We start from the raw sequence: 72,089 nt of genomic DNA, 5'->3' as shown, positions 1-72,089 counted from the left end.
AGATAGGGAAAATGAGGTATATGAGGTGTGATCAAATTATATGGTGAATGTTTAAATAAAAAAAAATTACAGTAAAAGACACGTTGCCATTAATCACTCTCAAAATACCCCCCTTTCTTTGAATACACTTATCCCACCATTTTTGTCACTTTCTGAAGCAGTTCTGGAAGTCCTCTTTCGTGAGTGTCTTTAGTTGGCCTGTCATGGCTGCCTTGATGTCCCGAATTGTTTTGACTTTGGGGAAGAACCAGAAATAGCACAGTGCCAAATCCGGTGAATAAGGTGGATGAAGATATACTGTAAAGTTTTTATTGGACAGAAATTGTCGTACCAGAAGCGATGTGTGGCACAGAGCATTGTCATCATGGAGGATGGTTTACGGCACACTTTGAAACATAGCTTCTCTCAACCATTGCTCACCCCCAACTGACTGCACTGAACAAGTTGAAACTTGTCACACACTGTTACTAAGGTTCAACATGCCACTTCCCGTATTGATGATCCCTGCCTTTCCATTGGATGGCACCTGGCAGCAGCATTCACCGTATTTTGTGATCACAATGGAAAGGCTCCATGTCACACATCCCTTCTGGTACAGCAATTTCTGTCAAATAAAAACATTACAGTGTCTATGATGTGATCCCCCTGAAAAGTCCAGTGAAACTGATAAATCAAAACAGAACAAAACAAAAAACATTACAGTGTGTCCTCATCCACCTTATTCACCAGATCTGGCATTGTGTGACTTCTGACTCTTTCCCAAAGTCAAAATGCCCATGAAAGGTAAATGTTTTGAATCGATTCAGGACACCGAGGCAGCCACAACAGTGCAACTAAAGACACTCACGAAACAGGACTTCCAGAACTGCTTCAGAAAGTGGCAAAAATGATGGGATAAGTGTGTTCGAAGTGAGGGGGAGTACTTTGAGGGGGATTAGTGGCAATGTGTCTTTTACTGTAATACTTTTTTTAAAATTTAAACATTCACCGTATTGTTTAATCACACCTCATATATGGCATTCTGAGCTAAGGATGAGGTAAGGAAGTCACCTTGGCGATTCAGAGAAGAGGAAGATCATTTGCAGGATGATAAAAGAGCAGATGTTCAGTAATTAGAAATTTGCTCTGCCCTATAGATACGCCATAAAAAGTTATTTCTGGTGATAACTCATTATGGGCAGGGCCCCAAATTTAAATTCTTTAAGGAGAAGTAAAAGTTTCTTTGGAGCCCACAAGGTCTTTATTGCCTCCAGCTCAAAATAATCCACAGGCCAAAGTGGCACATATTGGGGAGGCCTGTTCTGAACACCTTACCCTCCAGAAAGACCAGATAAACAACAATTTTTTAGAGGGAATTCAGGAAGGAAGACCCCCATCTAAGTTCTATCTTTGATGAAAGAAAATATCATAACATCAAAAGAAGGAATTTCTCATACAAAATAAAGACACATACAAGTTAGACTTCAACCTAATATTGCAGTTTGTAAGAATCAACACTTCCCCTGAGAAACTGTTGAGATGACTTTAAAATGATAATAATCTATTTTTTTCTCTGTAGGAATTCTAAAGAACAAAGAACTGGTTTGTGTTGTATTTTAAACATCAAGGTGTTTGGTGTAGAACAGTTTCTCAATCTTGGCAGTATTGACATTTTGGGCCAGATAATTCTTTGTTTTGGGGGCTGTTCTGTGCATTGTGGGATAATTGGCAGCATTCCTGGCCTCTACCTACTAGACACCAGTGGCACCCCATTTCTTACCCTGTTGTGACAATGAAAAGTGTCTCCAGACATTGCCAAATGTCCCCTGGGGGACACAATCATCCCAGTTGAGAACTACTGATGTGGTACATGTGGTATATTTAATACGCTCTAATTACGTCCAGATGAATGACAGACGGAAAAAATGGAGTGCTTGGACACTAATATCCTTTAACAGATATTTTCATATTAATTTCATTTTTTGATGAAATTGAAACATTTGCAGAAAAATGTATGTCTTATCAGCAAATAAATGGAAAAGTAAAATGGACATCAATTGCTAAGCATAGTGTTCCAAATCTGTAAACTGAAAGTGTGGGTTCCACATAAATTACAGTAAATCTATAATTTTAATGAAGATAGTTCTCTAGCAAAATGGATTTATTCATTATATAATTACTGTGAATAACGACATTTTACCTGCAAATGACTTTTTGTTTTATTAAGTAAAATACAAGGTCAGATATCTGGGTTTTCCAAGGTACTACAGAAACAATTTCAAAGCTGCTTTGTTTGTGAATTCTACTTTCAATCTGGAAGATTCACATGGCATTTCAAATAGGGCAATTTAAAACTCATTATACTCAGAATAAATGACACATTTGAATTAGAATCCTTAAGAAAAACCATGCCTAATTAAAGTTGGCCGTCTTATCTTTGCCCTTAAAATTTAAACCAATTACTTTTGGATGGTATTCTAATGATCGCATCAATAAATTTGGCCAAAATTTTTTTCTAGTATATATTTTTACTGTTGTAGCACATCTTTCTTTGTACATGATGAACAACTCCTCATACTGCAATACCTGAGAGGTCACTAGGGCAACCCTCAGAGCTCTATCTGGGCTGCCTCCACTTTTCCCAATGTTACAATGATTTTCATATATGCATATGCTCAGTAACATACCCTCTCAATATCTGAGGGAAATTTAGTAAATAGTTTCCTCCTAGACTGTATTTAAATTTTCCTTAGATCAGTTAAGATGCTTTCAGCTGTGAATAGCAATATCCAACTGAAAACAGTGAGTTATACTGTCTTACCTAACAAGAATTTGAGAGGTAGATGGTCATCTCAGGCTAAACAGTGTCATTAAGTGAGCCAGACTCTTTCCATCCCTATATGTTGCCATCCTCAGCATGTTCACTTTTGTCCACCACTGTAATATTGTCTCCACAGCTTCCAGAGCCTATGAAACGACAGGAAAGGAAGAGATGGGAAAGAAAGTTCTCTTTCAATATCTTGCTTTCATCAGGATGGAAAATCTTTGTAGAAGAAACCTCTAGAGGGAGTGCTGCTGAAAGGCTTGTTGACCAGACCTGGGCACATGGCCAGCCCTACCTGCAAGGAGGGTGGAAGAGAGAGTATCTGGCATTTTTAGCCACTGTATGGGTAGCAGACCCTGCCAGAAGGGAAAAGAGAGAGAGGAATGGCTTTTGGGTAGGTAGCCAAAAGTATGTGCCAACTCATGCTTTGGGAGAATGTTCCTCAATTTAAAAACCTGTGATATTACCAAAGTTCTAAGAGCATTCTAAGTAGCTGCCTTTTCTCTATATTTCCTGTTTTGATTTCAAAATTTAAAATGAGCTTTAAGAAATCCAATTCAGTATGAGAAATATGTTACACTACATAAAACAACCACAAGTAGGTTAAGGTTATAAGTAGGTAGCTAAAATAAAATTCAGCATCGGTAAGGGAGATCTTTTGATAATCCTGTGTGTTGCTTTATTTCCACAGAGTTTTGCAACATTCAAAATGGTGTTCTTGCAGACACATCAGGGGAAATCGTTTAGCATATTCAACAACTTTACTTTTCAGGTTGCATCCAGTTATTACATCACTCTCCAAAGTGTGCTAGGGGCCCCGGCTCAGAAACACTTGGGTGAATCCTTCAGGTTGCATGTCTTCTGGGTGGCCTGGCTTGAAGTAGACTTAGGCCCGTTGAAGAGTAGCCTTTCTTCCTGGGAGCAGGTGGCCTCTGCTTTTCGGGCACACTCCTTGAATGTTCTGCTTCAGGAGTGGGGCCAGTGGCATGTGGTCCAGCAGCAGCTCTTGCCAGACAAGGAGAGGAAGACCCTTAAATTTTCTGGGGCTCCTCCTGACTTGGCCACATTCCCTGCTGGTCTCCAAAGCCAGGTTTGCCTTTGAAGCTCTGCTGCTTCATAGAGGTGGAGGTCTGGGCATTCTAGTGAGAAGGGACTCGAAAGTCTTCACCTTCTGAAAGTCACTCGTGGGTGGCAGAACTAAAACATGGACCCCAAATATTTCTGGTTCCATTTCCCCTCTTTTAATCCTTTAATATTCACATAAATTATGTAATAATCAAAATGTATGACAAGGCAAATGCATTTCCAGTACACTCAGATGACACCAAAGATTGATGACCAATCATCTGAAAAGTTCATTCTTACCCTGTGATGAGTCACTTTTATTTTTGTCAGAGGAGGAAAAAAATTACCAAGCTCACACCACATATTACTAAGACAAGACCTTTTCCTCTCTTTAAAGAATTCTGCATATACATTTTTCACATTGAGCAGGGAGCTAACTCTACATGCCTAAAATTCACATGCCTGCCATGCTTCCAACCTGGGGAAACTTCTTATGTTTGGCTCCCATTGCAATAGTAGAAAACACAATTATGCTCATCCATCCCCTGGTCTCCAAAAGCCGAGGAAAGGAATGAAATTGGAATGTACAAGTATAAGAGGGGATCATTTTCTATTTTAGAGTGGCCCATATCCATCCACAAGAGAGCTCGTTGAGTACTGTTATGAACGAGGCATTATGACAGTGGCCACATAGTACAGGGTCACGGCCCTCAAGGAGTTTATAAACCAGGAAACAAAATAGGACACATGAAGACATAGATGAATGTCATGGGCACAAATGTTTATAAAACTTGAGAAGGACACATGCTACAACATGGATATATCTTGAAGACATTATGCTAAGTTAAATAAAACAGTCACGAAAGAAGAAAAACTATGCTTCCACTTATGTAAGGTACCTAGAATAGTTAAATTCATAGAGAAAGTAAAATGGTGGTTGTCAGGGGCTAGGGTGTGGGGTAATGGGGACTTATTGTTTAATGGGTACAGAGTTTTAGTTTTGCAAGATGAAGCGCTCTGGAGTTGGATGTTGGTGATGGTTGAACAACAAGATGAATGTACTTAATGCTGCTAAACTGTACACTTAAAATGGCTAAAATGGTAAATTTTATGTTATGTGTATTTTACCACAATTAAAAAATACTTGAGGAGAAATATCAAATTATGTTGTAACATAAAGAATACAAGTCTTGGGCTAAAAGAACCTGAGCTTTCATCCTTGCATTTCTACTGACTGTGTGATCTTAGCCAAACCATTTAAATTCATTAAGTGCCCTAACCTATAAGGCAGTGAAAATGATTGTAAGGTTACTGGGAGAATTCGAAGAGGTAATGTATGAAAGAGCCACTTAGTTAAATGGTGGTGCAATGCAAAATAAGTTGTTATCATGGGGGTGATGAAGGAAGGTTTCATAAGGGTAATGTGATTTGCACTGGTCCTGGAAGGGTTGGGAATAACATTTATTGAGTGCCTACTGTGTGCCTTTCTGTTTACATAGCAGAGATTTAAAGGCATTATCCTTAAAAAGATGAAATTAAAACATAGAAATATAATTTGCCCAAACCTAAAAAGCAGCCCTGTCTTTCAAATTCCTCATTCTTTACACTAATAGGAAGTTGTAAAATAAAAGGCTGTTAAAATTGGAAATAGAGTAAAATAGAAAATTTAAAAAGTGGAGATCAGGAGATCCAGGATGGCAAAGTAGATAAACACTGTGCCTGTTTCCTTCCGTGAACACATTAAAATTATAACTAAATTATACAACAATCAACCTGGAGAACCATCTAAAGTCTGGCTGAACAGAAGTTTTATAACCAAGGATATAAAGAAGGCATGTCGAGACTGGTGGGGGGGGGGGGAAATGCAAAATGGGCAGGCCCTCCATGTGGTGGTTGAGAACTGGGAGGGATAGGTCGGCCATGTAGGTTCCCTCCGGAGGAGCAAGAGACTCCAGCCCCACACCAGCCTCCCCAGCCCAGAGTATTGGTGCCAGAAAGAGGAGCCCCCACAACTTCTGGCTGTGAAAAGCAGTGGGGATTCCTACCATCTGGGTGGGACCAAAGGCTACAGGAAACCCAGACGTCCTCTTAAACGACCTGAACACAGACTCTCTCACTGGTAGGCACTCACCTTGGGCTCCAGTGGAGGGATGGTGACTCAGGGAGCCTCAGAAACATACGGGTGGCAGACTGAGGTGTGTGGCTGCAGCAGGAGGACTGGAGGACAGTCAGTATTTTCCCTGTGAGGAAACTTTCTCCTACGCAGCTGGCAGGTGAGGGGAGCCATCTTTCCTGTGTTGAGCCCGCCCTCACCACGGCCAAATCTGAATCTGATTGGCCTGGTGAGCTTTGCTGTTCCACCCTGCTGACTCCCTGAGACCCTGAGACACACAACTCGCCCAACACGAGAAGCACTTTCTCCAAGGGCAGCCAGCCCTGCCCGCATTGCACTGTCTCTTGATAAGCCGTTGGCGTGTGCAGGACCCAGGCGGGTGGCAGCTGGCCTCAGTGTGCTCTGAGACTTTGGTTTAGTAGCTCCAGGCTCAGCACTGGCACTAAACCAGAGTCTACATTAAACTGTTGACCACAATTCTTCCCACTCTAGTGACTCTGAGACGTTGCCTCACCCAACTCGTGTACCACATGAGGCTTTATCAGGGGCTGAACCTTAAGGGAGCTGGCAGGTGGTAGCAGGCCTTGGGGTGTCATGATATTTTGCGGAGCTACCCCAGGCCCGGTACTGGTGGCAGCTGTCCTCAGTTCACAGTACGGCCTCTCCCACACACTTCCAGGGTTAGCACAGGCAGCAAACAACTGCAGATCGTTTGTAGCTTCTACCAGGTAGTCCCTGGCCAGTCACAGGCAGTGGCTGACCTGGGCCTGCACTGAAGCCCCTCCCAAGAGGCCCCAGAACCAACATACCTGGAGGTTGGCTTCAGACCACAGCAGAGCACTACCCAATTAGCCCCACAAGTGACACACCCAAACGGTGGTCTCAACAGGCACCAGAGCCAACTGAGGAATATCCTGCTCCATGTGATAAGCCCCCTGCACAGCAGTCCATATGCTGTGGACATGACCAAACCCAACAGCTACTTAGCCTGAGGGACAATCTCACTCACTATCATGCCAAGAGCAATCAAGGCTCAACTATAAGAGGGACCCACACAAGGGACACCCTACAGCACCTGGAGCAGGTCACCCGGGAGACTGTGCCAGGGACCCACAGAGCACCTACTACATATGGATACCCAGCCAAGACTGGGAGACATAGCAGATCTACCTAATACATAGAAACAAACAGAGAGGCAGACAAAATGAGGAGACAAAGAAATATGTCCCAAATGAAAGGACAGGAGAAAACCCCAGAAAAAGAGCTACACAAAATGGAGGCAAGCAACCTACCAGATACAGAGTTAAAAACAGTGGTTATAAGGATGCCACTTTGAGGGGCCATGTGCATCCATATGTTCACTGCAGCATTGTTTACAATGGCCAAGATGTGGAGGCAGCCTGGGTGTCCATTGATGGAAGAACGGATAAAGAGGAGGTGGTACATATATATAATGGAATGTTGCTCGGCCATGGAAGGGAATGGGTTTTTGCCATCTGTGGCAGCATGGATGGACCTGGAAGGTATTGTGCTGGATGGGTGGTGTATGTCACACAGACAAAGACAGATGCAATGTGAGTTCGCTTGTATGTGGAATCTAAACAAAACAAACTCATAAATGCAGAGAACATATTGATAGTTGCCAGATGGGAGGGGGGTTGGGAGTGGAAGAGGGGAAGGGAGTAAGAAGTACAAATTGGTTCTTACACAGTAATCATGGGCATTTCTGGTATAGCATAAAAAATATAATCAGTAATATTGTAATAACTATGTGTGGTGTCACATAGGTACTAGATTTGTTGGCGTGCTAGATAGGAGGGGGTTTGGGGCAGGGTGAAAAAGGTGAAGGGTTAATGAAGTACAAACTGGTAGTTACAAAATAGTCACGGGGATGTAAAGCATAGGAAATACAGTCAATAATATGGTAATAACTGCATCATGCCAGGTGAATACCAGACTAGTCAGGGGGATCACTTTGTAAATTATATAAATGTCTAACCACTATGTTGTACACTTGAAATTAATATAAAATAATATTGAATATCAACTGTAATTGAAAAATTTAAAAAGGTGGGGGGAAGGTAAGGGAGAATAACAGGTCCAAATTTCCAGGTATAAAGCCAGTAAGTCACGGGGATGTAAAGTACAGCATAGGGAATATAGTCAATAATATTCTGATAGCGTAGTACGGTGTCAGATGGTTGCTGACTTATAATGGTGATCACTTCTTTAGGTAGATAAATGTTGAATATGGTGTACACCTGAAACTAATATAATATTGTATGTTAGCTATATTTTAATTAAAAACCTTTAAAAAAGTGGAGATCATCAATAAATGAAGAAGCTGGTTCTTTTAAAAAATCATTTTATTTTGAAATAATTTCAAACAAGTTTCAAGAAGCATACAAAGAACTCCCTCACACCCTTCATCCAGATTCAATTGTTTTTTGCCCTGTGTACTTTATTATCTCTTTCTCTCAACCACCTAAGAGTAAGTTTCAAACAGCATGCCCCTTTACTACGTCACAGAGAAAAAAACTTTTCTGATACCCTTTTGGGTTAAGGACCTGGGGCCTGCAAATTAAACTAACAAAAGACAGATTAGCAACAGAAAAAAAAAGATTTAATTACATACATAGCACAGAAATTCACAAAGAAATGTGACTCAAGGAGGCTGAATTTGGAACTTACCTACCATCTTAATAGGGGATGGGGAGAGACAGAGGGACCTTTCTGGAAGAATAAATGACTTCTTAGGATGTGGGTAAGACAGGGCACTTACGGAAAAACAAATGACTTTTTGGAAAGCTAAATGAGCCCTTAGGGGAATTGGTGGGAGATAAACTATGTTCTCTTAATTTTCTGAAGCTTCCTCCTGTTTTTTCTTGTAAACTTTTTACCTAAATGTTAGTGTTTCTGAGAGCTCTAGCCTGGGACACCTCTTTCTTTTTCATTCTTCTATATTCTCCCCAAACTATCTATCCATTCTCATGGGTTCAGTTACATATTTTGGGTGCATCAGCTCATACATGGTATTGCCAACTAATTTTTCCTTAGTTCCAGACCTGTACATCCAATGGCCCACTTGAAGTCCTCCCAGGCATTCAAACTCAAGAGTTCCAAATTGTACTGTTGCTTTTGTGTTGCCCCCTACCTCTGTTAATGGCCCTGCCATCATTTAACTGTCCAAGTCTTCTTGACTCCTTCCTGAACCTAAACTACATGTAACCATCAAGTACAGTGGATTCTACTTTTTAGTTTGTCCTCTGCTCTTTCGATTTCTAGTGCCACCATCCTATTCTATATCACCATCATCTCCTGCTGAGATGACTGAAATAGTCTAACCAATTTCATTGCCTTTAGACTTGCTTCCCTCTAATCCATGCTTTACCCTTAGCCAAGGTGATCCATCCAAAATGCAAATCTGATTATGGCCCTCTCTTGCCTGAAACTTTCAATGACTTCCTTTTTGTGATTAGGCTGAAGTCTACACTCTCTTTAACATATTTCTAAGACTTGGCCTCTGCGAACCTTCTTAGTTTCATCTCTTGCCACTCCATTCGTGCAACACTTAGTTGTGCTCAGCATATATTTATTGTTTTAAAAATAAATGGTATTTTTCCTTACAAAATACAAAAGAGAAAAATTGTCTTACTGCTTATCATCAGAGTCCAAAACAATGCCCAGAATATAGTAGGTGTGCAATAAATATTTCTTATTTAGTGAATGAAATGAAAGAATATATACAATCATTTCTAGTGACTGTAGAATGGGGATAAGAAAAATGGAAACTTTTTAAACCAATAAGCATGTCTTAGAGAAGCATATTTACAAGAGTCATACTCTAAAATTTGGCAAGTTTAAAAACCAACTACAATGATATCAAAAGAAAAGCATTTTAAATGGGGAAAAAAGCACGCTTAACGAACTTCTTTGAAACTGGTCATTTATTATGAATAGAAAAACTTGTTAAAATCTTAAAAGACATAAAATACAAATTCATAATATCCTCATTACCTCTCATTTTCAAGCTTTTAAATTATGACTAAAAATTAATGCATATATTTGAACAAGTAATCAAGGAATGCAGTGTCCCATATTTAATCATTATATATAACTAAAACAGATGAAGATAAGATACTTACTTTAAAAATCAGGACATCTATTCCAAAGACACTTTTTTTAATCTTTAAAGACTAATATTAAACAATCCACAAAGAGAAGAATTAAAGCTTGAAAATCTAAGAGGCAAAACATATTTTAATTACACTTGTTGCTGAAAACAGTACCTTTAGATAATGATATATATTAAGGATAATCTCCAGATTGCAAATAAATATTATTTAGGAATGAGAAATGCTATTACAATAAAAATAAAAACACTTTAAGGAAGTGTTTAAGCTCTCTATTCAATTACAGCACGTGAGATATATTCTCAATTCACTGTATTACTGAATTGAAAAAATAAAATAATAGTTGCCTCCTATATAAATAAGGATGACTCATCAAATGAGAGTTAATTTCACTTATTATATCCATTCTCTCCAAAGGATGTAAATTTATACCTCTTCCTGGCTGGTATGAAATATCTCTTAAGACTATCTCCTTTGACATGACTGGTTAATCATTTGGGGATAACAAAACACAAGGATATATCCCTACTGTTCACCAACATTAAAATACATTGCATGTAGATTAAAGATTTGAATGTTTGAAAAAAATGAAATCATAAAATTATCCTAAGACGATGTTTATGAATATTTATAAAATCTTGAGAAGACTTTCAAAACCAAAGGTGAACAACAAAAGGCAAAGAGTGACAGATCATGACATATAAAAACATAAAATAAGCATTATATTTAATTTTAATATATTCACATGTAACAAATCAAATGGTAGAGCTGAGCTGAGGATGAAAAGCAGTTAGAAGACAATAATCACCCCCATTTAAAATGGACAAAAAATGGGGATAAAAAGAACACAGGGCTAATAAATACGTTTAAAAATGTTCAACCTTTTTCCTAATCAAAAGAATGCAAATTAAAATGAGGCCATGTTTGCATACCCAATTACCAGAAAAAAAAAGAGACGCAACAGGGCAATATATATATAAAACTTTGTTAACATTTCAAGACAGCAATATTTCCTTTAGGATTATCTCGAGTTTCTAGAATTATTAAAAAAAAAAAATCATAGATATGCAAAGATTTAGTTATAAGGATATTCCTTATAGCTTTGTTTATAATATTGAAAAACTGGAAATAATAGGGGTTGATTAAATTATGGCAGATTTAATACTGCAACATTATATATCCGTTAAAATAACACTAGAAAATTAATAACATTGAAAAATGCTTGTAATACACTGAATTTAAAAAGCAGCTTACCAGTTTATCTATACTTTCATTTTTTTCAATAAATTGCACTTCACTTTCATTTAACATGTTTTCTATAATGAAAGTATTTTTCTTTTCTAGTAAGAAATAAATTGTTTTTCTATAAAGGCCAAAAAATTACATTACCTATCTCCCTGTTTTCCAATTCTATACTCCCCAATCAAACCCCTCATTATGAACCTCTTTTTCCTAGATATTTCCATAACAGAAAAGGAGTGCCCTAAACTGGAAAAGTTAACATGCTATACATTGCAAAGTGCAACCTCCCATTATAGATTTCTGGTGATACATAAAGCCTAGAAAGAAATTTAGAAGACATTAAAAGATGGAAACAAAATAGTTGAAAGGGAAGAAAAGAATGCTAGGAATAAAGTATGAAAAGTCAGGGACCTGTAAAAGAAGCTAAGGTATGGTCAAATATATTTGTGAACCCTTTGTAAAAACGTGAGTCTTGAATGATAAAAAGTAGTAAGAAGGTGATTATCACTGCAGGGAGGTATGGGCAAAGGATACGGATTTACAAAAAAATCTACAAAATAACACACATTTAAAAAAAAAGAGTTTAACTTCTTTTCTAATTAAAAAAAAGCAAGTTAAAATAAACATGTTAAAAAGAGCTTATTTTGAAATATTAATATCCCAGACTGTCCACAGAGTAGATAGCTTTCTATTGTCTGATTTATTCCTCAAAGTCCATCCTCCCCTAGCTAGAATGGCCGGTTAGCTCATTTGGTTATAGAGCATGGTGTTAATTAACACCAAGGTTGCTGGTTTGATCCCTGCATAGCTGTGCCTTCCTTAAAAAAAAAAAAAAAAGAAAAAAAAAGTCCATCTTATCCTAAATTCTCTCCTATGCTGGTTTGTCACAGTGCTTCCTTCTGTTTGGGGAAGATCACATTCAAATACCTATGTTACTATCAATGATCACAGGTTCTTTCGAGCAAAACCCTTAGCCAACATCTTTAATATTACAATTTTAGGTCCATTCTGATCGGAGGAAGAAATATTTCCAAGGATCAAGGTCTTGGAGATACACTGGACAACCAGAGCTAGCCTGATGGCGCTGGAAGCCAAGAAGGCATACCAAAATGAGGCAAGATCTAACGCCAGTGTAAACTGAGCTATCAGGGCAAATACATGTTATAATCCTGCATTCTGAATATAAGTAATTGAAGTACATAATAACTGGAGCATGCCAGGCACCATATTAAGAACTTTATATAAACTTTTATTTAATAGTTTTATAAAAGAAAATACTGTTAGGTCTATTTTAAATATAGTTCACTCTATACAGAAAAATAAACCTGGATTTCCTACCTCACACCATAAATACTAGAAACTAAAGATCTCATTGTGAAAGTACAACTTTAAAGAAAATAGAAGAAAGTGCAGACTATTATTGTGACTTTGGGGCAGGACAGGACTTTTCCAGTTAAGATCCACAAAACACAAACAATGAATCAAGAAATTAATGGACTTGACAGCATCACACTAGAGGTCCTTGTTCCACAAAGAACCTCATAAATAAAATGTATAGACGGGTGATGGGCTGGGAAAAATTATTTGAGCATCTAAAATAGACAAGACATAGATATCTAGAACATGGGTTGTTCCATAAACAATTAGTAAGTCAATATTTTAGGTTATGTGGGCCCTATGTTGCAGCTGCTCTACTCTGCTATTGTAGCACGAAAGCAGCCATAGACAATGCATAGATGAGTGAATGTGACTGTGTTTCAATAAAAACTTATTTACAAAAATAGGTGGTGAGCAGGATTTGGCTTGAAAGCTGTTGTTTGTCAACCTCTCATCTGGAATAAACAAGAAATCCCTATGCATCAATAAGACAAATGTAGGACACTCAATGGAAAACCCGAAAAAGGATATCAATAAGCAATTGGCAGAATAAAAACTCTATGTCAGGAGCACTTCAGTAAGAAAAGTTGAGCAATAGTTAAGAAGGGACAATTATTGAATATCCATCGATCTTAAGCTAACTAAAACTGAGATATAGGGGTGTTTTTCTCTCTCTTTAGTAACAAATTATATTACACAATATACCTGGTTGGTAATTAAGATTGCAACTTCCTTCTTTTTGTCTTGTCTGTCTGCTGTGCAGGAAGTCCTTTGTGGAGTTTTGGTGTTCGATTAGTTGTAAATTCCCGGGGAGCTTTACAGAGGCTCACCTCACGCCGCCATTTTTCCGGAAAACCGCAACTTCCTTCTTTAGCCCATTTTTTTCTACCTCCACCCTGAGTATAATCTATTGTATCATTAGGTTCTGAAAGAGGCTTTCCTTTCATTGAATTCATTTGCCAAGATCTTATAAAATATACAATGGATTATTGACATTAGTATGGCCGAAACAGTTAAGAGTACTTTAAAATGTACTGATTAAAAAAGGCTTGTCTCAAAGAAAGTATATCACATGATACACCTTAAAAATAAATTTGTTATCCAACTCTATTCCAGTGCTTAAAACCAGTTGAGAGTTAAAATAGCTGTGAAATAACTGAAACATTTTTTTCCCTGTCTTTTATTGTATGTTCATTTACTTAAAAGGTTAGATTATACTAAAAAGGTTAGATTATACTAAAGCGTATGTATACAATTGTTCAATTAGTCATTAAAAGAAAAATGGTTCAAACATATGGTGATGGAAGGAGAACTGACTCTGGGTGGTGAACACACAATGGGATTTATAGATGATGTAATACAGAATTATACATCTGAAATCTATGTAATTTTACTAACAATTGTCACCCCAATAAATTAAAAAAAAAAAGAAAAATAGTTGACAATGAATTGCACCTTTTAAACAGGTGAACTTTACAGTATTTAATTATCTCAATAAAGTTGCTAAAAAACAAAGGTAGTTTAGATAATCGGTCATCTAACCTTGTGGCTCTTTAGTACAACTGGACTGGTGGCAAGAAGGAGTGGAATGAAGCTAGCCAGTCAGGAGTTGGGCTAAATTTCCAGCCTATTTTATCTGGTCCTTAGTAACCTAGAAAGTGTGTGTGTCGGGGTGGGGTGGGGGTGGGGGGTGGGGGTAGAGAGGTGGGGGTGGGGGGGGCTCTGTGGGCAATGGAAGAAGCACTAGAACAAAAGGTCAAGAAGAACCAAATGTCATAGTTGACACTTTTCTTTCACAAATTCCTAAAAACGTAGAGTAACTTAAAGAAGACTTCTGTCAGACACCAAGGAAAGGAAACATGATACTCCTCTTTCTTCATCCATAAACAGGCCATTTTCAAAACAGTAGTGAGCACAGGGATCTCATTTTAAAAAGATTTCTTTCTGTAGCCTGCAACAACTTTCACGTAGAGATTGCTTGAGTGAAAACTGAAGGCTGCTTTTAGAATAAAAAATTTAAAAACAGCTGAGATCGTACTGTATGTAAAGGGAACAAATATTTTAAAAAAGACAACGCATAAGATGATGATAAAACATAGAATGCTGGTACACGTTTATTCTTTTATTGCTAAACATCAAATGCCAGCAACTATGGTGTCTTCAAGTTAAATCCTAAGAATGAATTACAGCACAGGCAAAAGATTTATAGAAAAAAATATCTGTGCACCATTAGTATATGGACATTCAATAAATACCATAGGACAAACTGATGAGTGTGAGCCACATATCTATGAAGCACAATTACAATTTACGATTAGAACAATGACCTATAAGAGTGATTATCAAAGGGTCAAGTTTAACTGCATGTCTTTTCAAACTGAGATGCTGAAAAGAATATATACATTCTTTACAGATTATAGGTGATTAAAAAAAAATCCTCAAAAATGTAAACAATGAAGAGTAGGAACACTGAAAATAAAGTTTTACTGTTGAACAAAGTAACAACACAGAATGAACACTTTCTTTAAATCATCAAAATAATTCATTTTTCTAATGGCTCTACAGAAACCAAAAATGGATTATTTTCATAAAGATGATAATATACCAGGGACCCACAGACCTTCCAAGCTACTTTTGGTTAACATGTATTTACAGTAAATATTCAATACTTTTTAATAGCATACTTAAATAGAAACATGCTTTTCTAATCCACAAATAACACTAATCATCCATTCAACCACATTTATTAAGTATTTATGATGTCTCATGCACTGTGTCAGGGATGCAAAGATGAGTATGACATGGTCCTCACTCTAGAAGTGCCCACAATCACGCTGAAGAAACCACATGTGACATTTCTTCCCCTTCTTACACAACAAGACCATTTCTATATAGATGGCACTTGATCTGCTCAATATTCTAATAGAGTGGTCCCCAAATCCTGACCCTATGGAGCAACAGACCAAGGTGTTTAAAAGCTACAAGAAAATTATGTGTTTGGGCTCTTTTTTTTTCACCCAGAAAAAGAAGTTAATGGGTAGGATTTCCTCTATTAATTTCTCCCTCAGTTTAAAAAAAAAACTGACCTGCACATATACATTTTCATCAGTAAACTGCTTATGTAAACTAGTCGTGCAATCAAATTAATTACGTATTTCATGACATTTCCCAAGTTCTACCTGAACAGATCTGACCTTCACTCTGCTAATACACTGATCCTGAATGACTGTCTGACTACAAATAGAACAAATGCCTTTTTCCTGGGATAAACCAGTAATTTGTATGGCTTTAGTGGTGGTAATACCTGATAACCTCGAGTCATTAATGAAATGCTAAAATTATATTCAATTTCTGTTTAAGAAGGCGGGCAAATTTGTAATACAATCTAAAGAGTTTGTTAAAAATGATTTAAAAGTTTTAGTGCCTGAACAGCAACTCAATGATCTGAAAAGGGTGAACCCCATGGAATACCTCATTTAGCAAAGAAGGTGGATACATGACTGTTAGTGTTCGTGACTGTATGAGAGAAGCATGTATTTGTCATCAGAGAAAAGCACGCTCAGACGCTTCTAAGACCAATAGCTTCACACCGGCCTGCTGACTTAACAGCTCTCCCAGGGCTGCATTTTCTGTCTGAAAGACCTCAAATTAGGCAGGGCCTTTTCGGGCACAGGAGTCAGTTCCCAGGCTCTGGCGAATCCATGCTTGTACTCACATGTAGCCATTCTCACTGTACTACCAAGTTTTCTGGGGACCCACCGAGGTAGCTTAGGGGAAAGATGGAAAACAAGGACTTGATGTTTTATTACTCAACAGAAAAACATGGGAGCCACTGCTGAGGACAGAATATGGTTCAGGGCTTAAGGTAGTTGCCTCTTGAAGTCAGGAACCTAGGAGCTATGCCCCAGATCGCCCCAGTAGCACAGGAGACAATGTCTACCCTGGAAGGGTTCCAAGTTTCAAAGCTCTACAGAGATTGGTCACGAGTACTGCAGAGGTCCTGGGATGTGTCTTGTGATCTTGGAAGACCCAGCTCAGTTCTGAGGTTCATTCCTAACTGCCTGAGCTCACATGCTGCAAGCGGGAAACACTTCCTGCAGCTCACTCTAAAGTCAAGGCTAGGTGCTACTTTATGAGCGTGTGGGGACACATTAGCAAAGAGGCAACTCTTGTGAGGCAAAACATGTCTCAAGATATTGTAGGCCTTACTTCCTACTTTATTCACTTATTTGGCATCATTTGACAAAGACTTTCCCTTTCGTGTCAGCAGATTCTTTTATAGAATTTTATTAATTATAATCAGACCTCAGTTGTCAGAGTACAAAATAACACACCATTAAATTTTAAAATCCTTTCCAAACAAGACAAAGGGGAAGAGATAGAGGCCAAGAAAATGCTCAGCCCTCCACTTGGCCAAAGTCTGGTCTCCTTCAAATCTGGATTAATGATGCTTTTTCATTTCAAGAAGTTTTCCCCAAGTAATTCCACCCAATTCCGTTCTCCTTTAAATTACTGCAACATAATATGTAGTCACACAAAACGGTTTAACATGAATCTGCACTTGTTTAGAAATTGTTCCACAAGCATCTGAAGTTTAAGTTCAGTCTTTAAAACTAGAATGTAGTCAGGGACTATACCTTGCATTTCCTCTGTTTGGCCCCCAACCCAGAGTTTGGATACTCTGGATATAGGAGGAGCTTAAAATTGTTGGCTAAAATGTAATTTTAAGGAAACACTTTATATTTCATACAAAGTAATGGTTTTCAGTATTGTATACTGTAATTCAGAGACTCGTCAGATGAGTGCAAATATTACCGTGCTGTAACCATCCAGAGTCCCAGGGTCACGTTGGCAGCCAAAAGTACACTGCCACCAAGCAAGATGAAAAATCCTATCAGATCTTTGACATCATTGTCTCCAATCACCGAGGTAAGGGTAGCATCCAGGAAAGAGTTTAAAATCCACTGTCCATCCAAAGCAAAGCAGGGTACTGCATTAACAATGGCCAGAGCTCCTGAGAGGGAAATCAGGTACCTGGTTAAAATCAGTTAAGGAACCGACTGTGAGGTCTGAGTGGAAACCACATTTCTGGGAGTTAGAAGATATTTTACTAGGACTGGATTTGAGATTACAGTTGACTTCCCTTCTTTCTTTGCATCTCTGCCCACCAGTATAGGCCATTCCTTCTTAGATCTCTAATATTTAAAACAAATTGTTTACATTATTTCAAAGTTCAAAAACCTGGGCTAGAAAAATAAAGGGCAACCATTTGTAAAGTAAGGCAATCTATAATGAACTCCTAGGAACAATAAGTCTTTCTAATTCTTTAATGATGCAACAAGGAATGTGGAAGGAATAAGAAATAAGAGAAAATTATTTTTTGAACCTTGCAAAATGTTACCTTATATTAGGAAACAGAAAGATTTTGGCCCCTTAAACTCTATTTTACTATCATCTATAAGATTATAGTGTAAATCTCTCAGACAAAGCTGCAATCTACAAGATACAATCCTGATTGTGTTCGTTTTTAGTAACTGCTTGTTTGTTTTCCATTTCATTTTTTTTGCAAATCATTGAGGAAAGAAATTAAAGATTTAAAAATGACAAAAAATAAAGAGCCCATCCAAACTGTTCAGTTTATTCAAATTCTACATAATAACCAATTTTTAAAAATTTCATTTTGTATATGCAAATTTAATGTGTTAAAGAACACAAGATATTTTGTCCTCTGAATTGCTATTTTAGTAGTGGAAACCAGTTTGATCCCCCTTATGCATTCCTTCATTTGCTCAGAGCTAACAGGATCAGAAGTGGCAGAATTCATCACCTCACTAGTAACTGAAGTTTTCATCCTTCATAAACGTATTAAAAGGTTTCAGGCCTGTAAATTCAACTCTCAATTTGTATTCTGGGTTCCTTCCCTTCTGTATCTTAACCTTTCTCCCTCCCTGATCAATTTCTCTCCTTTGATTTCTTCCCTCCTAGGTACAATCTGATGTTTCAATTTTAAAGTTTTTTCAGTTGTTAGCAATTAATTGATACTTTTAAGGTCTACGCATGCTCTATTCAAGGTAAGATTGATCAAGTTCCAAATAACACACTTTTACAACATTTTTCACACCAGAAAGGATACTTGACAAATGTTTCCACAACCACAGGCAGATCTATGCTTAGAAAGTTAAAACGTGGGATAAAACTGGTGATGCTCACTAAAAAAGAAAAATAAGGAATAATGATTATTCATACAGATAAACAACAGCATTATGAATTTTACCATATGGTCAAAAATTGGGCTAGCCTATTAAATTGGTTGAGAAAGCCTCTCCCAAACATATGTGGGCAGGATAGGCCCCACAAATAAAAACAATTGATTATTCTAGAACATCTATAATAGTGGAATACAGAAATTCATGTTCCAGTGTACTTATGTTTTGAGGTAAGAATAAGATACAATGAACTATATACCAAGTATGAATACTAAATACAGAGATTGACTTAAAAATAAAGAATTTACATCAAAAGAGCCCTTACCCTTCGAGGTATAACCTTAAAATCACATTCATTCCAATTATTATGCCACTTAACCTCTGTCTGTGGATTCCATAACCCTATTTTTGTTCAAAACATTTAAAAACTTTCCTGTATTTAGGTAGAACCCTCAGTACTCATTTTCTGAATTACCCTAAAAGGGAACATTTCTTCATTTGTTGGTGTATTTAATATTTACACTCTAGAGTCACTTAGTTTGTCAAACTCAAAAATAAGAATGATCCAGATTGTATCTCAGGATATGACTATGAAGCAATGAGAGCCTTTCAAAGAGTGACATAAAACCCACGTGTCCAACGACTGATGAATGAATAAAGAAAATGAGCTATGTCCATACAATGGAATATTCAGCCATAAAAATGATGTATTGGAACATGCTACAACATAGATGAACCTTGAAAACATGCTAAGTGAAAGAAGTTAGCCACAAAAATATTCCATTTATATGAAATGTGAAGAACAGGCAAATTTATAGAAACGAAGTAGTTTAGTGGTTGCCAAATGCTGGGGAGCGTTGTGGAGAAATGAGGAGTAACTGCTTAATGGGTATGGGGTTTCTTTTTGGGGTGAAAATATTCTGGAACTAGACTGTGGTGATGGTTGCACAACTCTGAATATATTAAAAACTATTGAATTGTACAATTTTAGTACATGTGTTGCCGAAGCGAGCACAGAATTGTACAATTTAAAGGGTAAATTGTACGGTATATGAATTACATTTCAATAAGTTATTAAAAAAAGAACATAAAAAAATCTTATACAACAAAATGAGTTAGATGATATGATCTTCAGCCAAATGGAGAAGCTATATATTTAGCCCAATCATGTTGCTGCTAAAACAATTATGCTGGCTCTGTTTTGAAATTATATTCATATAAAATTCATGTGTCATGCACAAATTACTTCATAGTTATATCCCTATGATTTCTGGCATTCTCTAAGGCATGCTGCTCTTGCCACTGTTTTGGGAGCTTGGATAAATTTAATAAACTCTGATAGAATATCTGAGAGATCATCTCTGTGACTAGGGAATAAAAAAGGGAAAACTGTATTACTCTCCAAAGGAAGACATGGGACTCAGATCATGCTTTATAAATTCAGATTATTTTCCTACTGCCTAAATGTTACTTAATGCTTAAGAACAAGTCAAGAGGACTGAAAAGTGATCAAATTTATAATAAATAAAATTAATGCAAGGATTTGTACCAAGTTCCTACCACTGAGAATATATGCCATCCTACTGATTTTCTGAGGGTCTACCACAATAATACCCACCTGTATAGTGAAGGTGCAGTGGATGTCCTACGTATAACATATCAATTTGAGGTGGGTGTTTCACTTTTATTAAGCGAGTATGAGTTTCCAAAGAAGGTATTATGCAGAAACTTGAACTTGAGCTCTTTTTACAATCTTTATTGGTTCTACAAACCTGGGTGGCTTCAATTGCTTTCCGGGCAGGTAGACATGTATGCTATGAATAAAATATTAATTAGTCAATACTAAAAATGACTTATTAACAAGAAAACACCAAGTTACAGTCCTTCACTATCTTTCATGTCACCTAGCATATTAGGAAAGAAGTTCACAAAAAATAAATACCATTTATGTGCACCTACTATAAATTAGATTCAAGTATTCATTCCACTTTGGTCAAATAAGATATTCCCACTATAAATTTTTAAAGATTCTTAGATGAAATGTGATATGTGAAATGTAGCGATTTTAATAAACTGATACAAAGCAAATGGGAAGTTTTCATAGATTCCATTTTAGTTCTACTGCTTATTTTATAATGATTATGTCAGACAAGCAAGATTGCTTTTAGGGACAACTTACCAAACGCTTATTAAAATTATTTCTGTAGGAAAAGCACACATCTGTGAGGCTTTGATTGTTACAGCATTCAGTCGAACCATCTAGCCGTTTATATGCTAAAGAGAAATAGTTCATTAAACTCTGTTATCTACAAGTACATTTGTAATAAAAATATTGCTTTCAAGAGAAAAATGGTAAGTAAAATGCATATGAATTCAGAAACAACTGTATAATTCAGAGTTCAGCTTGATGGCTACTCACTGCAATTCGATTTTACATTATAAAGATATTATGTCCAATTTGAAATCAAGAAGCAGCATTTACCCTAGGTTAGCTGTCTTCATATAAACTTACTCATAAAGCTGGAGCTCCAGAGTTTCAGTTTATTTTCTAAAAACTCCAGCTGGTCAAGCACAAATATTTAATGAGCCACTATTAGCTGTCCTCATGCCACTGATCCAGTATCACTATTGAGCTCCTGAGCTGTGGTGTCAGCAACCAATGGACAGAGGATGCCTCAGGAAATCCCTATTATATCAAATACCTATTTGACCTCCAGGCTTACCTTGGGGCTTCCTCACACAACCAGGGCAGCCCAATTTGACCCCACAGGTGTGCACACATTTGCCTGCAGAGCAATAATCCAGTTATCATTTTTGGAGGACAACAAAAACAGGACAACTGTTTATCCCCACTATTCATTTATTTTTTAAAGTTCTTCGGTAGACTGCTTCACTGATACCAGGGGCAGAATAAGGAAGCTAAATCACTCATACAGGTGGGACAAAAAATGATTTCCATGCATTTATTTTGGAAGGTTTCCTGCATTCAGCACATCAAAATTGTGCAGCATAAATTGATGTATGGCTAGGACCAATTAAACTTAGCATCTTATTCATACTACCATACTCAGATGTGCTGAGAAAGACAAACTCCAGAGCAAATTTATTACACTACTACTACAAAAAAAAAGAGTATGTTTTCCAGTACTACAAAAAGCTTTTCTATTACTAGAGTGTCTTCAGAAGCACTAGCATGAAAATGTTAGTTGATATGCAATGTGATTTTCTAAGGACTTGTATTTCAGCCATAGGTATTTGCTTTTAAAGTTTTTTGTTTGTTTTTTTAAATTAGGTTATTTGAGGGAGACATCTTGTTTTGGCCACATGAGATCTTACCTAGCCACTGCTGCTCTCTCCTTGGCTAACACAAAGTGAAGAACAAAACAGAGGTGAAGCAAACTATCCAACAATGCATCAATTTCTCCTCTGCATTGGTTGGCTGGCTATATGGGTGGTTTTCTTATCAAAACAATAGGTATTTAAATTTTGGGTAACAAGTCATATTGAAAATATGAAAGCAAACTGAATATCTAATGGCACTGACAAACCTGTGCCTATAATCACTCGCCAGCCCTAATGATAAAGTATAAGGTAAAAAGTTTAGAATTAAAAAAAAAACATCAATCCAGGCTAAAACCCTGTGTTCTCTTTGATCAGTTGCTAAGTCCCACCAATATTTACCTCCTCATAATTCTTCTCCTTACCCATTCCCACTTGAGTGCAGACTCTATTTCCTTCTCACATGGCCCATCTGAACCAAATGCTAACGGGTTTGTTTGCTCACCACCTACCTGGCACATGCAAACCTGTCCTACACACCGAATGCTTCAGATTAACCTGCCAGTGTAGAACTGTGAGAATATAACTCTGCTAATCCAACATTTCCAATCTGCACTGCTCCCAAATAAAGTCTCAATTTTATAGCCTAAAACTTAAAGACTTAATCACTTTTCACCACCTTATCGTATACTATTCTCTTGCCGAACCAAATGACTAGCAGTTCCTTGAGCACCTTCTAGTCTATGGTACAGAGGTTCCTTTCTATCTTGGCCTCTTGAAATTAAACTCACTGTTGAGGACCAACTCAAGGGCTGCTGCTATGAAACCTGCCCTCATCTTTCTCAGTCAAGACTGACTGCCATCAACTTCCACAACTCCCAATGTTTCTGGTGATTACTTACATTTAACCTTGTTCTGTAATAATATGGGCATAGTCTGTTTCTATGACCAGACTGTGAGCTCCTTGAAGGAAAGGTTTCTCAGTGTCTTACATAAGGTGGATAACTCAATATACACTGAACACTTAAATGATACCACTTGCCTTTGTCTTCATAGTTAGTTTTAAAAATTTACATCTGATGCTTGATCACTAACTTTTCTTGGAGGATTGCATACAATAATACAGAATGAAAGTCAAGAATGTATCACTGATATAGCATGTCTGATGACACAAATGCTTAAAGAGGCCAAGCAAGTACCACATAAATGAAGTGGATAGCACGGGGAAAAAATAGGAAGTGATGGGGACTGTGATTAATTAGAAAATACAGCTCCTGTTCTAAGGGGTTAGCAGCCAGGCCACTCAACTTGGGGCCCAGATTTGACACATCGCCCATTTTATTCCAAGAGAAATCAGAAATCTGGACCTTTATGTAAAACCTCTTGAATTTTAAATATTGGCAGCCAATTAAAATGTTATTAAATACAGTGCAAGCCAAACCAAATACATCTGCTGAGGCTGGATTTGGCTTTAGGCTACCACCAATTTTCAACCTCTGGGTAATGGCTTCTTCCTATAATGATTATTTCAACCAAAACATAAATCCATGGCTGTGGCTGTCCTGACAAGATTAAGTACCTCTTGACACACAGAATTTTCCAATAAAAAGTTAAATATTTTGTTACCATGTGAGAAGTAAACTTGATATTTCTGTTTACCAATTTTTAAAAGTTGTAGGTTTAAAAAATATTTTATTTTAGAATCTTTTCTACTGGGTCACATTTAAGAACAAAGTGCTCAACCAATTTCTGTGATTCAATTCTTAGCCTATAAGATGAGGACACCATAGACAATATTCACATTAGTGTCCTTCCATCAAGCATGAGAGGCCAATCCAATTCTACTTTGAAAGGAGAATTCCAGACTGCAACCGGGGGTCCCAGAGGCACTCACGGGTTCAATTTAACTCGAGTTAAACTGAAGATTAAAATTGTCCCTTAAATTTTTTTGGTCTGGGAGACAACTAAATTTAAGACCAGATCAGTTCCATGATTCTACTACAGGGAGAACCTGCATAGTCTGAAGGTACTCTAAGATGGGACTTAAGATAGTCATAGAAATAGTCTAGTCTTCAAAGGATGGTCTAGACCAGAGGTGATTTTGGAATAAGGCTGGAAAGAAGAGACTTTTTCAATCTATAGTTCATAGTCCCTACTACTTTCTATACCACTAAAACAAACTGAACAATTTTCTTACCCTAGCTTATTAAATATAGAAATGTAGTTAGAGCTCCAACACAAGGAGGCAAGCCTATTTATTCTTAGCTCTACAGGAGACTTTCTACCGGCATTGCCTAGTAAAAAGTAGTTTACAAGTAAAAATGATAAACTCTTTCTCTTTAATTTAGGATAGCAAAGAAACAAACAGTGGATTACAACTTGATGTTCACAATGGGAAAACAGACACCTTTCTTCCAAACATTACAAAAAATTTAGGCATAAAAACAATCTGGGTGCTCAAAATACGTGGAAATGATTCCTGTAGTTTTCCTTTTGTTATCTTAAACTAGGTTGGGAAGGGTCTTTTCTCACTTTCATTAAAGATATGTGAGACAGGACAATATTCCTGCTGCCATGTAGTTACAGGCATATACCCTCACCTGCTCGTAATAGGAACACAGGCTGTTAAAGGGAAATGCCTAAGTCTGGGCTCACAGCTTCATTTTGGGAGCAGTTGCCTTCAATTTTATGCTCCCTAAAATGTAGTTCAAATGCTAGACTTGCTTAGTACAGCCTTCATTACTCAAGATAATGCTTTCAGAAAAGAAAAAAGGAATTCTGTTCTATGCATATATGAAATGATATGAAATGAAGAATGTCCTCTCAAACTAAAGAGAGCGGATGCGAGCTACTTGTTAGGAAAATAATCCCCCCAAAGAGTCAGACTAGTTCTTGTCTGTAACTTTTGATTCCATTCAAATCACTAAGTGGCATATAGACACCCAGCAATCTAAAAGCAGAGGCTTGAAAGTGAATGGGGAAAAGTTTTTGCTTTTTGTTCTGACCAGGAATGAGACCAGATATCTCTATTCTAGGGGTAAAGGGCTCCAGGCCCTCAACCAGTGTCCTTTTGGGGGCTTCCTGGAAAGGCCATTCAGTCTCCAAGAAGTGTATGGGACAAGCTATTTAGGTTTGCCCCATGCACCAAGAGCAGAGGTGCAATTAAACCAGCCTTGGCTCTGTTGGTGATATTCCTAGTTTAGCAGGTTAATGTTTAAAAATCAAAAAGGAAAAGATTAACAGAAGAAAAAAGCAGGTCCCAACAATTTCATAAAATGTACAGTCATTTCAGATAGATTAACCACATTTTTCTAATTTCCCAGAAATCTACCTGTTAATATTGTAAGGAGAACATCGAAACTGCTTAGTTTATACCTTAATTAATATATTAGGGAATATCTTCAAAAATTTAATAAGACACCTGGGGGAGTCAAGGTATAAAATAGGAGGCAGAAATGATTGGTTGGGACAGCTTATGAGCATTCCCAGAGTCAGGTCTTTCCCAGGTGGCTTTATTGTTTTGAAGTGGTGTCATTCCTAGAATTTTAATTATGTATACTGAACTCCACTCTAAATTCAATACAAATCACCTTTGGATTATTAGCCCTTTTGTATTACCATATTTAGCTCTATCTTTCCCCTCCATTCATAATGAAGAAAAAAAGGGTACTTATATACATGTAAAATACTATTAATCCATAGCTTTCTTAAATGTCAACAGCCCCAGTTGTCACGTGTGCCATTAAAATTAATCTAGTATATATTTCCAATTACATTTACAGTCATTAAGATTCCTGTAAACTGACTAAGTATATGTACTCATTTAAAAATGGTTAAATAGAGGTACAGTTTTATCATATAGTCATGTAATATCAACATGAATTGTAATACATGTTGCTTCTAAGGAGATTAAATAGATATTGAAGAATTATTATTTTGGAATTGATTTATTATTAATGTGGAAGAGTAATATCTGCTTTAGGTATTTAAACAAATACTTCCAAAATATAGCATATGACCTATAAGAGTGAAATACTAAAAAAGTTAATATGGAAAGAGTTTCAGAGTATTTTAAGGAAAATTTTCAGTTGTATTCCGACAGGAAAAGGACAAAACCTTAACCATGTAAAATGCAGATATCTTATGTAAAACATCCTGTTAGAGAGAACTTTATTTATTTGATTATTGTGTCATTTTGGCTTTTGTAATTCAATACAGATGATACCAAATTTAGAGAAACTGGAGGAAAATGATAAAGGACCTAAGAAATATGCAATAATGGATTATTTCTCTTAGAGAAGACCACATTGTGGGTTACATACCAACCTTCTGTCATCTGAAAAATTTTGTAAGATGGTAAGTGGCTCTTGATAGTAGGAAAAATTTACAAATATTTCAACCTCAAAGAATCAGGTTAGTCCACTGAGAAATCTTCACATCACCACGAGGGACATGAAGACACTGTGTACCTCCTGACATGATGCGCTAGGAAGTATTGAGTGCTACCTGGAAGTATTTTTGCCCCCTCCCTCCCCCCAAAAAATAGATCCTGAATCTATTCAAGCTGCTAGACCTAATTATCATTTACAGGGAATTACAGGGGACGTCTGAATATGTTACTGACACCATGAGGATAAGATATAGTAATTGGACAAATACAGGATATGGGAAATCTGACAAATGACTCGGGTTCTTCAACAAATGATATTAAAAAAAAAAAAGTCAGGGGGAATTGTTACAAGTTAAGTGACTTAAAAGACAACCGAAACAAACCAACCATTAAAAAAAACGGTTAGGGACTCCCGCTCATCTGCGAAGGGCTCGCTGCCGAGGTTTCCAGCAGCTCACAAACAAGAGCATGGCAGCTGTTGCCTCCAGTGGCTCGCTCGTGGCCACCCACCACGACTACTGGCTCCGCCTGGGTTCCACTTCCAGTAACAGCTCCTGCCTGTGGAAGCGCCGAGTGCCCTGGGGAAGCCATCTCCCACTACCCTAGTCTCTCCAGGGCTGACCCGGGTCACTCGTGGGTGAGCTTCTTTTTCAGGAAGTCCACTCTGCCATTCACGGCCACAGTGTTGGAATCCCCAGAGCACTCACAATCTCCCCAGGCCTTCAGCAGCATGACCACCTGTGACCTGGCTGGGGAAGCCACAAGGAAACAGCCTGGTGGCCAGCCCAGAAAAGCCAAGCTGGGCCTCTTTTAAATCAAAACAGCAAAACACCAAAAAAAAAAAAGGAACTTGAGAGAGCTTCCCTCTTCACTATCCAAGCCACATGTGAGCCTTCCTGACATCCCATAACAGTGTGCCTTGCACCAAATAAACAAGCAACCAACAACAACAACAACAAAAAAACAAAAACAAAAACAAAAAAAAGGTTGGGGGAAAACCAAATAGATATTAGGAATTACTATTGATTTTGTTAGGTGTGATAACAGTACTGTGGTCATGTTTAGAAAGGCACCATCTATTAAAGACAGACTAAAATTTATGGATGAAATGACAGGATGCCTGGGATGTACTTTAAAGTACTCCCCCAAAAGTGAGCTGATTGGATGAAAACAATTGGCAAAGTGTTGATAATTGCTGAAGCTGGGAGAAGGATGCGTGAGGTTTCATTGATATTACTCTATTGACTTTTATGTATGTCTGAAAACTTTTTACAATAAAAGTTCTTAAAAATGGGTTATACATGCAAAGTTACATTTGAAAAAAACTTTTTAAAATCAGGTTTTACTACTTTGCCATTGTTGTATATAGTACTTCAGTAAAGTTATTCTTGATTATTAATCATATTTCCTAACCAGTACATGTGGACAAGTATCCAGCACATCTTGACTTAAAGATATAGTCTGTGAGCATAATTTGTATTTTCCAAAACTTTCACTAATTTGTGCCCCCATAATTTTGTATAAAGAGCTGGGAGGCTGATTTCTCAGAGCTGAAAGAACTCAAAATAAATTTGGTAGCTTCTGAGAATAAACGTGCTTCACCCTGCCACTTGCTACACGAAACAACAGATCTGACTTCAGAGGGTATTTTCAGAAGCCAAGATGACTTCCTCTGGATGACTGCCACATAAAATAACTCTACCCCAAATAGCTTTGGACACGCCACCATCCATATAGCACAGGGGTATTTAATTACTGGAATGCAGTTAATTGGTTATGGTCGTGCTGATATAACACAATTTTTTTCTTTTCGAATGCAGAAAGAATTAGATACTATAGAGTCCTGAAAATCAAATATGATATTATGAAATTAGAAGTTAAACAATAATATGCAATAAAGGAAACATACATATTAGTATCCAACTTACCAAGAATGTTTACCAGTTTGGGCCTATTATTACTTAGATGATTTGTTTTAAAGAAATTAGAACAAAATAAATCCATAGACATAATTTAAGAATTGGTGAATGGCAAGTACTGCTGCTTGAAGCATTATATTATACTGAGGAAATATACACACCTCTCACGGGGAAGCTTAACTGCTGTAAAGTTGATGCACTTATGCAGTAACCAATTTGGGGTTCATAGGCGATGGTATCTAGACATTCATTCCAATCTTGTACATTAGTAACAGGACAATCCTGCAGATGGGTGACAAGGTCTCCCACAAAAAGACCTCTGGGTCCAATGGCAGGTGAGTCCTTGGGAAGAGGGCAGAATCAAATCAGATAAATTAATCAGAAGACAAGGTATGATTAATCTGAGTAAAAACAGTTAAAGACACTGAATTAAGTAGGATATTTTGAATATGGAAAATAATCCAGCTTTGAATCCAAGATGTATAGTCCTAGAACATTAACAAAACAAAACCCAAGAATTATACTTTTCCTGCTTCTCCAAGATTTTGAATTTTTTGCAATTGGGAAAAAAAACACAAAAAACCCACTTGCCAACTGTTAAGATTAAAATGACAGTTTTTCACAAACTGCTAATTAAATTTTTGTGTGAAAATAGTCATCAGAATGCCTTCGTTTTCCTATATCCTCAGTGGGTAACGTTGTAAAATGAGTCCTTAGTTTGAAACAGTGCCAAATATGCAGACAATATTGTCAGCACAATGACTATTTGAGCCAGATGTTCACAAAGGTAATTTTCCTCTTCCCTAAGTCTGAATAGAAGACTTGATACCATCACAGTTGTTTTTTTTTTCTTTTTTGTCAAAGGGAGTGAAATCGAGTTGAAAACAAGCTCCCACCAAATGCTCTGGCTGGCTAGCTTAGGTTTCATATTCCTTACTTCTTAAGAGTATAAAAATAAACAGTAAAGGTAAATGATGCATTTAATCAACAAACTACAGGTAGAAAATCTTGATACTATTTTTGTAACTCAGAACAGAAACAATTTTCAGTATTTGTAAAAAGCCAATGTGTTCATAGAACTATTTGTTCAATGTGAAAGGATCACCAATAATGTCTTCAGGAGAAACTGAGCTTTCTGTATGTGAGAACTTGTACGTTCCTGACATAAAATGTTAAGTGCAACATCACAAAATCTGGTGAAAAAATGTCCAAGTAATCCATTATTTACCTCAGCAACTTCAGTGATAAGCACCCCGACTCCAGTGTAGTAAAAGGGCAAGAGAATTACAGGGAGGAGAACAAGAGCTAAAATACCCAGGAGTGCAAGGACAAAATTATGCCAGATACCTGAAAAGAGAAAAAAGGAATAAGCTCAACCAGGGGCAGGAATGACATAGGTATTTGGACTTCATAACACCTGGGCATTCTGATAAATCAGTAAAGTAACCAGAAGAAGCTGTGAGGCAGATACACGTACTTACTAGTTCAGCAGACAGATGTTTAGTTAGAGGCCTCTTTCATTTCGGATATTAAAATGTAAAATAAGCTTGTTAATACATTAGGAAGACCATATGCTAATATGATTTAACATGAATAAAATCTATATTCTATACCTCTGATATATAGAGGGTGCCAAAAAAGTATACACATTTTAAGAAAGGAAAAAGCTGTATTAAAATTGTAATTATAACGATAACAGAAGATGAACACAAGTCGTGTATACTTTTTGGCACTCTGGTATATAACACAAGTAGGAAATTTTACTTACTATACCCTCTTTTCAGAAAATGTATACATTATTAATATAAACATAGTTGTGATCTTTGAAAGGAACTTCAGAACTATTCAAATAAAAGCTAAGATGAAATAAACATTCTTGCTGAACTGGGGTATGGAAATCTAACAGGTATTTGGAAAAAGAGTTTGAAGAATTAAAGTATTATGGAGAGTAGTATTGGTGGACCAAGTAGATTATGTGTCTTACATCATATCAGACTATAGCCATCTCTACCATATATACAGAGATGGTTAGGTGACGAACCCAGTGGTGTGCTGGAGCGTACGCCTACTGCTTGCCACAGCCTTACCAATTCCTCCTTCAGGGACTTCAGGTTGGCACCTTGAAATTGGCCATGGTAGGAGTACATATTTACAAGCCAGAAACCAGCAAATGCTACATCGCCTCCAGAGGCAGGTGTTAAACATACACTAGCACACCATGTAACCCTTCCCCCATCCCTACCTTTCCTTTCTTCTACTACAATTTTTCTCACTAGGCAGGGCAAGGGCACTACTAGCACTCTGAGCAGTGCGATTCTTGGTTGTGCAAATCTGTCCCTTGTATCACAGGATACTTAGCATTCCTGGCTCCATCTACTAAATGCCTTTAGTGCTCTCCAGTCACTGAGACGACCAAAGAATGCCCCCCACCCCACACATTCCAAACATTCCCAGGAGGGTGATAGCATCAGTGATAGAGAACCAATGTTCTATAATGACTGAAATGTAAGCTAAACACATTTCCCAGACTCTCAGGGAGCTGAGTAGGGACATATGACTGTTTTGGCCAATAGGATGAGTGGAAGTCATGGTGATATCTCTGCCCTGCTGGCTGGCATATAGCTACTGTGTTTCCCCAAAAATAAGACCGGGTCTTACGTTAATTTTTGCTCCAAAAGACGCATTAAGGCTTATGTTCAGGGGATGTCATCTTGAAAAATCAGGCTAGGGCTTATTTTCCAGTTAGGTCTTAATTTTCAGGGAAACACGGTATGTGATGGAATTAAACCTGTGTCTATAATATAGCAGCAGCATGTTGGAAATACTAGTACAGCTAACAAGGCAGAAAAGGCCTGAGTCCTTCAAATCACAAAATTCTATCAATGCAGAACTACTTAAATTTGGAATGTTTTATGAGCGTTTAAGCCTGTTATTTTTAGCTATTACAGCAGCCAGATACCTAGCTAATAATACATGTTCCATGTACTATATTTGCATTGTTAAGATGCCACCCCTTCCCCCAGGTGTTGTAAGTAGTTAAATTCCAGAAATATCCAGAGCAAGTCTAGTCTAGGAGATATCGGTAAACAATCTTTTCTGTTCTATACACAGATCTTTTAAAAACACCAATGGTATCAAGTTATTTATCAAAAACTATATTTTGCTTTTTCATTTATATATTTTGTATTTGTACCTACGGTATCTGTACATTTCATATCTATCCTATTTCTTATATCCACTACAGAGTAACCCATTTTTAAAACAACATATTGACTTATTTATAAGGTTCCAAACTCATGATCACTTAGGCTGTTTTACCTTTTTCATATCATGCTGCAACAAACAGCTTGGCCCATATTGTTATGCATCTAATTACATAGAAATGGAATTGTTAGATCAAAAAATATGTGCATTAAAATTGACTCCCAATGCGCCTGCATTAACTTATGTTCTCATAACTGGCATGTTTCCTCACCTTCTAAACAATGCTGGATGCTATAATTTTAGACTGCCATCTGCTAAGTGAAAAGTAAAATCTGTCTTAATTTCTATTTTTTTAATTATGAGTAAGCCTGTATGTTTTCCATGTTATTAAAAGGCTATTTCTATTTCCTTTGTCCAAAAACTATTTCCATCATTCCCTATTTATGTTTTTTGACTGGGTTGTTTTTGTTTTGTTTTGCTGATTTGTATGTATTATTATTTGCAATATATGCATTGAGGAACTTGGTCTTTTGTAAGAGGTATTACAATTTTTTCCTCCAGTGTATTGTTTGGCCTTGTTTATAGTTTTGCCTATGCAGACATTTTAAATTCTGGTGTGGTCAAATGGTTCATTTGTATTAAACCATTCCCAGTTCAAGATTATAGAAGATACCTGTTTTCTTGTATTGCTTTCATAGCTTCATGTAAAAACAAAATTAAAACAAGACAAAAAACCCACTAATTCCTTGACCCACTAGAATTTAACGGAACTAATTTAGGAATACAGCTATAACCCTCTTATCCCTTCCCACCCCTGCCAAGTTGCCAGTCCCAACACAATTTCACAAAATAATCCATCCCCACTTGAATTCAGCTCCTCCCCAACTCAGGATGGAACAGCCCACCGGGACGGCCTAAATGCTTGCACCCTCACTCTCTCAGAATGATACCACCACACAGCCATGGCTCTTCCATCCAAACCGTAGTTAGGAGGGCACACAGCAGCACTGATTCCTTGCCTCTCTGGGCAGCCTCCTATCTCTTGTCGGGGATGCAACTGGTACCAGATCACCCCTCTAGAGTCCAGATTTGCCCATGATGGCTAAGTGGCAATGAGTGTGGTAGAATACACATTTCCTTTAAACAGCCTCTTGTCCATTAATGATTTGTTTATAAGTACATCAATGCAATTTCTGTTAGTTTTTACTTCCCCTAGAACAGGGTTTCTCATATTGGCATTTTGGGGCAGATAATTTTTTGTTGTGGGGGACTGTCTTGTGCATTATAAGATGTTTAGCAGCATCCCTGCCCCCTACCTCCCAGATGCCAGTAGCACCCTCCCTATTTTCTGTATTTTCTATGGTATTTATACAGGCAAGTTATTTTCTCTTTAGAACACGTATTTTATTTTTGCTTTTTCTATTAAACGGGTTGTACATATTAAGCGTTAAAATGTACTTTGTATAGTGCAAAATACATTGTAAAACGTACAATGTATAAACAATTACAACTACAACTGAGCACGACTCTAAACAGGCAAAGAAATTACACTAAACAGTACCTAACAGTATTTGGAGGAAATAAAATGACTAAAATAGGCTTAAATTGACTAGTATTATTAAATTACATTTAATATTCAATACCACATAATTAAAAGATAAAAGATAGTTATGCAAAATGTGTTAACATCAAAAAATACAACCAAAATTAAGATAGCAAACAAAACCTATATAACCTTTTATTAAACAGGAAAATACTTGTATGCACTTAAGTGTTTACTCTTCTAAAGGAAATCTATAGCAAAGTTATCAACCTCCAGAAAAACCACACATAGAATTACTAAATTCCTAAAAGTATAAATATGAACATTTGGAAAATACAGAACTTTTACAATTTATAAGCAATAGGTGAAATTGAATACAAAAAGAAGTCTCATTTTTAGCACAGTTTATATTATAAAGAACAGTCTTTTGATGTAAGGTTCATGAATTATCCTCCTGTTGGGATCAAAAAACACCATGTTTTACAGAACAAGATAAAGCTCCTTAACAATGTAATCTAAGATATACATACATATTTTTCTACCTTTTAACTTTTTTAACATTTTAATTATATTTTTACTACTCTAGCAAAACACGACCCTTTAGACATGTAGGAATCAAAACAGTTATTTCCTAGAAACAATATAAAAGAGGCATATTTATTTCCAATTACACTCCTGAAAGAACCTTCCCTAGTTTGAGAAGGGTCTTTTATACTTTTCACTGGCTATTTTTATTCTTAGCATGTGTTAACATATGAGTTTTCAGGTTAGTGGACTGAGCAAACCTCCTATCACAACCATCAAAGGGGCACATGAAGGGCTTGTCCCCGGTATGGATTCGCTCATGTGTACGCAAATTGAAATCCAGGGAAAAGCGTTTTCCGCAACCTACAAACGTGCACTGAAAGGGTTTCTCTCCACTATGGACCAGTTGATGCCGTTTTAGCTTTGAGGACTCGACAAAAGCTTTGCCACATTCTGCACATACATGGACTCTGGGACCGTGGATATGCAGATGCTTTCTCATAGCACCGCTATCCCTGAACATCTTTGCGCAGCCCGTATGAGGGCAAGCAACTGGTTTTGGAATATCATCTTCTTTGGGTCTCTTTTGCTTAAATTTAGCAAACTCTGCCAGCTGCTTTGGATCTGAGAGGTCAATGCCAGGTATTCCTTCAGGAGGAAATTTCTTTCCTGTCAGGTACTCCGAATAATCAGGAGATGAACTGACCTCAACCTGTCCTTCTACCTCATGGTCACTATTATTGCTTGGGGACCACATGGTAACGGAAAACTCACCCTCTAGGGTTTTGATCTGCACCTGCTTCTGCACCCACTTAGTGCCGCCCGCCTCAGACCCGGCGCTTCCCGTCCCGGCCTCGCTCCTGGCGCAACTCTTCTTACTGCTGGGCTTTCTGTTGCGGCGCTTCCTGCTGTGCCTGTAGGTTGACGACGCGGAGGCTGACAGGGAAGCCAGGGTCTGCTGGAATTCGTCTTGGCTGGCCGGGACGACTACCTGGCCCTCGAGGGTGGTAGCCTGCGGGTTGTCTGCCTCGTAGCAGCTCACCACTTCTTCCTCTGTCTGCACCATGATAGTTTCCTGGTCGTGGCCCCCTTCGGCTTTAATAACGAGTGGCTGCAGCAAGATCAGAGGCGAATGGTGGTGGCCACCGTGGACCCAGCTGCCGCCAATACTCTCGTACTGAATAGTGTCCAAGGCCATGGTCTCCACAGGGACAGTGCCCACAGGGACGGTGCCCACAGGGATGGTGCCCACAGGGACGGTGACCACAGGGGCGGTCTCCATAAAGAAAGACTCCACAGGGAAGGTCTCCACAGGGACGGCCTCCACACGGACAGTCTCCACAGGGAAGGTCTCCACAGGGACGGTCTCCACAGGGACGGCCTCCACAGGGACGGCCTCCACAGGGACGGTCTCCACACGGACGGCCTCCACAGGGACGGTCTCCACACGGACGGCCTCCACAGGGACGGCCTCCACAGGGACGGTCTCCACAGGGACGGTCTCCACAGGGACGGCCTCCACACGGACGGCCTCCACAGGGACGGCCTCCACAGGGACGGTCTCCACAGGGACGGTCTCCACAGGGACGGCCTCCACACGGACGGCCTCCACAGGAACGGCCTCCACAGGGACGGTCTCCACAGGGACGGCCTCCACACGGACGGTCTCCACAGGGAAGGCCTCCACACGGACGGTCTCCACAGGGAAGGCCTCCACAGGGTGCACCTGCAGAGTCTCTGTAGGCATCTCCGAGTTTTCTGTGGTGATGTAGACAGCGTTGTTTGAGGCCATGGCTGAGAGATCTGAAGAGGCTTTGGCTGCTGGGCAGAGGGTGGTTGACTAGAAAGTCCCGGAAGAAAAAGTCTGAGGCAGAAAAGCAGGAGCACCAGAGGACAACACGAGATCCGGAGAAATGCGTTCCAGAGAAATGCGCGGGCGATTGTGGAAGATACGGAAGCCGTTGTGATGCCTGGGCAGCCTGGCGCATGCGCTTCTGGGCTTCTGCGCCTCAGGGCACCAAGCGCATGCGCATGAGCTTGCTGGTAACCCAGGGAGCGCGCCGCGCTCATCCCCTCGCACTCATGCACGAGCTCGCCCTCACATCTCTGCTCCACTCACCTGCCAAGGCACTGCTTTTGGAAAATTCGGTAAGCAGGCCCTTTACTGTATTTTGCTGTATTTAATTTCTGTTGATTTTATTGTTACGCCCAGGTGTATAACAGTATCTGGGGAAAAAGGCCTCCTTTCTAATATTTATGCTTTTTAAACCCCCTTATTTAATTGCACTGACCCACATTTACAGACCATTTAATAGTATCAGTGATAGTTGATAGTGGGATTTCTTGTCTTCTCCTTTAATAGGAATGCTTCTAAGTGGTATGTCATTGGGAAGTATCCAGCTATTTCTACCTTTACTAAGGATTTTTGGTTTTTCGCCGTTAATGGATGTTGAATTTTGTTAAGTACCTGTTTCAGTATCTGCTGAGATGAGGCTTTTACCCCCCCAGTGGTCAATAATGTTTACCACATTCAAATAGATTTCCTAATGTTGAACCATCCTTTCTTTTATTTTTTTTAAATATATATATTTTAATTCTTTTTTTCTTTTTTCCCCCTTCTTCCACCTTCCCCCCACTCCAGTTCAGTTGTTTCTCAGTCCGGCAGTGCAGGACACAGCTCCCTGGCCCATTCTGGTACCATAAGCCTTGCGCTCCCCCTGGCGGAGGCAGCCGGTCACCGCAGCTGCTCAGAGACCTCACAATGGCCTCCGGCTGCTCACTGCAACACACAGCACCCCACGCCCACCTCGCCCACCTCAGGCTGCTCAGGGCAACCCAGCTCCAAGGAGAGCCGCCATTCACAATCTTAGCTGTATGGGGCGCAGGTAACTCACTGGCCCATGTGGGAACCCAACCAGCGACCTCGGCGCCAGGAGCACAGCGCTCCAACCATCTAAGCCACTGGGCCAGCCCCATCCTTTCTTTTAGATACACCACGTGTCTGTAGAGTTTTTTGGTACTTTAAAAGATGTTATCTGTTATAATGACTTTTAAAAAATCTTAGTTTCCTTCTCTATGTGATCTGGAAAGTTTATACTAAACTGGAACTTAAAAAGAAAAATCTTTTCCTTCAAGATTTGAAAGAATTCCACCTATGCAACTTTCAGGGGCTTTAAAAAATATTATTAGCTTTAGGTGTACAGAACAACACAGTGATTAGACATTTATATAACTCACAAAGTGATAACCCCAATAAACCCAGATAACCCCATCTGACACTATACATAATTAGAATATTATTGACTATGTTCCTATGCTGTACTATACATCCTTGTGACTTTTAAGAAAATTATAGTTGACGTTCAATATTATTTTATATTAGTTTCAGGTGTATGGCATAGTGGTTAGATATTTATATAACTTATGAAGTTAAGTATCCATCCCAATAAGTCTAGTATCCATCTGACACTATACATAGTTTTTACAATATTATTGACTATGTTCCCCATACTGTATTTTACATCCCCATGACTTTTGTAACTACCAGTTTAATCCCTTCACCTTCTTTTACCCAGCCCCCTAACACCTTCCCATCTAGTGACCATCAGTTTGTTCTCTGTATCTGAGTCTATTTCTGTTTTATTGTGTTCTTTAAATTCCACAAGTGAGATCATATGGTATTTGTCTTTCTCAGTCTGACTTATCTCACTTAGCATAATACCCTTTAAGTCCATCCATGTTGTCGCAAATGGTACGATTTAGTTCTTTTTTATGGTTGTGTAACATTCCATTGTCTATACAGAGGGTGCCAAAAAAAATGTATCTTTTTCAAATTGTTTTGGATTTCTTCAGATAAATACCCAGGAGTGGAACTGCTGGGCCATAAGGTAGCTCTATTTTTAATTTTTTGAGAAACCGCCAGTTTTCCATAGTGGCTGCACCAATTTGCAATCCCACCAACAGAGAACAAGAGTTCCCGTTTCTCTACATTCCCACCAACACTTGTTGTTTGTTGATGTATTGATGATGGCCATTCTGACAGGTGTGAGGTGACAGATATATCATTGTGATTTTAATTTGTATTTCTCTGATGATTAGTGACTTTGAGCATTTTTTTTCATGTCTATTGGCCATCTATATGTCCTCTGTGGAGAAATATCTATTCAGGTCCTCTGCTCATTTTTCAATTCAATTGTTTGTTTGTTTTTGGTACTGAGCTGTATGAGTTTTTTTAATAGATTTTGGGTATTAACCCCTGATCAGATGTATCATTGGCGAGTATCTTCTCCCATTCAGTAGGCTGTCTTTTAGTTTTGTTGATGGTTTCCTTTGCTGTGCAAAAACTTTTTAGTTTGAGGTAATCCCATTTTATTTTTTCTTTTGTTTCCCTTGCCTGTGGGGAAGTAGCAGTAAAAATATTACTAAGGATAATGTCTCAGAGTTTATTGCGTATGTTTTCTTCTAGGAGTTTTATGGTTTCAGGTCTTACATTTAAGTCTTTAATCCATTTTGACTTTATTCTTGTATATGGAGTAAGGTGGTCCAGTTTCATTTTTTTGCATGTATCTGTCCTATTTCCCAGCATCATTTATTGAATAGACTGTCTTTACCTCATTGTATATCCTTGCTTTCTTTGTCATAAATTAAGTGACCATATAGGCATGCATTTATTTCTGGGCTCTCTATTCTGTTCCACTGACCTATGTGTCTGTTTTTATGCCAATATCATGCCGTTTTGATTACTATGCCCTTTAGTATAGTTTGATGTCAGATAGCGTGACACCTCCAGCTTTGTTCTTCATTCTCAAGATTGCTGTGGCTATTCGGGGTCAGGGGCAGTCTTCTTCAACTTTCTTAATTTCTCCTCTTGTAACTAGCCCATTGTATATGTGTGTGTGTGTGTGTATATATATATACACACACACACACATATATATAAAATTTTTTTCTATCACCTCTGGGGTTTATTTAGGCTATTTTTTAAATAATCATCCAGGTTTTTGAAAATTTTGCAGAGATGAACAAAGAACACTTTTGTAATTGTGTTAATTTTCTCTTTATCAGTTGTCATTCCCCAATCTGACTGCTAATTCTGTCTATAGAAGCTTTCTTCCATTCTTTTTCTTCAAAGAACTAACTCTTGGGTTTAAAAGTTCTATTTTTCTTTTTTCTAATTATCTTCTGCCTCTATCCTTACTAATTACATAATTTCTTAACTATTTTATACTTTTTTTCCTCACTTCTTCAGTTGAATGCTTAACTGATTTACTTTCATTTCCTCCCACCCCCCTTTCTTCCACCTCTCTCCCCCACTCCGGTTCAAGCCATTGTTTCTCAGTCTAGTTGTATAGGACACAGCTCCCTGGCCCATGCTGGTACCATAAGCCTTGCGCTCCCCCTGGCGGAGGCAGCTGGTCACTGCAGCCGCTCAGAGCTCACAGCTTGCTGGCTGCAAACCACTCAGTGGCCTCACAATGGCCTCCAGCTGCTCATAGCAGCACACAGCAGCCTTGCACTCCTCCCCCAGCCCCCTCTGAGGCAGTCGGTTGCCAGTCATTGGTCAGCCACTCACAGTAGCCCAGGGCAGCACACAGCAGCCCGCAGCAGCACAAAGTAGCCCACGCTGGCCACTGGCCACTCATGGCAGCACACGCCAACTTCCAATGCTCACAGCAGCCCAGCTCCAGGGAGAGCTGTTGTTCACAATATTAGCAGTAGAGGGCGCAGCTCACTGGCCCATGTGGGATTCGAACTGGCGACCTCGGGGTTAGGAGAAAGGCACCCCAACCACCTGGGCCACCAGGCCGGCCCTCATTTCTTATTTCATAACTGCCTAACGCAGTGCATTTTCCTTGTAGAAAAACTACATTTCATTATCATTTTTAAATATACTGCAATTATAGTTTTGAATTAAATTGGACAATTTTTATGTTTCATGGGCACTTGAAAAGAAATTATAGTATAGAGTTTAGCATATTTATTGAATTTTGTCTTACTAAGAGCTTCGATGATTGACTTTTTCATACATATATGCCATGTGTTAAGAGATATGAGACTCATTTATTACATCTGGTTTTTTCCTTATGCTTTTTACAGTTTTGTTTTGATGGTTTGTTACCTGATACAGTAAGATTCACGATTACATTTCATTGTGGATTATATTCCATATGATCATTAAGTGGCCCCCTATGTGTCATTTAATGCTTTAGTCATATTTTCTGTTCACATTTGCATGGTATATTCAGCTTCTTTTACTTTCAATCTTTTTAAAATAACTTACGTTGGTTTTAGTTCTTTTTAATGAAGAAAATGGAAATGTAAACTATTTTGCTCTACTGCTTTTGACTGAGAATCTTATAAACTGAATTTATTAATCAAAAGAGATGTTTTCGTTTGTTATGTGAGTACTTTCTAACCACTAACAACACATAGATGAATAAAGAAATTTAAGTCTGTTACCTGCACAAAATATCCTTAGTTGCTGGACTGGTGATATAAGTTGCAAGTGAGTGGTGAACAGATCAACAAATGCTCCAGGATAAATAATGAAGAGAAAAATCCCAAAGCCATTAAATCGAACTTGTTCCCTAAGAAATCACATAAAAAAAAGGAATTTACTACTAGTATTGCATTTGTCAAAATAATAATATATGTAACCTTAAAACATCCTACCGAACTTCAAATTCTTGCTTAAAAAAACAAGTCTCTCTGGATAGTCAAAAAGTTATACCTAAGAAAGGAAAAAACTGTATTAAAATTGTAAAACTCAATATATACCAATAACAAAAGATGAATACAAATCGTGTGTATACATTTTTTTGGCACTCCCGCTATTTCTGTGAGAAACTAAATGAAAAACATTTTTATGATTTACTCTGAATTATTTTCAGAGGACACCATAGAAAATATAATTCAAATACATTATCTAAATCTTTATAGGTATCTTAGCTATTAAAAATGAAGGTGGACGTTTATCTAAGTGTACTCCTATTGAATTAATGTTCAAGTACATTTTAAAATGCATAATGCTCAGACTGTCCTTAGGAGAACTATTTTTTATCAAGTAATTCTCTAAAAATGTAATTACATTTAATAGCTTCATATGACCACACAGCTACTCTAAAAAAAGCATTGCCTAAATGTATTGTGCTGTTACTTAGTACTAGATACAGTGGTACCTCGGTTTTCGAACATCTCCATTGACAAACATTTCAGTTTACGAACGCTGTAAATTTTATGGATTTATGGTATCAGTAGATAGTAAAATTCATGCTAAATTTGCAGTTTTAGGGGTTGATTTTAAAGGTCTGGAACGGATTAATCCATTTTGCATTACTTTCTATGGGAAACCGTGCCTCGGTTTTCAAACTTTTCAGAACTCGAACAGTCTTCCGGAACAGATTATGTTCGAAAACCGAGGTACCACTGTACAGAAAAATTACTGTAAAATTCACCTTTTTCTTGGCAGTTGGGATTTTATCAAAAAAATTACCTACATTATTTCACATACTGTAAATTATTAAACTGTTAATAGCAATGCTGTGCTATGTATTATAAAACCCTAAAGGCTGCATTGCTAAAAACGTGGAAACAAAGGTAAAAGAGATTAAAAAGAAAAAAGTAGCCACCCATTTATACCAATATATGGCACACCTGTGTAACAGTGTATGCTCTGTCAAAATGAGGGTTTATTGCCAGTCAATAGACTCTTATTCATATGCAACTGGAAAGAAGTAATAAAAACTTCTCATCTAAAACCTTTTATCCGGTCCACACGCCCAAAGGATAAAACACATTTCCATCAGTATATGTGTTCCTTAATAACAATAATTATCGGTGGGAGTAAAGAGGAGTGTGACTCCTCCTCTCCCCCACCATGATTTTATAAGTTTAGTAGTCTTTAAAATGCTCAGGTATAATTATAATGATACATTTGGGCAGTCACAACAAGAGGGCATGATAATTGAAGCAAGTTCCAGGTCTCATCCTCCCTTATCTTCCACTTGGGTGTCTAGATAGACTATGATATATGTTAACAAACCCAGAGCTTTTGGTGATATTACTCTAGCTAGCAGAGGCCATGAGTAGAGCAGGAAAGTATTTCAGCTGATAAGCCAAGAAAGTACTAAGAAGGCAGGTGGGTGGGCTTTGAGTGCAGAGGTTATCATTCTGACCCAATGATGAATAGAAAAACTAGGTAGGTTTCAGGATTGGATGAAAATCTTGAAGTACCATGAGGATATATAACCATGCTGGCAAAGGATAGAAAGATCCAGATTATAGATATGTGTATGGTTAATTGAGCATATTCATCAATATATAAATCTCCTCTGCAAAAGAGAGGTATCGCAAAATAATAATGATGGACATGCACTGGGTAATAACCACAGAAAGAAAAAATAGCAAATGTAGCAGATTTTAGTAATAAGCCCTTGTAAATGAAAAGCTTCTTTGCATGTAGTAGAAAGAAAAAGGTAAATATCATTACCTAATAGCTGCTATCCCATGTCCAATTTCGTGTACAACACCACTAATGAGGACTGCAGCGAAGAAATAGGTCAGTTGGTTGACAGGTAAATTTATACCAGGAACCTGTTCGTAGACACAATGATAAATACACACTTGGGCACCAAGAGAGACGATGTTCACTCTATATTAAAGCTTAAACTTCCAACCTGAAGGTTCTATAAACTAAAATATGAATATCAATAGTTCACTTCTTCATTGTAAAGACACTAGCCAGTTTTTTGAACTAGGCAGTTTTTGAACTAAGCACACCAATCTAAAAAAGAACAAGAAACACCAGGATAAAAAGTTAAAATTTTAGCTTCCTGATCTGCACTGTGGGAAAGAACTAGAGAGCCTGGCAAAATGCCAGGGAATGAGCCGTGACACTGAAAAAGTAAGCAGCTGATTCATTCTCAAGGACTGGAAGCCTGATTTGGGAATTCTCATTATAATTCCTAGCCCTTCCTCTGTATTGTTATTCCAAGGTTCATTTGAGTAATACTGGATATCCCCACCTCCCATCAATGAATTTCATTTCAGTATTTTCAAGTTATATGACAGTTGATAATTAAAGGTAGTGTAATAAAGCATCTTATTTGTGTGGGAGTACCACGCCTCCATTTCTTTGATTCCATCAGTTTGTCCAGTACATTGGTAGTATCAAAGTGATACATCAATATTATATTAAAATTGAAATTTAATGCAGAAAGTTAGGCATTTGGAACATACAGACATGTTAAGGACCTATGAAGGATCAGGAGTTGTCTTGCAGTCAGATGCTCCTAAGATGTTGTGCATATATATATCACAGCATTCACAAGGGAAGTTTGCTATTTTAAGAGCTGCATGGTTAATTTTTCTTTTTTTAGATACCCAAGAATCTGCTCGTAAGATAAATAATTGCTCCCAAGTTATGTCATCTGTTAAGGAGACATTCTATAAATTAGGCTAAGGGGGGCACACCAGGCATCATTAATACTATTTACATACTGAGCATCTATTTCTTACAGTCCAAGAGTTGGAACCCTAACGGTATCTTTCTAGAGGAAATTCTTTTTTGCTTTTATTAATTTAACTATAAAATATGTTTAAAGCAGAAAAACTTGAAAACTCAAAGAAAAATAGAAGCCTATAATCCTATAATCCTCCCAAAACACACAAAAAACCATTCTCAATGTTATAAAGCATGTCCTTCTAGTATTTTCATGAACACATTTTTAAAAATTATACTTTTATTATAAATGTGGTTTTGAAATCTCAATAGTATCATAAATATTTTTCCATGAATATTTTCTGGTTCAACATGATTTTTAATAGTTGCATTGTATTGTATGGAATGGATTGTTGGGCATTTAGTTGTTTTAAAAGTTTCTGCTCTTATAAATTCTATAATAAACATATTTGGACACATGTACCCAAATATTTTGGGGAGATGAATTCTTAGACAAGCATAGTTGGTTCAGGCTCCAGAGAAGTATCACTTGGGGTTGATGCTCTGGCTCCCTCCCTAACTAGCAAGTTTGGATTATTCCAACACTTCAATTTCCTCATTATTAAAATAGAAATAACCAAATTTACATAAAAGGGTAATTTTGAGGATTACATGAGATAATCTGTGCCCAATGTTTAATATTATGCCTCACAGAGAGGGTATCAAATGCTATTATTACAGACAATTTAAAGGACTTTGATATATATCAAACTGCTCTCTAAAAACAGACCCTTCCATAGTCATAGTTTCTGCCATTAGTTTTATGCTTATGTCTTCCTCATTCTGTGTTCATATAAAAAGAAACCTGTTTTTTTCTTGCAAGGTCTTTCCTGATTTTATGCTTTAATTTTAATTCAACTGGAATTTTTGTGCACAACAGAAAAATTTCACTTTCAAGCCTCCTTTAGTACCGTGTTTCCCCGAAAATAACACCTAGCTGGACCATCAGCTCTAATGCGTGTTTTAGAGCAAAAATTACCATGTTTCCCCGAAAATAAGACCTAGCCGGACAATCAGCTCTAATGCATCTTTTGGAGCAAAAATTAATGTAAGACCCGGTATTATATTACATAAGCCCCAGTCTTACATTATAGTAAAATAAGACCGGGTATTAGATTAGACTGGGTCTTATAGTAAAATAAGACTAGGTCTTATATTAATTTTTGCTCCAAAAGACACATTAGAGCTGATTGTCTGGCTAGGTCTTATTTTCGGGGAAACACAGTAACAGAAAGAGATTCAAACCACACTGCTTAGATTGCTTTCTAAATTCATTAGTAATTCCAAGTGTCCTTTCCCTAGTTTTCATAATCATCACTTTTAATGTATATATAATATTGAATGACAATCCCAATATTTAACAATTTCTCAGTTACATATTGTGGTTGTTTCCAATTCTTCATAGTAATAGTGTTAGGAAAAAGAGCTTGATGAATACCTGTTTTTTTCTATATTTGGGACATTTTTATGATGCTCATTATATAAAGCTCTCTTTATCCAGACCCTACTAAGCAATTCTTTTAAAAAACATCAGTGTATCTTCTTCCACATACCTGCTCCATTCCCCTGTTGTCAGGCATCTTTCTGTTCAGATCAGTAGTTTCCTTTTTTCTGACCCCTCTCTAAATTTATGTACTTAACCTTAATTCTCATACTCGTACATTCCCTCTGTATCACAAAGTATACTGGTTACTTTACCTTTATGTCAAATAAATCAGTAGGCTTGATCCAATAGGACACTGGTTCTCTCTCTTTATTATTTTATGGATGTAATAATGAGATAAGGTAAGGATTTGAGTGTGTAACTATACCAACAGATGGTAGGTCTTATTTGCTGGCAATAGTATGCAAATGCCCGTCTGTCTAGGCCATGAATCACACAGGGTATTAGGTGAACCAGAATACTGACCTCTCAACAACAGTGTGCCAGGTTTTTGGGAACTAATACTAAATGAGACTATAGGGAATTATAGAGTAAACAGAAAGTATATTCTCTAAGGCATAAGTATGTTCTCATGTCAGGAGATGTAACATTCTTAAATGTATACATAAATATGCACAGTGGACTACAGAGGACAGCTGACTTAATGATTCCAGAGCATGACTCTCCTAGCAGAGTCAATATTTTTGTGAGCTCTATGAATAAACTGAGAAGCAAAAAGAAGAAATAATTTCTTCTCTGAACATCTTGCCAGTCTAATCCTATTCAAGCAGACAGTACAATGATCATATTTCCTCCAAACCTGCTTCTTCCTCCACTATCCTCCTTCTTGGCAAACAGTACCCAATTATGTATCCCAAGAGTTATCCTAAACTCTTCCTTTTCCCTCCAGCCTCACATTCAATTAATCGCCAAGGCCTGAAAATTCTACTCCAAAAGATCCCTTGAATCTACCCCCTTCATTCTAATTACCACTAATTTAGTTTAAGTCTTTATCACTTCTAATGTGAATTATTCCAACTGCCCTCTTAAATGGTCTCCCCATCTTAGGTGTAACCCTACTTTGGTTCATTTTGCAGACCTGTTATCTACAGTTAAAATCGGAACTTGTTATAATAGCCCTTCATAACCCAAACTCTGCATATATCTCCCATCTTATCTCCTGCACCATATACTACCTAGACACAGGTCAAAGTTACTTTATAGTCCTTTGAAGAATTACCGGTCTTTCTTAAGAGAGTAGAGCATAATGGCTATGAGGTCAGTGGTGGATGAGTGGTGGAGCCACCATTTACTAGCTGTGACGACAGGCAAGTGACTTAACATCTCTGTGCCTTGGTTTTCTCCTGTGACTCTTACTTCTAGATTGTTGCAAGAATAAAAGAAAACGGGCACCAAAACCTCACATGGGAAGCAGTGCATATGAACTAGGTTTTATTATTTCTACTATTATGCCCTCCACCTTTCCCTGTTATATGGGTCCCTCTGGTACTAGGACACTCAACTGCCACCTTCCTTTCCCAGGCTATGTGGACTCTGCCCACCCTTCCACCAAAGCTCTTCTCTACTCTCTCCCCAGTGCCAGGCACATCTCAGCACACCTTCTCTCTATCCCGACAGCACCTTATACTTTATCTAACCGTAGCACAATTATAGCAGCTCTCCCTCTAGACTAAAAGTTCCATTACTGCTAGGATTGGATTTTGTTCCCCATATAAGCAGGACTCAATAACACATGGCCAATCGGCAGAATATACTCAGTAAATGTTTGCTAAAGAAATAAATCATCTCTTCTGAGGCCTCACCTGGAGAATCCTTTTAACCTCTAAGAAAGAGCTAGTTACCATTCTCTACAAATGACTTCTAAATCTTCCCATAGTGACCCAGCATAGTAGAGGCCACAAAGTGTTGAGTTAAAAAACAAACAAACAAAAAACTGTCACTAACTCGTAAATAGTCTATTCCATTAATAAGAATGTGATTAAAAACATAACATTCATGACTCCTGGAAATGGAATCTATAAATGTAAAAATTTTGAATTAAAAGCCAATGGTAAAGCACCTTTCCAAACTCTGGAGACATGAATTGATAAGGTAAAGGTCTACTCATGTGTTTTAAAGAGAGAATTATTATAAATAGCTCACATTCAAAGGAGTACAACTCAGCACATTATTCTTCACATCAAAAAAATCAGTGACCATTCAAAAAGGTCTTATACTTTTAATTAAAAGGATATTATTGGTTAGAGTATGAAAGCCACGAAGAGAAAATGGGAACACTGCATAGGATAAAAATGCAATTTATTTATATATTATAAAGATCCTAAATCAGCATACTTATTCTTTGATACGAACAGTCATTTAACAACTCAAGACAACACGTATTAAATGAAATACCTATGTAATTGGTGACAGTCTTAATGATGGTCTCTTCATTCTACTACTATTACTACTACATACTGCAATTATTCCTTGCTATATTCTTACTAATGTTTTTATTTAAGCAGATAATTTGAGAAATTGTGAGACTTTCATTTATTTTTATAGTTATATTATGGATAGGAGTTATGCTATCCAGAAGAAATATCTTGTGTCTATGTTTCAACAAAGTTAGTTATTAAAGAAAAAAGAAGGCACTTACCACAACTTGTAGCACCTGTTCGTTGTGAAGTGAGGAAGAGGAGGAGGAGGAAGAAGAGGAAGATGATGAAGAGGAAGAAGAGGAGGAAGAAGAGGAAGAAGAGGAGGAAGAATAAGAAGCAGAAGAATCAGCCATCATTTGTGCTAAAGTCTGCATCAGCGTTTTCCCCAGTAGAAAAAACGAGCTAAACATGGCAATTACGCCAAATACCATTCCAAAGTTGAACCTGTTAAGAGGAAAAAATTGCATAAACGTACAATTCCTAACAATTCAGGGACTAAAAACTTCATTGACCAACCACATTTCATAGCTTCAAAATAAATGTCTAAAAATTCCCATACCTCTGTCTCTTTTTCCTACTGAACTTTAGATCTGTGACTGAAGCACAGGCAGTAGTCTCTTTAAAGAGTTCTAATAACTTACAGTTCTCTCATAATTTAAGAGGCTGAATATTCTTCCCAATAAAAAATTTGTTTCCTTGCATGTCTTTTGCTCATTTACATAGCATCGTTTTGATCTTGTTCTCATAGTTATTAAAATTCTTTTGACGTTACAGACATCCATTCTTTTTCCTCTACCAATTCTATTACCTGTATCTTATTTTAGCAATATTTTGTGATGAGCTTAAATATTCATGATAGCATTTAATGAGCTTCTTTCTTTTACTGCTTTTGTAATTAGCAGTTACCCGTCTATAGTTGGGATGATCTATTACACTTTGTAACTGTTTGATAAGTTGTGTTTTTCAAGGAACTTATTCTTCTAAATTGTCAAATTTATAGGCACAGAATTGTTTATAATTTCATTTTTTTAATGTTTATAAAACCTGTATTAATGTTCCCTTTTTCAATTCTGATTTTTAGTTAACTTGTGGTTTCTTTTTTCTTAATCAGTCATGGTACAGGTTTATCAATTTTATTAATCTTTTCAAAGAACCATATTTTGACTTTGCTGATTTGTTCTATTGTATATGTTCTACTTCACTGATTTCTGCTCTTTTATTATTTCCTACTTCCTCTTTTGTTTGCTTTGATTTGCTGTTGCATTTTGATAATCTGAGTATTTTCATTTAGCTCTACTCCATTTGGAGCTCAATTTTTAACAAAAAGGAATTTAGACAAAGCCCGCCTCCCCCTTCCCAGTGCCATACTAGAAATTCTCTCAACTAATTTGTCAGTCTCTAGGGTGTCCCAGAGATCATCGTAAACCCCCTAACCATAAACTTTTGATTTTTTTTTAATGTTTTAAACTAAAGGGGTATGCCTGGAATGGCAAGGGGGCTCCAGGACCCCAATGCTGCAGTCTGCTTGGCCGGTTTCCCACTTGGTTTGTGCATATGCCTTACTGGTTGTTAAATATTTTAAATGTCCTTCCGGAACCTGGAGGAGTATCACAAAAGAAGCACAGGGGAAAGCCTGCAGATTTTGGGGTGTCCCATGACTCCCAGGACCCTCGTTTCTATGTGTGATGATAGGGGAAAGAATTCTCCAGGATTATTTTCCTGATGGAAAATGCTCCATATGTTGTTTGATTTTCTATTAGTGTATAAGGTACACAGCGAAGTGTACAAGACTGAAGTGTACAGCTCACTGAATTTTTACACATGTGCATCCATGTACCCACCACCCAGATCAAGATATAGAACTTTGATTTTTAATGTATGAGAAAGCACAAGGAGGCAATCCCATAAGTTTATATAAAACCATAAAGTTTTTATACTGTCAAAATTTTAAAACGCAGATTGGTAAATGATGGAAACAGTTCTTTTAATAAGCATTTCTCATGATCACAATAATTTAAACCAAAAAGAAAAAATGAAGCATACCACTGGTAAAGGAGCCTTGCTTTCTGCCGTCCCCAACTGTAAAAGGCATGATTGAAAATAGCTGTTTGCCATCTTATGTGAAAAGGGGAGATGTTTAATCCATTGTCTGCCAGCCAGCCTTCATAAGAATGCTTAAAATACCCAGATGACTAAGAGGGAAAGAAAAGTTCCACATCACTCAATTTTGAAGAACAATTTATAATGTTTAAGAAAATCAAAAAGTGTTTTCTACAGGAGAGCAAGATATAACAAATGCTTGTAATTTTGAAGCTTTATGTTTCTTCTTCAGGATATTAAAGGAAAGGTCTCAGACTAACTGGTCTGCTGAGATTAGGGCCCAGCATCCTATGGCCCATGGGCCAAATCTGGCCTGCAACGTGTTTTTGTACTGCCTCTGAGCTAAGGATGGTTTTCACATTTTTTAGGGATTATAAAAAGACAACAAAAACAAGAATATGCGACACAGACTCTGTGTGGCCCACAAAACCTAAAATATTGTCTGCCCCTTTACAGCTGCCCTCTGCTTAAAACACTGTTGCCCAATAGAAATACAATGTGAGTCACACATGCCAGTCCCATACGTAATTTTAAAATTTCTAGTAGCCAAATTTTAAAAAGTAAATGGAGAGAGATTAATTTAAATATATTTTTAACTCAAAATATCCAAGATATTATCATTTCAACATGAAATCAATATAAAATATCACTGAAATAATTTACAATTCTATTCATTCATTTGTGTACTAAGTCTTTGAAATCCGGTGTCAACTTGACACTTACAGCACATCTCAATTTGGACTAGCCCCATTTCAAATGCTCAATGACCATGTGTAGCTCAATGGCTACCGTACTGGACAGTACAGGCCTAGAAACCTTGTTACCATAGAAAGTGTCCTTGTGTTATAATTTAAAAATACACCCAACTAATCCAACAGAGGGTACAAGTTGGTTGGAATCAGTGCTTTCTATCCTTTTCTGAGCAACAACCCTAAGAAATTAGGCTGACTTTGATTACGTAAAAGTACAAAACTTATCTAAAGTCATCTTGGTCTCAGTAACTTCTCTTACATTCTTCAGGGTTGGGAGGATAACTGTTTATACACAGCCTAACGAGTTTTATCTTTAGGGACGTTTGAAGTCCTTGAGTAAGGATTTTGGATAACAAAGCTGTTTTATATACACTGACATTGACCCTGATTACCTCGGTTACTGTAAGTACAGTAAGTATTTTGTCACATCAATGTCCATCCATTTGAGAAATTCATCTGTTTCTAGAAGGATATTTCAGCCTATCACAGTCATAAAAAATGACCTGAGTCTGAACACAGGTATCCGTTTGCCTTTGGATATCGAATGTTCTCTGCTCTCAATTTTTAGGTGGAATTTTTAAAACCTGCTTATTTTCCAGGACTTGGAAAAGGAGAGTGACACACCCCTTCAGCAGTCTACTGAGGAAATCCTAGAAGAACCAAGGGTGGAAACAGCGGACCATGTTGGAAACAGAAAAATTGAAGGTGCAGGCTCCGAAAAGTCTAAGGTCTCTCCATTCCCCAAGCAGATACTCTGAATGAGTTAGATCTTTTGCCCAAGGAATAGTAAATACTCTTAGGGAGCCAGGGGCTGTTACTGAAATTAAAGTGCCATCCTGGTCACCTCACACATTTGACCAGAGGCTGTGGAGGTTTGAAAACTTCTTTTTATTTTGGATTTTTGTCACATATGCAACATAAAGAAATCATGTGCCTTGTTTCTAAACAACAAAATCACTGTTTAAAGAAAGAAGCAGTGGTCTGTACTGCTTATGACATGCTAAGCACTGTGCCAAGTATGTGCAGAAGATGCAGAGTCTTGATTCTGTAGGTCAGGGATGAGGACCGAGATTCTAAGTCTACGTTTCCGACAAACTCCCAGATGATGCAAGTGCTGCTGGTCCTTGAACCGCAGGTTGAGTAGCAAGGCTTTATGTGTACGAACTAATGTAATCCTCTCTACAGTATCAGGAAATCCTTACTATTGTTACCCCTACTTTAAAGAGGAAGAAACCGAGGCACAAGAGAGTAATTTGCCCAAGGTCACAAGGGCTAGAAGTGTCAGAGCCCAGCCCTTGCTCTAAGGACTCCACTGTAGAACCGCCTCACTTTGCAAGTTGAACTGCAACAAAGAAGCACAAGTATCATTTCATTTTACTGTTAAACCTAAAGCACACAATACTAAACTACAGTATTCTATTTAAAACGGTACTCAGAACATGGTTTTACTATTCATAATTGGAATTTTTATTAAACATTTGAGAATTTATAAGATTTTGTTCCACACATAGTTAACCCCCACCCTCCAATATTCAATTCCAAAAGGTTACTTGAACCATGCGGTCAGACAAATGTTCGTAATTTTTGCTACCCCTCCCAAATAACTGGAGAATGGACCGTGCACCCAGAGCGTGTGTGGAGGGGAGTTAATGTTAAGAAGGGGGTGCAGGGTGCAAATTAACATTTGAATAATCAGAAATTAGTTATCTACATCCCTGCTACTGAGTATGCTACTTTGAAGGATGGTCTGTAGATTAGCAAACAGCATTGGTAGCACTTGGGAACTGGCTACAAACGCACAATCTTAGGCTCTGCCGCAGACCTGCTGAATCAGAATGTGCATTTTAACCGGAACCCCCGATGACCATATGTACTTTAAAGTTTGAGACCACTGATCGAAATCACAACTTGATTTAGATTCATTCCAACGCCAGCAGTCTCTACGGGGTCGTGGAGTTAAAGACAATGAGGGGAAACAATGCCTTTCCTAGGCAAACAATTTATTTTCCTCCCTGGGACACTGCCGTGAGGTATGGCAGGACCCCGGTCCTCCCGAGACTATTACCGGAGCTTCCCCGGCAAGACACGAAGGCTGCGGGGCCTGCACCGCCCGGCAATGAGACTGCGGCTGCTGCGCCGGCCGCCACACCCCTCCCGCGGCACCCCATTCTTTAAGACCGAACGTGGGCAACGGCCGCGCGGCTTCCAGCCCGGGAGGCGCGAGGCAGGGGAGCAGGAAAGGCTTTGGGCCCTGCGCTCCCGCCCTGGGTACCGCGGGCTTGAGCCATCAACCCGAAGCTCTCACCTTCAGCACCAAGTCGGTCAGGTAGACGGCAGTCCAGCCACCCACCACCACCACCACCAGCGACACCGGAATCATGGCAGTGGCAGAGGCAGCGGAGGGAAGGCGAGCCCCCGGCGTCCTCCTCCCTGCGAGCCGCAACCAGCCGACCGCACAGCGCTTACAACCACAGCATCCGCGCAGGAACCAACCTGCTGCCGGCTCACTTCTCGCGATGGCGCTGTTTTCCCCCGGACCCTTCCGGTGGGGTCACACAGACTGACGGACTTGTGCGCACCGGAAAAGGGCGCGGGGGCTTATTTTTGTGGGGCACTCGGGCGCCGCGATCCCGGCATCCGCTTGGTTGCCGCTGCGTGCTGTCTCGTGGCTTCTTAGGTTTTGGCTCTCCCTGCAGTTTGCTCTCCATTCTCTCCAGTTCTGGTCTGGTGTTCGCTGTTGCTTTTGATCTAATGAGGGTTTGGGGTCATCTGAAGTAATAATAATCGCCTCCGCCTCCCACACCTTGTCATAGGTATCCAGATTTAAGTTAGTTACGTTTATTCTTTTTATTTAAGTGTAATTTACACATAGCGAAAGCATAATACAGATCTCAACTGTCCATTTCGATGAGCCTTAATAACTATTATCTGCGTACCCTAATCAAAATAAAGAACATTTCCTTATCAGGAATTTCTTTTCAAGTCAACCTCCCTCCCCCTTCTAATTTATTTAAACTTTATGTGAATAGAATCAAACAATAAGTACTCTTTTGTGTCTGGTTTATTTTGCTCAACATAATAGAGCTGTAGGGGAGCAGAATTTGCCACCTCAAAATATTTGCCACCCTTTTTGGCATATTGATTATTTTAAACTGGTTATTTAAAAAAACAAAACAAAAAACAGACAGAAGAGGAGTTCTGAAAACCAAGTAGAAGTTACCCTTTCCTAAGAGACATTTACATTTATAAAGGGAATCTCCATTTGTAAAGATGTTTCCCTCTCTACCAGGAAGAGCAGGATGAATAAATCTCCACAAACTTTTTATCAATGCAAAAGGCAGGGACTTAACTCTGCATAACAACCTGACCCTTATTTACTGTACTTTGCCTGGGGACCACCCATTGCTGGCCTCCTCCCCATCCCCCAAATCTTTTGTCTTTAGCTGAAGATGGTATTTAAGGTGATGGCTTCTGCCATTTCAGAGTTATTCAGTTTTCCTGGGTCTCTCCCATGTATACAGGAGGCATACATGTTATTAAATTTTTGCTTGCTTTGCTCCTGTTATTCTGTCTCATGTCAATTTAATTTTTATACCAGCCAGAAAAACCTAGAAGGGAAGAGGAGACATTTTTCCACCCTGACATAGCTTTATTCATGTTGTTGATTAAATTAGGATCTTTTCTTAACCTCTTTCATTACAAAATTTAAGATTGGTTCTATGGTAAAAACAAAACAAAAAAAATGGAGCTCTGAACATACACATATTTTTATGTTGACACATACCTGATTATATATTGACTTGGAGCAGTGGTTCTCAACCTTGGCTGTACATTAGGAGCACTAGGGGGCTATAAAAATTTGTATTAAAATGCTATAGCTTACATTAATTAAGTCAATCTCAGCTTGGGACCCAAGCATTAGTATTTTTTTAAGCTCTTAGATCATTCCACTGTGCAGCCAAGATTGAGAACCACTGAACTAGATGATCTCTAACGAAAGGAAAACCAATATTTGTTTTTCTGCATTCACTTAATGTTCAAGTCCTTAAAAATTACTTGTGTTAACTTTTCTGGAAAAGCATCATTAGCAATAAAAATACTAATACCCAAATATCGAGAACATAATACTATCTTAAGAACAAGTATCCCGAATAAAAATGCACTCTCAACCCCCTCTAAAGTAAAACTAAAGTGTAATAATAAAAATCTATATTACAAATATTGCTACTAGTTTGCCTCACTCTCCACACTTTTCCTAAAGTTTTAATAATTTAGCACTGTATCTCCTTTCTAGGTTCAAGAAACCTTATGCCTCATCTTGTCTATATGTGTGTATGTGTTACTACAAAATGTGTCAATTTATTTGGGACACAGCTGGGTGTAAATTATAAAAGATCATCAAGCACCCAGTGACTCCACTGTTTTCAATGTACAGCTGTCCCAAAAGTCTTAATACAGTTCTAGGTTTTGATAATTTCAGAAGTATAAAAGCTACATACTTGCAAAAAGCATCACTTGAATGTTTACTTAAATTTCTTTCATGCTTACTCATTTTGTGAATTTTCAACAATTTTAAAAATTAGTTTTAGGTGTACAAAGCAATGTAATAATTAGATATTTATACCCCTCACAAAGTGATAACTAACCTCCTTCCCTCAGTTTGAATTTTGAATAATTTTAAATGTTAAATTTTTCAGTCCCCTAATTGAGGATGGCAAATACTGACTGAAACAAAATACTGAAATACGTTTACTGTTCAAAAATTCCCAAGAGCAAATAAGCACGAAAGAAATTTAAATAACTTTATTTTCAAATGATGTTTTGTGTAAGTTTGTAGAATTTGTACTTCTGAAGTTATTAAAGCCTAAGAGTACACTAAGACTATTGGTACGCTATTGTATTTGAACTGACCTTTGCTCTTATATACTTCCTGTAATTTTTAATACCTTCTTCCCTGAGAGGAGAAAATATTAACTTAAGAATTGAATTGTATTCTCTTTTGTTAGCCTGTGGGCTTGTCTGGACCGTCTAGAGGGTCCACTCTAGCTGGACAAGTATCAGCTACTGTGTGGCTATCTGATTATACAAAATATGTAGGAAATGAGTTGTGTTTTTCTATTCCCAACCTAAAATTTAACTTATTTAACTGACTTGGTGTTCTCATCAGGGACCAGCAGTTAGAATAAAACACTGAATTGAATCCTGCTGGTTTCTGGAATTCATCAGTAGAGGAAGCCAGCTGGTGGCAGCAGGAGAGACAAGATAGGGAATGCAAAATGGCAGCAAAAAAATGCCTGAGTTTTAGAAAATCAAGGTATTCTTCCTTAGAAAAAAATTGTGACGATTTACAAATCGTTTCAGGTTTCTGTCAAGTAACTATTTTAAATGAAGGACACAGAGCCAAGCTTTTAGTCATATAATTTTTATTTAGTATATATTTTTAGAGTGGCACCAAATATACATTTTGGCTAAATGCAAAATAGCTACATGTTAAAAATCAATATTTGGTGGCAGAAGAATGCCACTATCACATAATAAACTTCTAAGATACCAGAATCCACATGAAGTATAAAAATTAGATATTATTAATTTAAAAATTATCATTACAATTTTACTATTAAAATGTTAATATTCAGGTTTTTAAAGTTTGACATTCCATTCAGGAATATTTATTTATCATCAAGTGTAAGCTGGTAGTTTGCTTCTGGGGTCATTAAGACTATACATTTATGACACTAAATTGCACCAGTCAGTTATGCTTGGGAAACAAACCCTAAAATCCCAGTGGCTTAAAACAACAAAGATTTATCTTTTGTTTGTGATATGTATCCATCATGGGCTGGCAGGCTGATGGAGACTACAGCATTTTATCATGCCCACATCTCAAAATGAAGCTCAGGGTTCAGTGCCGCAGACAAAGAGAGAACTAGAGTATTTACCACTGGCAGCAAAATGCTATGGCCCAGATATGTAGAGGTTACTTTCATTCACGGTTCATGAGCCCAAAGTAGTCAAATAGCTGTGCCTTTAAGGGCAGAAGGAATGTAATCCCCTGTATACCTAAGAGTAAAGAAAATATACCTGGAAATAAACAGTAGTGTTATTTACCACATAAATAGATGCTCTCTTTTGAAGGGATTCAGAACAGGCCTCCCCAAGATGTGCCACTTTAGCCTGTGGGTTATTTTGAGCTGAAGACAATCAAGACTCTGATGGCTCAAGGGAAACTTATCTCTCCCTCAAAGAATTTAAATTAGGGGCCTTTCCCATAATCAGAGTTATTTCCAGAAATAACCTTTTATGGCCTATCTATAGGGCAGGGCAAATATCTAATTACTGAACATCTGCTCTTCTTATTGTCCTGTAAATGACCCTCCTCCCCTAGGAACACCAAGACTTCTTATCTCATCCTTAGCTCAGAATGTCATATATACCTAATTTTACCTTTCTGTCCCTGAACCTCATGTATGTGAGGTCTCTGATTCTCTCATATTTGTGGGGTTCATGTACATATGCATGTGATTAAATTTGGTTATTTTCTCTTGTTATTCTGTCTTATGTAGATTTAAATATTAGACCAACTGAAAGAACCTAAAAGGAGAGAGGAAAATTTTTCTCCCCCCCACTTTCACCTACAGAGGGCACAATAGCAGATAATGTTTGGTTAGTGCTACCATTATGGGATACTGCTAGTGTTGATGCTACCACAAAATTATTAAGCTTTTTTTTCTCTTTAATAGGAACCAACAAAAGTAAAGACTCACCTCCATTTATAAATCCTAGTGTTGGTGTGGTTGCTGATGGTGCAGTTTGGTTGAAGCAGTCTCTCGCATGGATACCAGTTGAAGAAAATAGTTTCTGAATCTCAAGCTTCTTTACTTACATTTTTTATTCCTAATATATTTATGTTTTGACTGCAATTGCTGTTTTACACAGTCACATGAATAAAATTTTTTCCTAAACCTTGGCTCTAAAAATATAGCAAAGAAGTAATATAATTAGCTTTCAATAAACCAATCATTTTGGTTTTTCTATCTGCATTTCAGTTTCATTTCATGTACTCCAGTATTAGCATCTTCCTGGAGTAGAATGATAAGAGAATCTTTTCAGCAGCTATATGTAAGAAATATCTGCATTGGTTGGGTTACTTCTTCCTCAGGTTCCAGCAAGCAAAGTCCTTTCTCTGCAAGCAGTTTTAATAAGTTAAGGTATATTGTTGTTATATAAAAATCACATTATTTTGGTTTTGTTCAAGATGACTTGTAAACATGTAGTGACTGCTATTCCATCTTGTTTAAACATCTTGTTAAATATATGACAAGGCAATTCCAAAATCTTTGGACATCATGTATTTTTGTCTTTGATTGAAGTATGGCGAAGTGGCCCACAATCTTTCTGCTTATAGACAGTTATAATTGCTTTCTGATTACCATACTGAAGGATATATAACATCACATGCTTAAGATTCCTAAATTGCTCTTAGCCTTTACCATGTTTGTTCTATTATTGATAATAATTGACAAGTTTTAAAACTGATTTTCCATCCTATAAATAGTTTTTCAACCAGAATGTATTAGGTTGATAGCTGTGTGAGATCTCAGTAAACTCTCAACAATTAAACAGAAGCTGAGTTGAATTCATTACTAATTTATCATCCTATCAGATTTAAATATAACTTGTAGTTGTTTCTGCATATCCAAATGTCTGACATCCAAGATAAAGTATCACATTTAATAATATCATAGCCTTTCTGTACACAGCAGAATACAATTCAAGAAGTGTTTAGATAACACATTTTTCTAGAAGGAACTTAACAACTAGGATTTATAGCTTCAGCAAATATGAAAACTCCTTCATCTTCAACTGCTGAAAATAGTTCATAGTTTATAGCAGGAGTTGTCAAATTATGGCCTGAGGATCAAATCTAGCCCTCTGCTTGTTTTGTAAATAAAGTTTTACTGGAACAGAGCCATGCTCCTTGGTTTGCATTATCTATGGCAGCTTTGCACCACCACAGCAGAGTTGAGTAGTTGTGACAGAGACCTAATGGCCCGCAGAGCCTAACGTATTAACTACCTGACCCTTAAAAGGAAAAGCATGCTGACTTGTGGTGTATAGTAATATTGTCAATAAGATTTTTTTAACTTTAGCTTCCCTAGACATAGAACTATAAGGAATTCTCTTCTTAAAGCCTTCTCATAAACTCTACTATTTTAAAGTTTGACAAGTGGGAATAAAATGTAGTTTTGATGCCTTGTTTTGCTCTAACACTTTATTTTAACCTTCTTACGCTTTACATTCTTTATATTTAAACTGAAGATGATTTATCAAGGATGCTGTTGAACAGGATGTTGGAATTTTTCCTGCTCATGAAATTTTCAGGTGGTAAACTGACATTTTGCTATTAATTTACCCTTGTAAGATGTGAAAATTTTTCTTGTAAGGCTGATGGCCTAAGTGGAAGTAAATAACAAAAAATTAAATCCAGTTTTTTATTTCAGAGTTTGTTGCCACAGCATAACCTAGCAAAAGCGGAGCAATGCAATTCTTAATAAATGGTTTTCTATATAAACTTAAAAGTTTAAAAAATCATAATTATTGCAGCATTTTACTCTTCAGCAATGGATGTATATTTGTTATTCAAGTGATGGATGTATACTTAGGACAAGTAAAGAAAAATTTCAGTCCAAATTATTTTAGAATGCTTACATATATTTGTAAGTGAATATTAAAATATTTTCAATACATTCAAGTGAAACACTTTATATTATTTAAATTGTTTCACTAATTAAATATGATGATACCTACTCCATCATATGATCACTGGTTGAATAAATTTTCAGGAATGCCATCAATGATGTTGAAGTAGGCATTTGGCCATGTGGGGGAAGAAAATTAATTTTCCTTTTACCTTTCTAGGTTCTTGGTTGACATACATCTGTAATAAAAAGGCAGATTAACAGGAGAAAAACAAACTCTCTGTCTCTTATTCTTTTATCTCATTTTGAAAGTCCAGTTAGATGTAACAGCTTCTCTATCCTCCTTATCTATTTCCCTTTCTTTAATATTTTCCCTGTCTTTACCTTGCTGCTTCTGGGTAACTTCTTGAAATCTATCTTTCACTTCATTATTTCTTACTTCGGCTGTGTTCAATCTGGTGTTTTAACGAGTCTATTGATTTTTCTAATTTCTATTATTTTGTTTTTCATTCCTAAAAATTTGTTTTTTGTTCAAATCTGATATACTATTTTTTACTTTTTCTTGTTTCTTAGCCATAGTTTTCAGTGTATAGCTTAAACATGCTTATTATATACATACTGTGTATCTGATAATTCCAGTATCTATAGTATTGGCAGGTATGATCCTTTGTTTCTGCTAATTGTCGCTCATGGTGACTTGTGTTTTTTTCTTTTTTACTGCAAACTCATGTTTGTTGGAACTCTATCTGGTGGAAGTACTTAATGCCTGAGCTTAAGGTAAATTTCTTCAGAGAGGACTGGCATTTATATTTGCCAAGTACCTAAGGGCCTCACTAACCTGGGGTTACTAAAATTTAAATCATTAATGTTGGGTTTTTGTTGGTCACAATTTTAGGTTCTGGATTAGAAGTGTGGTGTCCGGTTGTGGTAGGCTGCTTCTGAAATGGCTCCCAATGATCCCTGCCTCTTGGTAGTCATGCCTTGTGTAATCCCCTTCCTTTGTGTGTGAGCTGCATCTAGTGATATGCTTCTAACAAACTGCATATGGCAAGAAAGATGGGATGTCACTTCCATGATTAGGTTATAAAGGATTGTGACTTCTGTCTTTCCCTCTTTCTGTCTCTCCTCACTTGCTCACTCTGATGAAGCAAACTGCTATGTCGTGAGCTACCCTGTTGAGAGGCCCATGTGGCAAAGAACCAAGGGTGGCCTCCAGCCAACAGCCCATAAGGAACTGAGGCCCTCAGACCAACAGCCTGAAGACACTGAATCCTATCCACAACTGCATGAGCGAGCTGGGAAGCAGATCCTTTCTCAGCTGAGCCTTGAAATGAGGGCCATCCTAGCTAATAACTTGACTGCCACGTTGTGAAACAACATGAGCCAGAGGGCCCAGCTAAGCTGTGCCCAGATTCCTGATCCACAGAAATGGTGAGATAATAAATGTTGTTGTTTCAAGGTACTAAGTTTTAGGGTAATTTCTTATTCAGTAGTAGATAACTAATACATCAATCACGAGTGGTAGTAGTCCCATTCTACTCTGTACAGGTTGGTCCAAATCTGTGTTACTCTTTCCCATTATGGTCATTCCTTAAAAGGATACTGGAACAAGCCAGAAAGTACCCAAAGGGAGACTGTTATGGGGGTAAGAGGTGAATGTACTGGGTGTGTTCTACTTGAAAAATTGATCTATGATGGTTTTTCAAATTTTAAGAAAGAAGATGGAAAACAAACCTGCTCTAGAAGCAATAGGAATTACCAAGACTTACAGGCTTCAAACCTACTGGAGGCCAGTTCGGAATCAGAAAATTTTTTTTTCTTTTTTTCTTTTTATTTATTTATTTATTTTTAATTAAAGTTTACTGGGGTGACAATTGTTAGTAAAGTTACATAGATTTCAGGTGTACAATTCTGTATTACATCATCTATAAATCCCATTGTGTGTTCACCACCCAGAGTCAGTTCTCCTTCCATCACCATATATTTGACCCCTTTACCCTCATCTACCACCCCCTCCCCCCTTACCCTCTGGTAACCACTATTGTCTGTGTGTATGAGTTTTTGTTTCTCATTTGTTTGTCTTGTTCTTTTGTTTTTGGTTCATATATCACATATCAGTGAAATCATATGGTTCTCTGCTTTTTCTGTCTGAATTATTTCGTTTAGCATTATAATCTCAAAATCCATCCATGTTGTCACAATGGTCCTATTTCATCTTTTCTTACCACCGAATAGTATTCCATTGTGTATATATACCACAACTTCTTTATCCATTCATCTATTGAAGTTACATTTTGGTTGTTTCCATGTCTTGGCCACCGTAAACAAAGCTGCAATGAACATCGGCGCACACTTGTGTTTATGTATAAATGTTTTCAGATTTTTTGGGTAGATACCCAGGAGAGGGATTGCTGGGTCATATGGTAATTCTATTCGTAATTTTCTGAGGAACCTCCACACTGCCTTCCATAATGGCTGCACCAGTCTGCATTCCCACCAACAGTGTATGAGGGTTCCTTTTTCTCCACAGCCTCTCCAACACTTGTTACTATTTGTCTTGTTGATGATAGCCATTCTGACTGGGGTGAGGTGATATCTCATTGTGGTTTTGATTTGCATTTCTCTGATGATTAGTGATGTTGAGCATTTTTTCATATGTCTATTTGCCATTTGCATGTCCTCTTTGGAGAAATAGCTCTTCAGGTCCTCTGCCCATTTTTCAATTGGGTTGTTTTTTTTTGTTGTTGAGTTGCATGAGTTCCTTGTATATTTTGGATATTAGCCCTAATTGGAGGCACTGTTTGCAAAAATCCTCTCCCATTCAGTTGGTTGCCTCTTTATTTGGAATCAGAAAATTTCATGGGAGACTTTTTTTTTCCTCTTCCATCTATAGCCAAGGTCAAGAAAGGCAAGTTTTGTTAAGGTCACACTCTGGAGTCCAGTTTCCAAGTCTTGGGCTTTATCTTCTGTCCTTATTGAAGGCCCATTAAAATAGCTAAGGTCAGCAGATGACATCAGGGCAGCCACCAGCTTTAGATCTCACTCACCTCTCTAGATTTATGTTTTCTCATCCTGCATTCTTTTTCCTCTGAGGATTTCTTTTACTTTCTACCACATCAGCTATGCACTTATGAAATATGTAAAATACTTTTTCCAATATTTTATGCATTTTTGTCCTTGGAAGTTTTTTCAGGATGGCTAATATGCCATACTGCTGGAAATGGAAGTCCATATTGATCTTTTTTTTAAAAAACACTGTGGTAAAATATACATAGCCTAAAAATTAACATTTTAACCATTTTAAAGTGTACAATTCAGTGGCATTAAGTACATTCACAATCGTATGTAACCATCACCACCATCTATTTCCAGAACTTTGTCATCATCCCAAACAGAAACTCTGAACCTATTAAATAATAACTTCCTATTTCTCCCCCTCCTCCACCCCTCCCTCACTCCCAGCTCCTGGTAACCTCCAACAGGCCTGTTCTAAAGGGATAAGTTGCTGCAGACCTTTGAAAATATATCTGGTGCACCCCAGATATTCTCAGACCCTAGGCTGAGAAAAAATGGTCAAAGACTATACATTTAACATTGAGGATTTACATCAGGGAAGTGCTATTGATTACCTCTGTTCTCTGTGCCCAGGACCAGGTCCTTTTAAAGTTGACATGTGCTATCAATATTCATATTTTAAGAAACTGCAATGTGGCTCTTTTCCCAATTTCACCTTTACAATCTTTAGAAAAAAAACAAACCAAAACATTCTGCATGGAATTCCTGATATAGGCAAGTAGATATTGCTAAGAAGAGCAAGACAAAAGCTTAGTGCATTTTAGGTGAGGGGTCAGTTGTTTGTACTGGTAACAACTATCATTAAAAAGAAATAACTACTGAGTGGTATCTTTTCCCTAGGAAAGTTCAATTAACTTCATAACTGAGGGTGTGTGAGAGGACAAGATACATCACTGGCTGAGCACTGTCTACTTCTCTCCCTATAACTATCTAGTAAAGAAAATTTTGTCTTTTTTATCCTATTTGAGATCTTTTGGGATACAGAATTGGGAAAACGAGATGGACTTAGAAAGAGGTGGACCTGAGAGGTGGTGAACAAGAGGAAAGGATTTAGTAAAAAGCCACGTCAAACCCGGGTTTATGATTGAAAGAAGGGAGAAATAAAGGAAATACCTACCTGCTGGATGTCAGAGAGAGTTTGGGGATTTGGTCAGTGAGTGAGAGGTACTGAAGCAGCTATGCGTGCAAGGGAAATGGGGAGGAGAGGAAAGCTGACTTTAGGGCTGTTGCTGTCAGTTATGATCGGGATTCCCTTTAATATTCTTTGTTGCTTTCACTTTTTTTTAAAATTTGAGATGTTACTCACGTACAATCAAGTGCGCAAATCTTGAAGATGAAGCTCGATTAATTTTTTTACATATGTCTACACCTGTGTAACTACCACCCAGGTCAAGATACAGAACATACCAGCACCACACATGTCCTTCTCACCCCCTTCCTCGTTCCGCCCCCGCCAGAAGTAATTACTGTTCTGGTTTTGATCACCATAGATTAGTTTTTATGTGTTTACTTAACTTCATAAAAATGGAATCATATGGTATGTAGTCTTTTGTGTCTGCTTTCTTTCACTCAACATTACATCTGTAAGTCTGATCAGTATTATTGTAGGTAGCAAAAGCAGATTTTTTTTTTAAAGAATGTGTAGTATTTCACAAATTATCTGTTTGATACTTGACCGACATTTGGGTGTTTCCAGTGTTTGGCTATTATGAATAACAATGCTATGAACATTCTTGTATATATGTGCTGGTGGACATAATCACTCATTTATGTTGGGTATATGTCCCTATGTGGAATTACTGAGTCATAGAGTGCATATATTTGTGTCTTTAGTGATTGCTGTCAAACAGTTTTCCAAAGCGGATGCAAATGTACATTTCCACCAACCATGCTGGAGAGTTCCTGTTGCTCTATATCCTTGCCTGGACTTGATATTTTTAAAATTTTTGAACTTTCCCCAGCTTTATTAAGATATTATTGACAAACAAGCACTTCATATTTTCAGTCCTTTTAGTCACCTTTAATGTTCTTTGAGGGGCATAAGCAGAGATTAGAAATCCTTTTAAATTATTTTCATTTTTAAACTCTGCTTCAGTATAAAGGATTCTATAAATAGGCTGGGTACATGAAGCCTTGGAAATTATCAGGGTCACAGGAGACCTAAGGTTTTGGATTTGTGCGGATCCAGTTCAGCTGTGGAAGGAAGCACATATTTGAGAAGAATGGAAGATCACTGTTCTTGGTGAAACTTGATTCTGTGAAGATACGAGAGTGGTTCTTAAAAGACGGACAGTTCAGTAGAGACTGTGTAAAGTTGGCAAAGCTGTCAGAAGACTGGATGAATGCATCTTTCTGTTAGGCCAGTTGTTAAACTTGAGAGTGTTTCAGAATCCCCCGAGGCCTTGTTAAAACACAGCACCCCAGTCCCACCCCAAGACTTCCTGAGTCAGCAGGTCTGGGAGTTGAGGGACAGAAAATCTGTATTTCTAATACTGCTGGTGCTGACACCACGCTGTGCCGTGAGAGCCATTGAGATCCCTTGTTGCAATGTGCCAGTGAGAGGCAGTGTAGTGTGAAGGAGGGGAAAGGTAGTTGGACTTGGGATCTACTTGGAGGGGTCTAGACAATAAAACTTGATGTTAAACATTGTGATCCTAGACTGTTGCTTAAGTAGGTTTCTTGCTTGTGTGTTTTTGCTTTTCAGTTTTTTTTTTAATTCAAGGGCCGTGCAATTTTGTTGTTAAACATATAGGCTCAGGTTGGCCTGGTAACAACCGAGGGGCAACTCTATTACCTATCAGTTGTGATGTCTTGCGAATTCATTTCTCACTTATAAAATGTGGGTAATACGAGCAGGGGGTCTTGTAAGGAATAAATGAGATACCTGATAAAATCACTTATCATGGTACATGGAATATGGATTTCTGATTGGTTCATTTTGGGATAAGAGTACACTGCTTAGATATGATAATAAGGATGGTCAAAAGAAAATAACTGAAGAAAATTCTACAATTTATTTTCTAATATTTTTGATAACTAAGAAAATTTGCAGAAAATTTTTCAATTTTCATTTTTATTACTTTTACACAAAACATAAATTGTGTCAACAATAATTCTGATAGGTGACTTGAAAAATTTACTTTGTATCTTCTACACAAATTTTCTAAAATATACTGTACAATATTCACAATGGACATTTTATCCATTTGGAATTAATGGGTTTTGGTGCAAACTAGATAGCAACTGTACTTGGCACTTGAAAAATTTCATCTATTTATTTAGTTATCTTATCAGTGACATAATTAAAAATTGTTGAATTATTATCCAGTCAGCTAAAAAACTGCCAAAGGTCAAAATCTCTGATACCGGTCTTCAGCATATTGATAGGCCAAAGCAAATGATGTAAATGTTTTAAATGTTTTCAGAGCCCAGCAAAATTGTGGCCAAGGAAAGTTTTCACGTAGGAAACATGAAACAAACATGTTTTTTTCTTACCCTTTCAGAAAATGGAATTGTCCACTATATAATAATACATAATTTCAACAAACTCTTCTGCATGCAATTAACTGTACAAAGAACTAACCATCAAAAGGCAACCATCTATAGCACAGGCATTTTATTTTTGTAGATGCCAATAAAGATTTCATTTCTTTTTAAAAATAGGCAGAGATTATTTTCTTGCAAAATATAATCAGTCTCCTTGCATGATATAATGATCCAGGCTTGTTTTCTGTTTTAGTGGTTCTTAAGTGGGTACACACACAGAATCACTCGGCAGGGGTGAGTCTTCAAAATACCCCTGGTGCCGGCCCCTGGCTGGATGCAAGGCTGGGACTCTCTGAGGCTAGATTGTGGACATGTTCATGCTCACATGCTTCCTAGGCTTTGATAGGTCTTCTGTTTGGGCCATGTGGCAGTTTGGATAACCTGAAAGCCCTTCCACTACAGAACACCTAGAAGTGCTGGATAAAATGAAGTGAGCATCCTTTTAAACCCATAGTTAGGATAGTAAGGAAGTACTTCAAGGCCAAAATCAGAGCAAGTCTTACAGTTCCACATGATAAGCAGCTGCTGACACTTTGTTTCCCCAGAAGAGAGTACTCCAGTCTTTGTAAACAAGTACTCTTATCTTTGGGCTTGGGTTTTAACAGCTGTGGGGTCTGGAGAAAAGGTTTGGGGAGCAGACAAGATGGGGAATTGGAACTAAGAACCTTGTACAAACTTGGGACCTGACTGGGCTACAGTGGAGTAGAAAGCAAAGCCATCCATTCAGCTGAGGTAAAAAACAAAACAAAGCAATATATATCTGTATTTCCATGGGAATTAATAATCATTAATTTATATTACCAGTGTAGTCTGGCAGCCCTGAGCTGAGAAATTAGTATAAGAAATGGTCACAGGCTGGCACACTTTCCAGGCTCCTGGCAAAAGCAGATGCACGACTTCTCTTGAGGGACACACTCTCAAGCCAGACCAAACTGTGGTTGCAGGGGGCTGTGGGGTTAATTTAAGTAGAGCCAAGGCACTCCTGGGGTGCAGAGTGGCTGAAGATGGGGTGACTGCCTGACCTCGGGCAATCACCTCTTTCCCTGCAGACCCTCAGAGCTCATGGAGACGGCCTCCTCCATGTGCTGCTTCTCTCTGCAAATTCAAAGGACCCGACCTGAGAATTTGCTTGTGGGACGAGACTGAACAGGTGACTATTTCATTATCCTGTCCCCAGCACATGTAGTGCACACATAAGGACTTGCTTATTGGGAGTACTTTTCACAGTTGCCCTTGAACTTTGGAGTTGACCCAGATTAGGGGCTGGCCCTCAGCCATTATCTGTAGATACCGTGTTTCCCCGAAAATAAGACCTAGCCAGACCATCAGCTCTAATGCGTCTTTTGGAGCAAAACTCAATATAAGACCTGGTCTTATTTTACTATAATATAAGACCCAGTCTTATATAATATAATATAATTAATATAATATAATACAATATAATATAATATAATACCAGGTCTTATATTAAGTTTTGCTCCAAAAGACGCATTAGAGCTGATGGTCCGGCTAGGTCTTATTTTTGGGGAAACACAGTATCACAAGGCCAAGTAGCCAGTACCTCCATGGGAATATGAGTTCATAGACCAAAAGAATGAGACATCTGAAGAGGACTGACACCTCAAAAGAAAAACGGAAAACTGGAAACCATGTATGAATTGTAGTAGAAATACTAACAAACCGACCAAGGATTTGAAATAAATCTGAGAGGATTTTTCCCTTCTAGTTAGGAAGTAGAAAGTTGCAAGACTCATTCTCACCCTCCCAGGTGATTCTGAAGTAACTTCCCCATCGAAAACTGTTCTAATAACCCGTATAGTAGTAAATGCATGGGTAAATGTCCATAAGCTAAGTGTGGCAAGAATGGTGACCTATGGTGATATTGTTTATATGCTTGTGCTTACATTTTATTCAGTGTCATGTAATTTCATCTTAAACTGCTTAGTCAATTAGGGATTAGTTGGGGGAGATGTAAAGGTGAATACATCACTGACAGAATGATTTATGACTTTGTGGTTCACTGGAAGACCAAAGATTGTTCAAACAGTTGTGACATTTTCCCTAATCCTCTGCTACGAAGTGTAACCCCCACTTAGACTCAGTGTGCCAGCACTGTAGTACTACCACCAGCTTTATAAGAAGAGCCAGCCACATTTTAATTTATTTAACACTACCTTTCTTGCTGATTTTATTTTATTTATTTACTTTTTTTTACAAATTGCGTTTGTCTATTCAACCCTTTTGTATCAACTCCATGGCCCTGATGCAGGGAATTGCTTTCAGAGGCTTTCTGGAAACCCAAGTGTCAATCAGAAACAAAGACTGGCCAGCAATAGAGCCCTAGAGAAAAGCAAGGAGAACTAGGTAAGCATGGGCAGTGCCTTTCTATGCCCTGTCCTATGGAGAGTCTCAATAAATACCCCAAATGCCGGCCACTTCAAACCCTGACATTATGTCAGGCTAAGAAAACCTGATTCCATTGAAACATCTACACCCTGTGTCTTTGTTCTAATTCCATATATCTCAAGCCACCTTCAAGTCATCTTCTGATAAGTAGACATCCTATATAGCTTATTTAAGGGGAAAAATGGCACTGGTTAGACAGATAAGAATAAAAAGTTCACACAATAGCTATATTTCCCAATTAAAATGAATCATGAAGCATGTTGGTGTGTAATATTTACTCTCTTGTGGGTTAGTGGGAATCAGGGTCTCTGAGATAAAGCTCAGAGATGGTAACAACCGAGGGGCAGATTTAGATCAGGATGCAGCCATTAACGTAAAGGGCATTAAGATAGTGGCCACCCTTCTTGGCTGTGTGCCTTCCTTCCTATATTTACAGTGCCTGTGGCGAATATTCTAAACACCTCTGATGGAGAACTTAAAATCAAAAGAAGCAGGATGAGGAAGCTTGTATTGGCAGTGTGGTTTCTTACCCCAGCACTCTGTTGAAACTCTGCCCTCAAAAGTCAATAGCAACCTCCTGGTGGCCCAATCCAGTGTTTTCTCAGTCTTCATCCTACAGTCTCTTTGTGACTTGAAACTATTGACTACCATCTGAGTTCACGGGAATCCTATCTGAGGCAGTCCAGACCAGAAAGAGACAGAAGGGTGAATCTGAGCCGAAGTTTGAAAAATTAAGCACAAAAACCAAATATTTATTAGGCTTCTACGAAGTATGGGTGCTGGCATTTTCTTTTAGGCACCTGAGATATACCAGTGAGTGAAACAAAGACCTTGCCCACATGAATACATATAAATGTCTCCAAGAACATTAATAAAGGATCATATTCTCCTTTAGGTTCCTGTAGGTTTTATTTTTCACCTTTATTACAGTACTTCCAAGATATTATTTCAGTTATTTCTCTACGTGTCTGTCTCTCCTTTCTGGACTGTGGGCTTTGGGATGGCAGGGATGTCATCTTATTATTCTGACACATGGCAGGCATTCAATAAATAGCAGTAGGATGAACACATGAAGCTGGATTACTGAACAGGCTGTTGAGTTCCAATGTCTTAGAGAGATTGTGCTTATCTTGGTCTTAGAGGAAAATAAATTTTACATTAAAATGAGAAAAAACACACAATATAAGAATACTGTACTAAAGGAATACTCAACAAGAATCTCTGCTTCTTTCTGTCCCCGACCACTGAGATCCTAGGGAACGCCACCATTATTTCTCTCTGGATTAACAAAACCATCTCCCAGCTGGTCTCTGCACCTCTTCCAACTCGTCTTCTCTCCCTCAATCTGTTCTCCATAATTGAGCCAGGGAGCATTCTAAACTATAACTATGCCCATGTCACTCCCCTCTGGAAAATTTTGCGTTGGGTTTGTATTTTAGTCAGTTGTTGCTGTATAACAGCCTCCAAATCTCAGTAGCTTACCAAAACATTTATTTTCATGCTCTCAGGTCTGTGAGTTGGCAGCAGTTTGGCTGACTGAGGCTGGGGTAGGACCCCAGGCTTCCGGTTAGGTTTAGATCTAATCCATGAACTATCATTCTAGGGCCTAGACTGAAGGGGCAGCAGGTACCTGAAGCATATCCTTTTCATAGCCAATTGCTGGGGCGCAAGAGGGCAAGTCAATCAGGTGAGCTCACTCATAGCTTCCGGTGGCCTTCTCTTCTCTGCTGGCTCATTCTTCATTGGGCAAATCAAGTCACATTGCTAAACCCAAAATCAAGGGGCAATGTTGTACACTCTATCCACCATAAAGCCATGGTCAGTTCTACAACCTGAAGGGAGTGAAGAATTGAGAACAATCCAGTCAACTGCCACTGTACCTTGACCCTAGGGTCAAGTCCAAAATCCTTCGCAATCTGTTTTTTTCTTATTTCCCCCCACTTTCTTGCAACTTCTTCGCCTCACTCACTACATTCTCCTTACTCTATTCTGCTGACCTTTCAGGGCCAATGATGGGGCATGCTCTCTTTCATTTTTAAGCCTTTATCCACGCTGTTGTTTTCTCCTGACACAGTCTTCCCTCTCCCTTCCCTTTCTCTATCTTCCTGCCCCCACTCACCCCAGGGTTTTTAACTCTCCCAGCCATCAGTGTAAATGTCATCTGTTGCAGGACTGACTTAGTTGTTCCTTCTCTGCATTGCCAAAGCTTCAGCACTTGATTTTATCAGAGCCTTTAGCACAAGGTATTGTTTTTTCTTGTTTAATTGACTGTCTACGTTCATGAGGTTGGAAACTGTGACTCTATTTCACCATCTTCTCCCCAGCACCTAATACAGTTAGTGCCTTGCCTATAGGAAGTACTCATTTTGTTTTTATTTAATGAATGTATAGATGAGCAAGAACAAACTGAGAATACAATTTGGTTTGAGGATCTGCTCAAAGTAGTTTATTTTGAAAAGCCGAGTATATAGACAGGTCCAAAAGACACATGGCAATGAAATATGAGCATAGCCTTTGCATTTCTTGAAGTCCTCTCTGCTCTCTGCTGTTGATTTTCATTACACAAATCTCCCTTTGTTAGACTTTTATCATACACCTGCTACATTATGTGACAGCCTATAGGTGACCCTAACAGTTTCAAGAGAGACTTTACCTGTGGCCATAATAAAAAAGACAGAACTGGGGATACCGTCTGAAACAATTTAAAGGATGATCTGAATAATAATCAGCTCTTGTCACTGATTGGATACCAAGGGACAGAAGGAGTGGTAGGATCTGCTTTTGTAAGATAACACTGCTCCAAGTTATTTGTTTATAGCTCGAAGACCAATTCTTAATCAATGTATTTCTGAGTGAAGCGACCCAGATGGTACATGCTAATTTTCATTTTTAGAGTGTGTCAATTTATGCAATTCTGGCTTGAGGGCTGGAAGAGTTGATCAGTCTCACTCGACTAGCTGCTCTGCATGAAAATATAAGCAATACTGTTTCCTTTCTGGAGTATGAGGAAGAAAATTTCATTAAAGACAGGAGCCATTTCTAGTCCTCAATAAAGGGCAGTCAAGAAAGTTGATTAAGGATTTGAAAGTTATAGGCTGGTGGGTGGTAGGGGGCGGGAGGTTGGGGGGATGTGCACAGGTGGGATGGGAAAAGTCATGGAAGAGATACAAATCTTCCAGGGTCCCAGAATATGGATTTGTTGACTTTGAGAGGTACTTGCCAGCTGAGGCCTGTGTTCTTGAGGCTCATTTTGAATTCTGATGATAGAGAAATTATTCCTTTTTCTGGTGATGAGAAATCTGATCCAAGTTGCAGAGGCTTAGAAATGTCTATGCTAGTAATTTGCTAGATCTAAGGGTATAAAATTTCACAATTAGATTCTCATTTAAGAAGAACCATTTTGCTTATTTAGAGAATTAGTCTTTTATTAGTCAAAATGGATTTGCTTCTGAGGCCTAACCTACTTGGACTCATTTCAGGCAATGTTTTCTAGGAGCTGAGTTCTTAAATTGAAAGAGAAACCTAAGCCAACATAATAACATATTTAATGAACTGCACCAATGCCTTAGAGAATCCCATCCTGGCCAAATAGTAGAACAGAAATCACTACAGAAGGTGCCAAGTAGCTTCCATTTTCCCCAGAGGCCCAAACCATCTTGGTCATAGTATACACTCATGCATTTATTGATTTTTTTTTCTGAATTTCTTATATAAAGCCCGATCCTTTTAATATGTGGCCTGATTTTCCTGGCTTACTTAAGGGTATGCTTGGCAACACTGACTTGATTGTTTCTCCGATGAGATCAGTAATCCCTTTGGGAAGAATGTGTGTGTGTGTGTGTGTGTGTGTGTGTGTGTGTGTGTGTAGGCAGTGACAGACGGTAATGAAAGCTTTTGGAAACAGCACTTTACACGGCCAAGCAGGGATGTAGAGAACTTGAGATTGTATGATTAGCCTCTTTCTAAATGTATAAGATCTCCCGTCCTTTGTCTTGTGATCCTTCATCTCCCAATTATTTCAAAGTTGCCATAACATTGTCAGCATAGCTGCTTGAACTTAACAATGGCCTGGAGGACTTCCCTTCTGCCTAGTTCTTCATCCACAGGACAGTGAACCTCTCCAAGTGCAGGTGAGAACTGTTCCAGTGGCCACAGAGAGGAGCCCAGCAGGGCAGGGCCTGGGTGAGGGATGCTGGTGAGGGAGACAGGGCTGAGGGATGGAGAGAGGGTGCCGTTCCTGGAGCTGGGGTACTGGAGGATCATGAACGGTAGGGTGAGGAAATGGCTTCTCAATGGACATGCTTCCAAAGTCCCAGCTAGAAGCCCTGGAAGGACAATTTTCATGGATG

At 38.0% G+C, this 72,089-nt stretch overlaps 2 protein-coding genes across 3 annotated transcripts; both read right to left on the bottom strand.

Moving 5' to 3' along the window:
* Positions 1-14,816: 14,816 nt before the first annotated feature.
* Positions 14,817-52,544, bottom strand: MBTPS2 (membrane bound transcription factor peptidase, site 2). Of its 2 annotated transcripts, XM_019714586.2 has the most exons (12): positions 52,320-52,544; positions 49,206-49,354; positions 47,381-47,606; positions 42,288-42,391; positions 40,259-40,386; positions 29,756-29,874; positions 28,689-28,869; positions 21,663-21,725; positions 21,119-21,213; positions 20,558-20,753; positions 18,867-18,942; positions 17,393-17,767 (listed from the first exon to the last, which is right to left on the bottom strand). In XM_019714586.2, exons 1-12 carry the CDS (start codon positions 52,392-52,394, stop codon positions 17,545-17,547), a joined length of 1,635 nt encoding a protein of 544 aa, XP_019570145.2. In that variant the 5' UTR covers positions 52,395-52,544; the 3' UTR covers positions 17,393-17,544. The 2 variants fall into 2 exon arrangements, with proteins under 2 accessions (XP_019570146.2, XP_019570145.2); XM_019714587.2 differs by lacking the exon at positions 21,663-21,725 and having other exon boundaries at positions 14,817-17,767; positions 52,320-52,531.
* YY2 (YY2 transcription factor) lies at positions 33,849-35,732 on the bottom strand. The gene has a single exon (XM_074324275.1). It carries the CDS (start codon positions 35,589-35,591, stop codon positions 33,993-33,995), a length of 1,599 nt encoding a protein of 532 aa, XP_074180376.1. The 5' UTR covers positions 35,592-35,732; the 3' UTR covers positions 33,849-33,992.
* Positions 52,545-72,089: the final 19,545 nt, after the last annotated feature.

The sequence above is a fragment of the Rhinolophus sinicus genome, chromosome X (assembly GCF_036562045.2).
Source record: "Rhinolophus sinicus isolate RSC01 chromosome X, ASM3656204v1, whole genome shotgun sequence".
Lineage (NCBI taxonomy): Eukaryota > Metazoa > Chordata > Mammalia > Chiroptera > Rhinolophidae > Rhinolophus > Rhinolophus sinicus.
Note: the sequence above shows the minus strand (reverse complement) of the source record. Positions and strands in the feature narration are given on the sequence as shown.

Excerpts from the sequence above, each read along its gene's own strand:
- YY2 (XM_074324275.1), bottom strand. The coding sequence starts at position 35,591 with ATGGCCTCAAACAACGCTGTCTACATCACCACAGAAAACTCGGAGATG.
- MBTPS2 (XM_019714586.2), bottom strand. The coding sequence starts at position 52,394 with ATGATTCCGGTGTCGCTGGTGGTGGTGGTGGTGGGTGGCTGGACTGCC. Across the intron at positions 29,875-40,258 it reads ACTAAGGATATTTTGTGCAG|GTATCTGGCATAATTTTGTC; the intron begins GTAACAGACTTA and ends TTCTCTTTTCAG. Across the intron at positions 18,943-20,557 it reads ACTGCACCTTCACTATACAG|TGAGCATCACCAGTTTTATC; the intron begins GTGGGTATTATT and ends TTTCTTTTTTAG.